The 72,089-nt window shown below is 37.6% G+C and overlaps 1 protein-coding gene across 1 annotated transcript; it reads right to left on the reverse strand.

Moving 5' to 3' along the window:
• Positions 1 to 18,660: 18,660 nt before the first annotated feature.
• On the reverse strand, positions 18,661 to 55,820 carry LOC131036662 (uncharacterized). Its single transcript, XM_057968606.1, has 4 exons — positions 55,466 to 55,820; positions 54,827 to 54,982; positions 18,926 to 19,070; positions 18,661 to 18,835 (listed from the first exon to the last, which is right to left on the reverse strand). Exons 1-4 carry the CDS (start codon positions 55,818 to 55,820, stop codon positions 18,661 to 18,663), a joined length of 831 nt encoding a protein of 276 aa, XP_057824589.1.
• Positions 55,821 to 72,089: the final 16,269 nt, after the last annotated feature.

Below are 72,089 nucleotides of genomic sequence, written 5' to 3' on the forward strand. Positions count from 1 at the left end.
TAGCTTGAATTCTCGAACACTGAAGATAGGCATCAAGATTGCTCTGTCTACTTTCAGCTTTTATAGTGAAGCCTTCATCGAATGATCATCTCGGTTTTCCTCCCATCATGTGTAGCACTCAATTTCACTCACACTCTCAAATGTGAGTTTGTATTGTCACTCTCTCGTCCTTTTGGACCCTCGATCGAACCTTCTTCTTTCTGCCACTACTTGCTACTATTGTCATTGTGTGATGTGATGTTTGGCTTATCCTTTTTGTGAATAACGGTCTTAACTATCACTCCTCTTTTTGCTAGGTTTTCCCACATTTATCCTCACTATCTTTCCTCTTGGACCCTTGTCCAATGTGCTCCCAAATTGGTACAGTTCACTCCTACTCATGTACAAATTCCTTCCCTCACTCTGGACTTCTTCCATATAGGCTTTCTCTCCTACATATAGACATCTCTCCCGGTCACACAAATGTAACCCCACTCGATCTGCCTTGTACCATTACCAATGTATAGATCTCCTAATGCCAATTCCATTCTATGTACTCTACCAATATTGTATAGATATCTTCACTGTGTTTATGGGGTGCATACAACTTTAGTGTTCCATACGGTTGTATCCTTTGCACACCATACACTCATTTCATATGCCTTCAGTATGACTTGGCTCTCATGTACGGACTTGTCCTACTTCTCCCTTCATTGTATGGTCCCTACTTTGTATAGCCCTTTTTAAAAGTACCTTTGCCCAGTTATACACCTTGTTGGTCATAATTCCATTCATGGGGTATATGATCCAAACAACTATTTTAGAAGCTTTGTTAGGACCCATAAGGTGAGTTTTTATCAGATCTATGATACATCACCACTTTTTTGTGGCTATAAAAGTTTTATTGACCCCTTGGATATTACTACTATTCCACAAGCTCTCTCATTGCTTCTACAATAGGTTACTATGACAACCAGATCCAAAAACCTATTTCTATCTTCCTTTTTCATCTTTACCAAGGGTTTAGCTGCCCTGAGCCTTTGGAAGGGAATGTTGAAAACCCTCCTAAACTCCCTTGGCAAGTATAAAATTGTAATCATTCTCCCCTGAAATTGCACAACATATCTTTGGGAATGGCAGTCAAACTCTACTACCAGGGTCTGCAGAACTAGCTTGAATTCTCGAACATTGAAGATAGGCATCAAGATTGCTTTGTCTAATTTCAGCTTTTATAGTGAAGCCTTCATCAAATGATCATCTATATTTTCCTCCCACCATGTGTAGCACTCAATTTCAGTCGCACTCTCAAATGTGAGAATTTGTATTGTCACTCTCTCATCCTTTTGGACCCTCGATCAAACCTTCTTCTTTTTGCCACTACTTGCTACAATTGTCATTGTGTGATGTGATGTTTGGCTTGTCCTTTTTTATGAATAACGGTCTTAACTATCGCTCCTCTTTTTGTTAGGTTTTCCCACACTTATCCTCACTATCTTTCCTCCTGGACCCTTGTCCAATGTGCTCCCAACTTGGTACAGTTCACTCCTACTCATGTAGCAATTCCTTCCCTCACTCTGGACTTCTTCCATATAGGCTTTCTCTCCTACATATAGAAATCTCTCCCAGTCACACAAATGTAACCCCACTCGATCTACCTTGTACCATTGCCAATGTACAAATCTCCTTATGCCAATTCCATTCTATGTACTCTACCAATATTGTATAGCTATCTTCACTGTGTTTGTGGGGTGCATACAACTTTAGTGTTCCATATGGTTCTATCCTCTGCACACCATACACTCATTTCATATGCCTTCAGTATGACTTGGCTCTCATGTACAGACTTGTCCTACTTATCCCTTCATCATATGGTCCCTACTTTGTATATCCCTTTAAGATCTTGAGACTCCCTTCTATATGGCCTTATTCCTTTGCACTGTATCTTGTACTATATTTATCCTTCACATGGTGTTGCGTACGATACCACTTTGTTATTTCCTTCCTCGCATGGCACCTCATTTCTATGTATGGGCTATACAATTTGAATTATTCTCTAATGCCCACCAAAATACCCTAGAGAAAATAAGCATCTAGCATACTAAATGGAGATTAAAAAAAAAATTAATATCAACTAATGCAACACATAACTCCATTATAATTTATATCTAATAACAATTAAACATAAGGAACATGGTTCATAAACACATTAACTAAATTACGCAAGCGGAATAACATAACATCTTAACCATTACAACTATCTCCCTAGGGTAATTTAACGTCATTACTTAATTAACTACCATAAGCAATAACATCTACTCATTTGATTACTACACTTATCGTCAATTGATCCTTAATCCTATCCAAATGCAACATGTATATTTTCTTCCATTATGGTATGCAAACTACTTGATCGTTATCCTTTTACAATGGTAATTGTAATTCTAATGCATAGGCATATTCATTCTTACTTATCTATTATCCATACTACACATGCATTCAAATTCCTAACATGATCATTTCCTTCATCTTGAATCCTAAATGCATTAATGCAAGAATCTTAATTCTTTTCTTTAATCTTATATCCTATGCATACTTCTTAACTTCCAATACAATCACATGAACATCATCATATCTACATGATATCATTAATTGTCCATAATTCCTACATTATATGCATTCCATTTTCTTAAGGCCTTTTCACATATAAGTCTACTTCTACATAATAACCATGGAATCTAAAATAATACAATAATAACATGAAACCATTCTATTACAAATATAATTTCCATTACAATGTCTAAGTATATGAAGGTCATATACATTCATTATTCAAGAACATTACCATGCATCTCATGGTCACTATAATACAAACCATGTCATAATCCTAAGGTATCAACTATAATACAATTACATTTACAATCATATGAATAATACATCATGAACATGGATCTTCCTAATACATCTAAATTCTTTACATGATAATACATTGCAAAACTCCAAGATATCCATTACATAAATCTGCTACAAGAAACATCCATAACTGTTGAAGAATCCACATCCACACATGAAGAATCCATTAGAATATCCCAATGTTGAAAAACACCAACCACCCGACCATGTGGAACCAAAGGAACCCCCCCCGTGCTAGGAGATGACACAAGGTCTCAACACACACTCTACATCTAGGTTGGCACTCAACGACCAAAGAGACCCAGCATAACAAGGACTCTCAAGCATGAACCAATCACAAGTAAGAAACTCCCAGAGGCTTACAAATCAACAAGTCATAAATGCAAATCCATAAGGCATAAGAATAATAATCAAGGGGAAACATATGGGAGTGGAGTGTCATCACATGCCATCCTCTAACATAACATATACTATAACACAAGGCACAAGCCTGATGGACATGTGGATCGATCTCAACCTATGAGAGAACAAGGGAGATTGACTTGCCATCGCAATGGCCTTCCCATGCCTATCCTAAATCATCCTCCCTAGGATCAAGTCATGGGGCTCACAACTATTAATTATCTTGATTAGTGAATTATTTAACCCATCCCACTAATTTATTATTATGTTATCACTTGTTTACATCATGGTGTATTTCCAATGTGCCCTGGTGGTCTAGACTTCTTGCATCATTACAAGGAACCTCATGCAAGCCTATCTGTCATGACCCCCCATTATCACAAGGAATCCCACTCCCCCTAACATGGCCCAAAACATAAATGCAATAAGAGGCTCATAAACAACATATAAATTTGAAACTACCATCACGCAAAAACATGCATTCATGGACATCTAATAGTCATATTACCAAGTAACATCAAGGAGCCTCATAACATAAAATACATCAAGATAAGATAATCAAATCTACTCAACAAAAGAAATAAGCATCAACAACAAGGCACATCATCTTGTTGGATTGAAGTCAATAAAATAATCCTCTCTACCATGGCTTCTCAACATGATAGAGGCATAATCCAAAATAGAGATTTTCACAACAATTAGAAGCAAAATCATTAAAAGATTAATAAAATAGATCAAATGTAGAATCTGGAAAACAACATTTAACATCCAAAATTGCCTCTGGTACGAAATCAAACCTGAAAATAACAACATAAACTGACAAACTGGAAAAGACCAGAAAAACACTAGATTGGCGCATATATCCAACAAAATGGCGCATATGCCAATTCCTAAGGTGCATTTGCAGATTCAGTGCATGACGAAAACCCTAGCATGCCAATGTTCAAACTCATGTTTAGGAGGGAAAAACTGGTGATAAGAGTGCGAGCCAAAGATGTTGTTGGCGCTGCTGCATGTGAGAGAAGAAATCAGTCAAGTTCTCAATGAGAATCAGAGGAGAGACTATGTAAGAGAGAGAATCGGGTTGAAGAGTTCAACCGGCAAGAGTGAGGCAACTAATAGCCTGCCATTGAGTCTGACAGAGGAGTACACCAGTTGGTGATTGAACTGGCTGAGAACGGTTATAGAAGGTTGCAAAGAAGACAAACTAAGAACCGACAGGAATAATATGGTAGACATCTAACTAATTTATCAAGACCGGTGGTGGATAGCAGTAGTATGATAGAGAGAGAAGAGAACCGGTAGAGAGCTGAACCAACAGAGAAGAAGAGGTTGAACCGGTAAGGTTGTAGCAGTGAGAAGGTGAGAAGAGAACTGATAGAGGATTGAAGAGAGGAAAACTAGATGAGAGACATACATGAGAGTTACAAAGTTCTTTTGTAACAAGAAGATAACTTTTGTATTCAAAATATGATTTTGTAATCACTGAGTTGGAGCTCGGTGCAGGGTTTGGTGCCCTAAAATCAGGGGTTGGTGCTCCTTGGGTTGGTTCCCTAAAGAAGGAGTGGTACTCCTTAGGTTGGTGCCCTAAATATTGTAACCGAAGTGTTTCATTATGAGGTTGGATTGGAGCAGTAGTCTCTAGTAGCACTTCTCATCGAGGTTTTTCCCATCTTGGGTTTTCCTCGTACATTTGTTGTTATGTGATGTCCCTTTTATGTGTGGTTGCATTTGTGTTAGTCTCCCATCTAACCAGTATTTCTGCTTTGTGTTACATCTATTAACCGATATACACAAATAGGATAGAAAAAGGAAAAGTTTGGAAATCACAGATTCATCCCCCCTCTCAGTGACATCTAGTGTTCAACAATTGGCATCAGAGCATAGGTTCTCGGTTGATAAGATTTCTCTAGCTTGGGTAGATTTTGGCTTTTGAACACAATGGTTTGTTTAGTGTCAATACCTACTCCTATTTTTTATGACTCAAACTATTCTATTTGGATTTGTAGGATGGAAGTCTACCTATCCTCCTTAGGGTTCGATGTATGGATGTCGATTGTTAATGTACGCCCTAGTAAAATCAGTCCTCCCACCGATTCAGATGCATAAAGAAGAAACCAATGTAATAATATAGCAATGAAAGTTATACTCTATGGATTATCAGATGATGTCTCCTCACAGGTGGATAGATGCAGATTGGCAAAAAGCCTATGGCACAAATTAAAGAAGCTCTATGAAAATGAGCCTACCACTGCAAAATCAGTTTGTGAAGATAAGATGCAAAATGCAACTCATGTTTCTGTAGATGATGAAGGTATATCTGTTAGCAGCCACAACAATGATGAAGAAGGAACCCATCTCTTCATGGCTCAAGAATCAGAAAATGAGAGGCACACATCTGAGAATGATCATGCAGATAACTCCTACCGGCAAGTTGTGTTTGGCAGTGATAGTGAAGGTGAAGAAGAAGCAGAAGTTGATCTTGAAGGAGAACTTGTAAGTGCACTCAAATAACCTAGTCGAGTAAGGAATGAATACAAGTTATTCAAGAATGTTGTAGTTATGGAACAAAACTAGTTAATCAGATGTCTTGAATAATCTAAGAAGTGTATCTCAGAGTTGGGAGTGTTGGTGTGAAGACCTAGCATCTGAGCTAGAGGCAAAAGATAAAGAATGTCTACAGCTAGTAGGAGAAATGGAGAGTCTCTGAAATGACCTTGGGAAGTGTCAAGATGAGCTCAAGGTGAGAATAGAGTTTGATGGCAGCATTGATGCCTTGGAAAAAATGTTGAAGAAGCAAAAGCATGCCAAGGATACCGACGGATTAGGAAGTGGTGTCGGTGAATACTCCACCAGCAAGAATGTCCCTCAGAATGACACTCGGTTTGTCTCCTCAAATGGAGATAACAAGGGACAAACTTTCACTGTCTAGAATACTCCCCGGAATAAGGTAGATCTAACCACTATCAGTGAAGACATGCAGATAAGGATGAAAACCAGTGTTGCAAGAAGGAGAAACAATGCAGATCCCAAAGGAAAAGGAAAGTTGGGATAAGGCAGCTTCACCGGAAGCAAGAATAGTAGAAGTCAGCATAGAAGACCCCCTACTGATAGAAGACAAGGAAATGGTACCACCCACAAGATAAAGCAAGTGTGGGAAAAGAAGAGATCAGATTGAAGAGCTGCAGAGCATGGCCAATCCAAGATCCATCCCTGGAGAAGCAAAAATGGAGATACTAAACCGGTAAGATCTCCTCATACTTGGCAAAACAAATTTGTAGGTCACAAGCCTCCTTTCTCCAGTTACTATTTTGCATGAAGATAATATGGCCATAGGTCATATGAATGCATAATTATGTCTAGGAATAGATAGTATGTTCTTCCTAGAAATAATAATATCATCTATTGGAGGTGTAATGGCTTTGGACATAAAAGTCCTAATTGTAGAAGGATGAACTTGCAGTCACATGACAACCGGTGTAGTAGGTATGCTCAACATGGAAATAGATATAGAGCATATGAGAGACAAAATGTTGCTTGGAACAAAAGTAGGAGAGGTTTTTCTCCTCCAAGATCAAGTGGTCCACCAGTTCTAGTAGCAGATTACAATGGCATGACCAGAAGAAGATGGTCTAACTGGTTTGACAAAAGGTCCTCCAATCATGCATTTGCAATGAACACAGTTTGCTTCTACAACAATACTTCCGTTCATGATGTAGAATCTAGCAAAGCAAGGACCCATCAGAAAAAGAAGGTAACACCTGCTCCTAAGGCCAAAAATAGGAAGAAGAATGAGACCAAGCAGGTATGGAGGAAGAAGCAAGAAGATGCAACCATGGACTGGCACTGTACATTCAATGCATAGGTGATATCTCCTAAGGATTAAAGGAGATGCAGGAACTTAGGGGGAGTAGTACACTGACCATATCATTCAACCCCTCAATGAAAAGGGACGAATGAAATAACAGGATGTTGTCAGTTAGAAAGAAGAAAATAAGATGGCAAGTGTGTAATGGCTACCTTGACTACACACCTACAGATGAAAGATGGATCACTACTACATGTGTCAATGGATGGCTAATTTACTATTGGGATCAGAGCAAATTGACACAAGAAGACAGGAGTTAGAGGAAGGTGCTCCAGTAGTGATGATGACCCGATGTAGGAAACCAATATATGCAGAAGTTTATCGGTATGCATACTAACTAATAGTGCAAGTTATGTAAGACAATGAGGTCTAGGATGATTGCATTAACTTCAGTAGCATGGAATGAGGAGTTTATGTCTCAGGTGGTGTTGATGAAGACCTAGATGACATATGTTGGCCTAGTTGTTGATCATGTAGGCATCCATGTTTTTGGGCTAACCGGTTTGATTTATGGCATGATAGTAATATTGTATGGAATTGTGTACACCTAGGATCATGTCATGTGCTATGGTGGATATAATAGAGCTTAAAGATCATTAGTTGATCACATATGCACAACTCAACTGATATATGGTGCATATTGGAGCTCTGGTTTTGAACCTGACAAGTAATGAGGACCTGAGATGTATGACTCAGGGGGAGTTCAAGTGCTTATGATGCAAAACTGGCATGCTTGAACTTATGGGTGTATTGGCTGCATCAACTGCAAAAGAAGGAAATTGTTGTAAGAATACCCAAGGGAATTTAATGATTACGGGTATCTACTTTCCCAATTGGTAGCACTCATAGTACAATCAAAATTGATTCTCAAGCTCAATTGGTATTAGATGGGAGATGATGCAGTATGACCGGTAGGTATATTGTACTCACTGACACATGTGCCTTCAATTGGTTGCATTCTTGTATATGCATGTGTTTCCAGTTTGCATATACACTTGGTTGCTAAGCAATTGGTGTCATTTGGTGGTTGAGCTCTCCATCACAAGTGTTGTGACTTGAGAGGATGTAATGAATGATGGTTGAAGGAAGAGAAGCATCCGATAGAGAAAAAGGAGGAGAGAAACCCTGTCAGTACCCTTTGCCATTGTTGTCAAAGGGGGAGAGAGATTTTGTAGTATGTCGCATATTACATGTATAAGAATCCATGAATCATACAAAAGGGGAGAGAGAATATGTAGTATGTTCGATACTACTTATGCTGACATCAATGCCAAAGGGGGAGATTGTTGGCATTGTGTTGTGATTGATGTCAACTGGTATAGGAGGGCAACTAGTATAAGAGATGTATGTGCAACACTATCATTGATGCATACAGGATGTGATGTCTTTGATGTCACCTAACTTAGCAGGTCATTGGTAAGGAAGAGAATGTCATTCAGCACAATGGCCATTGGAGTCATCGGTACATAATTTAGTGTTTGACTTGTGTTGAATATATGGACAAGAGATTGGTATGATATAACAATCGATAAATGATGACATCTGTAAGAGGGCAAGATGTTGGGTTGTTGATTGTGATGAAGATGGGGAATGTTATAAAAATTCACATCAACACCAGAGGTGAAGTATGTGCAGGCCACCGATATGTTGTGTGGATGTGAAAGAGAAGGACTCCCATCAGATAAAGATGCAGTCACCATTTGAAGAGATGAGTGACAGTGAATGTGCCCAACTAGATCATATGTGCCTATTTGATTATATGCATGATCAAATAGGGAAGCCACATTGGTGCAATGTAGGGTGCAAATGACAAGGATCCACTCCCACTGGTAAGTGGAGCTTATCTCCTATTATGAATGGAATGCATCATAGCCCTCTGAGATAAGACAAAAGAATTAAAGGTAGGTGATTGAAGGCTCACACCAGATGAACTGGTGAAACACTAAGTTGCCTTAGGTGCATGTGATCAGAGATATGCACTAGATCAGTTGAGTAGACAATGATGAGTTGTCGGTACAAAGATTGAAGGATATGTTTGTCACTTTGACAAACATGTTAATAGGAGAAAAAGTCTAATGAATGAAGAAGGAAAGGTTGAGAAGATGCAGACATATGGATTTTGTTGAAGGTTGATGACATGGTGTCATCATGATGTTTACCGATAAGTATGTCCACTGGTAATGCTAACAAGGTGCAAAAGTGAAAGGATCCCATCTATTGAATATGTGCATAAGGTAGGTTAGCAAGTGTGCTGACCGGTTTAGGTGCTCCACCGAAAGAGAAGCAAAGTGCAAGGTTGAAGGAAGATCGGTTAGAGTATAACCGACAAGGTCTGTGAACCCAGTTGTGTGGTTGGTCAGTGATCCTATCCAAACCAACATAACCGACCTAGCAGAGGTGGATGTCGATAAAGGGGCCATGTGGAGGTGAAGTGGCATGCATGGGCAGGTCAGTGTGGTGATTTGGTGATGTCGTTGGTGACTGGTCCAACATTTATGCTGACTACGAAGATCGAGGAAGCATGGTAGAGGATTGTAGCTCAAGATCAAGGAAACAACAAAAATCCATAAAAGATTGAGCTTGCAAATCAAAGATGATAAAGGAAACCGCATCATACACATGATCAATCAGACAAAAGGTCAAAAATCATGCTACAGATGGCTAAAGAGAGAATACGCGGCTCTCAAGGTAAACAGATGGGCAATGCTCATTGATTAAGTGTTGAAAATTGATCAAGGACATGATATCAGATTGGATATGATATGTCACGATGATCAGAGATTAGATCGGATGCAAATTCAATGCATGGTGGAAACCCTAGCATGTCAATGTCCAAACTCACATTCAGGCGGGAAAATCTAGAGATAAGAGTGAGAGCCAAAGATGTTATTGTCGCTACTGCATGTGAGAGAAGAAATCAGTCAAGTTCTCAACATGAATCAGAGGAGAGACTGTGTAAGAGAGAATCAGGTTGAAGAGTTCGACCGGCAAGAGTGAGGCAACTGGTAGCCTGCCATTGTTTCTGACAGAGTACACCAGTTGGTGACTGAACCAGCAAAGAAGAAATATAGAAGGTTGCAGAGAAGATAATCTTAGAACCATCAGATGGTAGACATCTGACTAAGTTATCAAGATCAGTGATGGATAGCAGCAGTGTGATAGAGAGAGAAGAGAACTGACAAAGAGTGGAACTGGCAGAGAAGAAGAAGAGATTGAATCAGTAAGGTTGCAATAGTGAGAAGATGAGCAGAGAACCGATAGAGGACTGAAGAGAGGAAAACTAGAGGAGAGACATACATGAGAGTTACAAAGTTCTTTTGTAACAAGAAGATAACTTTTGTATTCAAAATATGATTTTGTAATCACTGAGTTGGAGCTCGGTGCAAGGGTTGGTGCTCCTTAGGTTGGTGCCCTAAATGTTATAACCAAAGTGTTTCATTGTGAGGCTAGATCAGAGCAGTAGTCTCTAGCAACACTTCTCACCGAGGTTTTTCCCATCTTGGGTTTTCCTCATACATCTGGTGTTATGTGATATCCCTTTTATGTGTGGTTGCCTTTGTGTTAGTCTCCCATCTAACCAATATGTTTGCTTTGTGTTAGATCTATTAACCAATATTCACACATAGGATAGAAAAGGGAAAAGTTTGGAAATCAGGGATTCACCCCCCCTCTCAGTGACATCTAGTGTTCAACATTTATGAGGCGCATATGTCAAATTAAATGACACATATGTAATCTATTTTGGCGCATTTTCTAAGTAGATTAACACTTTTACTAAAATAAATGGCACATTTACTAAAATATTTAGCGCATATACTCAGTCTTTTAGTGTATTTGTTCCAGAATATAAAAAATGACAGAAAATGACTAAGTTACGAATTCAAATTAAAATTTAAGAAAAATAACTAAGTCCTAAATCCAACTGGGTCAAAGACGCCCAAACAAGACGAAATAAAATCAACAAACGAAGTTACAAAAGATTAACCACAGAAAGACAACACCAAATTACCAAGAAAACTATAGAACCAGAAAACTACACATGGAGACTTACAAAGAGTCTCAATTCAAAAACAAATACACATTCTCTCATCAATGCAACACTCAAGGAGAGCTTAGAAATCAATTTAATCAAACAAAGACAACAAAACAACAAATAAATTTCTCCAAGCTTCCTTCATGACAAAATCGAACCAGAACTCTCCCAACCAAATACAACACACCCAAAATCTCTACCAACAAATAAATCCTTCATTAAAAGCCCAAAATAACAACATTCACATAGAGGAAAGACACAAATTCCCCACAAATCAAATATCGAAATTGTAGAGCAGTGTGTTCATGGCAAAACCAAACCCAGCCAAAAAGAATGAAGTATTTTTCCCAAAACCTATAGTTCCACTTTATAATAAATTCTATGCACATAAATATTTTCCATAGGCTATAGTATAAACTATACAATAAATCATTTCTCCCCAAATATTCACACACATACATTTCTGCATACATGACGCATACACGGAAAGAGATTGAAATAAGCAAAGGTAAATATCTCCAACCTGCAACCCGTGTTATGAAAAAAAACTGACGAAGAGCTCCAAATCCAATCCCAAAATGCAAAACCACAAGCTCCAGCAATTCAAAGCAAAAACCCAAGTCCAAGAGCCAAAAGAAATTTGCAGAAAAACTTTCATGAAAAACCAACCCCAAAACAAGCTCGAATAACAAAATAAAAGCCATTCAAAATACCAAAATCCTAGCCTTCACATGAGAGCCAATCAAAATATTCTATTTTAGAGTTTATTTTACCAACCCACCATATAATATAATTCTTACCTCCCATTTTGAATTCAACCAATGAGAGTAAAGGGTAGTTAGAGTAAATATAAAATGTGTTTTTACACACTAAATGGGGAATATCATTATTTTCTTTTATTCTTAAGTGTTTATACACCCCCACTACAAATATAAATAATAGTCAACTATATAAGTAAAACATAAGCCATGAATAAATAATCACATAGAAAATTAATAATAAATAAACCAAAGGCTCATAAAATAATTAAGGGACCAAATAAAATATTAATCATTAAATACCAAATAAATAATTAAACCATAGGCAGTAAATAAATAAATAATTAAAGGTCAACCTCAATAAAGATTAAACAATAAATATTAAACAACATATAATAAATAAACATTAAATATCAAATAATTAAATACTCAAGGCCAATAATTTAAAATATTAAGTTAAACATTATTAACTATAAAATCACACATAAATACATCAATTAAATTAACATTAACTAGCATACTCACAAAGCCACAACTCACTATCTGACATGGTGAATTATGCCAAGACGTTGACGACTCAAAGTGAACAACTTAGACCTAGAGTATGTGTAGGGAACTCATGTCATCTTCGGACCACATGCCATTGGGATTTAAATACACACTCAGACCTATGGAGCCAGGTGGAGTTGATGTCTGGTACCTGCAAATCCTGCAACCACAAAGCAACGATACAACATATGCATATACATCATAATAGACAAGTGATAGGGAATTGTGATGGCACATCCTGCTCACAATGAGTGATGTGACATCGTCCCTCTCACGAAGACAGTCAAAAAATAATCAAACACATCTCATAAATGTCTCATCATATATAATCATGAAATAGGGTTAGTGTAATCATAATAGCATCAAATCCATGTTCAATATAAATCATCAATAATCCATCAACATAGCAATGCATATAGAATCCATCAAGCACATATATCCATCAAATCACATGACCAATAATGATAGTACCATCATCCATATAAAATGTCAAAATAGCATATGTCCAAATAATATCTAGCATCATAATGATTACTAGAACACATGTAAAATCATAATCCAAAACACCATAAATAGTCTAGATAAGTCTACCAAGAATGGTCAAATAGAATTCGTGTCTAGACAAATCAAATCAATTCAAGGGTGGACACTACATCTCCCCTATACGGATCACCTTCCAATCACTCCTCTTTTCCATACTATATATGGTCTTTCTTACTTGCACCTACGGTTGCCTCCCTTTGTGCAAATTATGTTTTGTATTGGGTATAGTGCATCACATTCTTGTTGTTTGTACTTCATCCTATGGACCCCTCGTGCTCTCTGTACAACATACAAAATAAAATCTACAACAAATTATTGTATCTATCATATGATGTAAAGACTTCATCCTCATTGGCGTGCAATACCCTATTCCTGTCTTCTTCTTCTATTTGGACTTACTTCCTTGAAGTGATTTTCCTTTCTTGGTTGGAATGGCTAAGTGACTTGAATGGGTTGATTTATAATAGCCTCTATGCTCTAGGGTTAGGATTAACTTCGTAATCAAGCACTTTGTTAAATTTATAAAAAATGATCCTCTCCTTTTATTCTGGTTGCATTTATTATTATTTTCAATTGACCTTCTTTTATTTTCTCCCTTTGTTTAATATTTTATCTCCACTTTATAAATCTTGCAATGGATAATGTTTGTGAACAACAGGTAGATGAAGAGTATGCATCTGAAAATGATTGTCATGATAGCCTGAATGCAGTCAAAGACGAGTGTTTGAAGGGTCCATTTTATTTTCCAAATTGTGACTGTGATTTTGGTAAGGTTGTTGGAGATGCAATCTCCCATGAAAATACAAACATATGCCCATGTGAATCAACTGATTTTTCAGATTGCAAGGATGATAGCGAAGCTAGAAAAGACTGATTTGCAAAAAGATAAGGCTTGCAGCTCATGTAAAGACTTGAAGGAAGAAGGTATGGGACATAAAAATGAAGATGACACATATTCAATTAGTAGTGAAGGAATCTAAGAGTTATTAATAGCTGAGTATTGAAGGATTGCGCATGGAAAGGTGTCAAGAACTCTTAATCCTAGCTGATTTAAAGTTTGATAATGAGGTTATCCCTTATGATGCCAAATGTGATGAACATGTTGTTGATTTTCCTCCTACACTTGAGCTAGTTAATGAACAGGATGGTGAGGAACATGAATGCATAAGCTCTAATGAATATGATGATGTTTTGTATACTGATGAAGAGGATATGCATGCTGATAAAAACTTTGAATTTTGTTTTGATGGCATGTGCATGGCTATTGATAATGGCATTTTCTATGAAAATCATAATGATGAAGAAGCTTCAGCTATAGACTTGTGTGGGTATGCATCTTTTGATGAGGATGAACAATGTATTAAATATTCTCATGTGGACAAGAAATCAAATTTGGGTATGCAATCAGATTATAATGATAAATCTAGAATGCATGCTTATGTGGATTTATGGGAAAATGAGGATGGTTGTTTATCATGCATACAAGTTGTTGATGCAAAGAGCACAGAAGGGGACTTGGAGTGTCAAGATGATAGTTCTAATCAACATTGTAAATTGCAGTTACCCGATGAGATTGCATATGATTCTTTTTCTTCTCTTGATGAGGGTTTGCATGATTTCTTTGATTTGCAAGGAGGTTCTTTTTAGAGTTTTGTTCTTCCCATGCAAATTAGTGATGCCTATGATTCCAGTTGTGTGGTAGAAGATGAGTCTTTTCTTTTTCAGCTGGGTGGTTCTTTTATGAGGTGTGACATTGCTTTCAGTTATAGTAAGTTTTGTGATTAACATGAAAATGCATTGTTTGAGGATCATAATATGTTTATGTCACACAATGATTAGAGTTTCCAGTTTGTGCACAAGTATCAAAGGTTTAAAAATGATGAGTTCACTTTTAGTTTTTAGTATGATGGTTGGATGAGAAAGTTTAACATGTTTGGTCATTTGCATTCTAGCTACATCTTCAGATTGGCCTCAGTGAAGTCAAGTGAAAATCATATCTATGATAGAGGAAAGCATTGGCCTATCTTTTTTGATGGCCTTGTGCCATCACATGTGGTTTGAAGGATCAAGACACAACAATTTGGGGTAGTGAAGACCTTTTTTGACTCTGCGCCCAATGGAGTAGGTACCCGGTCTACTCCTTAAAGATCTGGGATCTTGCCATGCTCGCAAGGGGAATGCATCCCCGAGCAAGAGCCACTATTGGGACTCTAAAAAATTTGTCAAATTTTGAACATTCAGGTTAAAAAATTTGATTTTTCACACTCAAAATCCCCCCTGTAGTATAACACAATGTGTTATATTATAACTTTAGCAGATAACTAATCAAAGAACAACATGTTAATCACACATGAAGTTATGGAGGGCAAGCATGGGATAACCTACGAGGATAGATAACTAGATGAGGATGGCATAGGCCATTAAGTTGGAATTGCATTGGGCAAGCTACTTTGATCCAGGAAAAGTATGGATGTTGTTTGACTAACACATCATGTTAGTCACACTTAGCTGCAGATGTCAATAACACACCATGTTAGTCGCTTGCAGTCAAAGGTGGTGTTAGTCGCATAAATGTTACAAGGGTAGCACATAGCACGCAGGTTATCATACTATAGAAGATGGCAAGAGGCACACAACATGAGGGTTATACTAGTAGGGTGTCAATAACGCGATGGGTTAATAGCAGAGAGAAGGGCCTCATGTGAGCATAAGATAAAAGTAGAGAGGCATGCAATGTAGCAGGAAAGGAAGATGCTTTTCTCCTTTTTTACCCTGTGTGACTTTGAAGGATAACTAAAAGGACAAGACAAGTGCTAAGCAAGTGGTTTATATCGCCACCCCACACTGGTTGCTAGTTTTGATTTGAAACCATGCGGGACAGTGGGGAAAAACTTTGATAAAGGAAAAAGATTACCCCACACAGCCTATATGCTTGAGGAGCTACATGTGTGGGCTAAGGGGACACTTGATAGGAACAAGGAGCCTTACCCCGCACGGTGTCTGAAATAAAAGGTCATCTTACTTGTAGAGGTGATGAGGACAAAGAAACAAAGGCTTCCTGCGGGATAGTGGGGAACAATGAATCAAAATAGAAGGGCTACCCTACAAGGGTATTAAGCAACGTCAACTAGTGTTGTGGGGTAAGTGGACACAATGAAGTAAAAGGGTCACTGCCATCCTACACGGTCAAAGGAAGGAATGAGGACAACAAAGTAGAAATAACTTTGCGGGATAACAAAGCATTACAACAGACAAAGAAACCCTTACCCATCAAAGATCAAAGAGTGAAGCAGAATGCGTTGTAGGTTAAGCACTCGTAAAGGGTAAGAAGTCCCCTCTATTCTGCATGATTGAGAAAGGGTTTTCTCTGTTGAAAAGAAGAAAGGGACCCAAGTAGAGAAAATAGTTTCTTGTGGGATAGCAGGAGTAGTGGCAACTGAAAGGGTCTTACCTCGCAGGGTTTGAAAGTGAAAGCAAGGACTGGTGCGGGGGAAATAGGAATCGAAGAATTAGTATTCCCTGCCACCCCATAGTAATAAAGGAATAGACAATGCAAAGAAGGAGAAGCTTGTGCATGCGAAGATGAAGGAAAGTGATATGCAAGTGATAGGGAGGCTACCTAGCTTACCATCATTTAGGCTTCTTTAATGGTTTTTTTCTATCCCTTCCTGGGTTCACATCTACCTCACCAGACTTATTAGGGCTTCCCTACCATTTGTTTGCTTATCTCACTTTTCTCAAGATCACCAAGTAAGCTTGCTCACTAAAACCTTGCAGGGATATAGAACACACACAGATATTCCCTCATTGCAACACCACCCATCTTGTTTGGTTTAGCAAACTTTTCTCTATTGGATTCACAATGTCACAGTTTCAGGCTTGTAGCCATCTGGAACTTCTTCCAGTTCTTAGCAGATTCCTTTCATACAAGTTATCTTAATTGCATTACTAAAACCTACTCAGACTACTTCCAATCTCGCCTAGGCTCAGTATGCAGAAACGGCGATTGCTATTTCCTAGTTTCCTCCTACTGCTATTTTACTCATACTGTACATTTTTGGCTCTTCTCGAAGTGCTCCAATGGCCACATGGATCCCACGGTGGAGTTTCAAGATAGAGCCATATTTACAATATGGATTCAAAATAAAGAACAAACAACAACAAGGAAACTCTAGTTACAGAGTTGTAATGAAAAACTTAGCAAAACAATACAGAATGGTACTTCAGTGATCGAAACCAAAAAATAGACGTTTGTATTTCTTTTTGTTTATCCAAATGATCCAAAAACCCCTTACAATTCATCTTTGTGGACTCTTATAGCTCATCCATCCGTCGTGGAAACATAGACGGTTACAAAATGGAAGAAAAACAGTTCCAAATCGAGTCATCGACGTACCTTAGAACCTGGCTTTCAATGCCCATTGGTGACTTGTTGTGCTCCGCATTTCCTATCGGGCTTCGGTGTAACATCAACTCAAAGCCACTGATGTCTGATGACTATGTCCACCACTTGCACTTTTTCTATCGGGCGTCCTAATAAAAAGAAATCCCTTCGTCCGATAGTCAATGCTTGTCTCCGCTCTCTGGGCATTTCCATCAAGTCATCGGGGACCTGCCAAATGGATTAACTCGATGGATGATGCTCCACTTTGTGATGTTCCATCAGGCATCAGGATAATAAGAAATCCCTTTTTTTGATGCTACTCTCCTTGTGCTTTGTCATCGGAAGCAATCCTACCGATGACCGATACAAATAGGTCTGCACCACTTTCATTATCATCAAGAGCCTTAGAAGTGAACTCTTGAACCTTGAACCATTTCACAAAGAGTTCAATGGTTCAATTCATTAAAGAAGTACAACAGGGAACAAGCAGCATACAACAAAACCAGGAACAAGCGACAACAAATATTATTAAGCAGACTCCTTGAACCATTTAAACCACTTGAACCTTTTGAACCACTTTGAAAATTGGTTCAAAGTTCAAGTACGGAAAAATAACTTAGAACAGAGACATCTGCTTGTTATATAACAACACATTGTCGTGGCTTACTAAAGACATTTTGAACCTTGTACTAATTTGGTTTAGGAGTTAAAAAACTGCAAACAAAAAAAAGGACTTAGAGCCAGTCCAAAGTATGTACATGCCAAAATTGGTTAAGGGAATTTCAACCCTTAGGTGCTCCTGCACCATACTCCCCCAAAAACAAAGAAGTCAAGTGATTGCGCACAGCAATAGGGAGAGATCAATTCCCAACTTGACAAAGTCGGATTCAAGGACCCAGGTCACTTTAGAATCAGGTGTATTCATCCATTTGACCAAATGTTCCATGTAGACCTGGTATCAAGTCTTCTTGAAAATGTGGGAATCCAACACTTTCTCAACCTGAGGCATGGTAGAAGAAGGTAAGGGAAGTTCAATAAGTGCCTGCTAAACATTTAAAACTCGTGCATCCTCCTTGGGAAGTTGCCCCTTGTAGGCAACCAAATCTGCAACATTGAAAATGGGTGACAAAGCAATATCAGATGGCAAATTGATTTTATAAGCATTAGAGCCATACATGGCGAAAACTTTACATGGACCTATTCTCCTTATTTGTAGCTTCTTGGGAATCCCTTTCTATAGTCGAGCCTTGTTCAAATGTACCATCACCAAATCTCCAACAGAAAATTGCACATCTCTCCGTGTGGCATCAACTCTAGTTTTAACCTTTTGTGAAGAATCTTGAAGAACTCGCCTGACTTGGTCATGAACTTCCTTCAAAGATTGAGCAACATCATCAGCTTGACCACTTCTGTGTGACAAATTACCAAGATCTCATAATTCCAAAACACCTCGTGGGTGCATACCATACACTATTTCAAAAGGGCTCTTCCCAATAGACCTATTGACACTATCATTGTAGGAAAATTCTACCTGGTGAAGAACCTGATCCCAATTCTGCCCATATTCTTTTGTTAAGCACCTTAAAAGGTTTCCAAGTGTCTTATTGACCATCTCAGTTTGACCATCCGTCTGGGGATGATAGGCTAAACCAAAAGACAAATTAGTTCTCAGTCTTTTCCAAAGAGTTTTCCAAAAATGTCCAAGGAATTTGACATCCCTATCTGAAACAATACTAACTGGCAAACCATGGATTCTTATAACCTCTTTGAAAAACAAGTGTGCAATGTGATTAGAATCATGATTAGTTTTACAAGGAACAAAATGTGCCATCTTACTGAATCTGTCAACAACAACAAAAATGCTATCACAGCCAAGCTTTATTTTGGGTAAACCAACCACAAAATCCATACTGACACATTCCCATGGCCTGGTAGGAATAGGTAATGGCTGATAAAGTCTAGGATTAGAAGTTGTACCTTTAGCTATCTGACAAACCATACATTTCTCAACATACCTTCTGATATCCCTCTGCATTTTGGGCCAATAGTAAAATGGTGGAACAAGTTCCAATGTCTTATTAAGGCCAAAATGACCACTTAAACATCCATTGTGCTTTTCTTGGATTATATTTTCCCTCATCAATCCTTTGGGAACACATAATTGTCCACCTTTAAACAAAAAACCATTCTGCAAAGTAAAGTTAGCATATTCACTATGAAAGTGATTCTAAATTTCTTGACAAACCTTGTAAATGGCTGCAAAATCTTCATCATTGGGGTACAAATCTTTGAAGTAATCAACTCCAATACTCTAAATCTGCACTTCTTGCATTGTTAGTAGCCTTCTACTCAAAGCATCTGTTGCTTTATTACACTATCCTTTCTTATGCTTAATAGAAAAAGTATATGACTGCAAATACTCAACCCATTTAACATGCCTATGACTCAACTTATCTTGTAAATTCAAAAAACTCAAAGCCTGTTATCTATATAAACAACAAACTCTTTAGGTAACAAGTAGTGCCTCCACTTCCTAAGAGCTTGAACAAGAGCATACAACTCAAGATCATAGGATGAATACTTCTTCTTGGAATCATTGAGTTTCTCACTAAAGAAAGCTACAAGTCTATTCTCTTGACTCAAAATAGCACCAACTGCTATATTACTAGCATCACATTCAATTGTGAACAACTTGTCAAAACTAGGAAGAATGAGTACCGGTTGTGTAGCTACCTTTTGTTTCAAAAGTTCAAACCTGTTGTGTCCACTGAAACTTAGTCTTAACTCCTCCTTTGATGGTATCTAGCATGGGTGCACAAATCTCATCGAACCCTCTGATAAACTTCCTATATAATTGTGCCAAACCATGAAAACTTCTTACTGCACTTGTTGTCTTTGGGGTGTTTGCCAATTTTTTATGGCTTCCACCTTTGATGTGTCCATCTTCAAATCTCCTCCCAAAACTACAAATCCGAGATAGACAAGTTCCTGCTTCATAAACTCACACTTCTCCAAGTTTATTGTTAGTTGCTCATCATACAATTTTTGCAATACAATACTAAGATGCTCTAGATGTTCCTCTTTAATTCTACTGAAAATCAAGATGTCATCTAAGTATACAACAACAAATTTAACCATAAAATATTTAATCACTTCATTCATGAGTCTCATGAATGTATTGGGAGCATTACTAAGACTGAATGGCATAACAAGCCACTCATAAAGTCCTTTATTGGTTTTGAAGGTTGTTTTCCATTCATCACCTTCCTTTATCCTGATCTGGTGGTATCCACTCTTGAGATCAATCTAAGTGAAGTACTTTTCACCTTCCAAATAATCCATCAAGTCTTGAATTCTTGGGATAGAAAATCTGTACCTGATAGTGATTCTATTTATGGCTCTTGAATATGTGCATAGCCTCCTGGTTCCTCCTTTCTTGGGTGCTAACACTGAAGGTACGACACAAGGACTTATACTCTTCTTTATCAATCCTTGGTCCAATAATTATTGGACTTGTCTAGCCACTTCCTTGTTCTATTTGGGAGTCATCTTATAGGATTCTTTATTGGGTAATGATGCTCCAGGAATAAAATCAATATAATGGTTGATAGCTCTAACAGGAGGTAGGGTTGTTGGTGCTCCATCACTTATAATTTCTTTAAACTAGTTTAATATCTACTGCAATTCATGAGGTATTAGAACCTTCTTTTCTTGCTTTGCTTCCTTTGGTTTCACTATAAGAGAAAATCCCACTCCTTCTCCTTCCTTAAGAGTGTTAATGAACTCTTTTTCACTCACCAATAACACATTTGGGACATTATTTTTGCTGCTCTCTCCTTCATCACTTAGAGACTAAATATGGTATGTAACTCCATCCTTTTGAAAATAATAAGAGTTCTTCTCTCCATTGTGAATGACCTTTCTATCAAACTACCATGGTCTACCAAGATGTAGATGGCAAGCATCCATAGGCGGGATGTCACACAAGACTTTATCTTTATAACTACCTATGTTGAACTCAACCCATCTTTGTTCATTCACTACCACATGCTCCTCCTTGTTGAGCCAAGTGACCCTATATGGATTACTATGTGGAATTCTTTTCAACTTTAGTTTACTTGGTGCTTCCTCTAACATAATATTGTCAGTAGACCCTGAGTCTATCACCACTCTACAAACCTTACCAAGGACCTTGCATTTGATTCTAAACAAAGCTCTTCTTTGAGTTGGTTCTTCTTTGATTGGCTCCTTAATCAAGGCTCTTCTCATCATTAATTTTTCTCCATCTTCAGGAGTTAAGCTCACACCTTGTGTCTTGTTGCTTTTGCATCTTCTTTCACATATGTCACGCTTCTTTCACCTCCTTGAGATGAAGAAGACTTCTCAGTACATCTATAGGCAAGGTGACCCAACTTTTGGCAATTGTAACACTTCATGGTGGAGAAGTAGGACCCTCTTCCCGATCCACTAGATCTACCTCTTTCTGGGTTTCTAGATGATCCCCTTCCTCTATAGCTTCTCTTTCTATGTGAATCCTCACTTTGTTCTATAAGTTTGAACTCTCCTTGGGATCTTTGATCTGTTCCTCTTCTACCAAAACTGCCTCTTTGGCCTCTACCATCTTTTCATCTACCTCTTCCTTTGTTGCTTTGTTCTTGCTTCTTCTTGCTGTTTTCCTCCACCTTTAGTGCCAACTGATAGCACTTATGACGGTTTTAGGGCTTAACAAACTCAAATCCTCTTGAATATTCCATCTCAATCCATTCAAGTATCTAGCTACCTTGATACTCTCATCCTCTACCACCTTGGATCTTAGACACAACTTCTGAAATTCCTCAGTGTGGCTGCTCACATCCAAGTCTCTTTCTCTTGGGTTTTGTCTCTTTTTGTGTAATTGGATCTTATAATCTTCAGGAATATAGGCTTCCCTTACTTTGGCTACCATTCCTGCCCAACTGGCTATTTGGTTTTTAGCCTCCTTTTGCCTTTCTTCTTGGATAAATTTCCACCAAGTCAAGGTTGCTCCTCTCAATCTAGACTTAGCTACCTTCACCTTTTGAGCTTCACTGATTCCATCACACTAAAAGTGATTCTCCAATCCTTCAATCCATTCCATGACTATTTCAGGCTCCATTTTCCCATAGAAAAGTGGCACTCCTTCCAAGGATTTTCCTCCTAAGGCTTTAATGGCTTTCAGGAAAGGCTCTTCAGGTATAACAGGGTCTGGGAAGGTATCATATCCTCTTCTACTAATTCTTTTCCCTTCCCTTCATTGACCTGGATTGCTACTTTCTCAGTTTTATCCTCAACAGTGTCTAGTTTTCTCTCCAGATGCATTAATCTTTCTCTCAGGAGTCTATTCTCTTCCTCTCGGTCTTCTACCTTCTTAGCTAACTCTGCATTGGTCACCATTCTGGAACTATTTTCTCCCATTTACTCAATGTCTGACATCAACTACTTTCTTCCCAAGTCTAAACTTGCTCTAATACCAATATGATAGGGAGGCTACCTAGCTTACCATCAATTAGGCTTCTTTAATGGTTTGTTTCTATACCTTCCCGGGTTCACATCTACCTCACCAAACTTATTAGGGCTTCCCTACCATTTGTTTTCTTATCTCACTTTTCTCAAGCTCACCGGGTAAGCTTGCTCACTAAAAAATTGTAGGGATGTAGGACACACACATATTCTCTCATTGCAACACCACCCATCTTGTTTGGTTTAGCAAACTTTTCTCTATTGGATTCACAATGTCATGGTTTCAGGCTTGTAGTCTTCTGGAACTTCTTCCAGTTCTCAGCAAATTCCTTCCCTGCAATTTATCTTCATTACATCACTGAAACCTAGCCAGACTACTTCCAAGCTCGCTTAGGCTCAATATGCAGAAATGGTGATTGCCATTTCCTGGTTTCCTCCTACTGCTATTTTACTCATACTATATATTTTTGGCTCTTCCTGAAGTGCTCCAATGGTCGTGTGGATCCCACAGTGGAGTTTCAAGATAGAGCCATATTTACAATGTGGATTCAAAATAAAGAATGAACAACAACAAGGAAACTCTAGTTACAGAACTGTAATGAAAAACTTAGAAAAACAATACAGAACAATACTTCAATGATTGAAACTAGAAAATGAACTTTTGTATTTCTTTTTGTTTATCCAAATGATCCAACAACCCCTTACAATTCATCTTTGTGGACTCTTATATCTCATCCATCTATCCTGGAAACATAGATGGTTACAAAATGGAATAAAAACAATTCCAAATTGGGTTATCGACATAGCCTCAGAATCTGGCTTCTGATGCCCATTGGTGACTTGTCGCACTCCGCATTTCCTATCGGGCTTCGGCGTAACATCAACTCGGAGCCACTGATGTTCGGTGACTACGTCCACCACTTGCACTTTTTCTATCGGGCATCGGGATAAAAAGAAATCCCTTCATCCAATAGTTGATGCTTGCCTCCGCTCTCTAGGCATTTCCATTGGGTCATCGGGGACCCGCCAAACGGGTTAACCTGATGGTCGATGCTCCACTTTGTGATGTTCCATCGGGCGTCGGGATAACAAGAAATCCCTTCATCTGATGCTACTCCACTTGTGCTTTGTCATCGGGCCATCGACGTAAAATAGAAGCAATCCTCCCGATGACCGATACAAATAGGTCCGCGCCACTTTCATTATCATCAAGAGCCTTAGAAGTGAACTCTTGAACCTTGAACCATTTCACAAAGAGTTCAACAGTTTAATTCATTAAAGAAGTATAATAGGGAACAAGTGGCATACAACAAAACTAGGAATGAGCGACAACAAAGATTATTAAGCAGACTCCTTGAACCATTTAAACCACTTGAACCTTTTGAACCGCTTTGAAAATTGGTTCAAAGTTCAAGTACGAAAAAATAACTTAAAACAGAGACATTTGCTTGTTATACAACAACACATTGTCACGGCTTAGAAAAGACATTTTGAACCTTGAACTAATTTGGTTCATGGGTTTAAAAATTGCAAACAAAAAAAAGGACTTAGAGCTAGTCCAAAGTATGTGCATGCCAAAATTGGTTAAGGGCATTTCAACCCTTAGGTGCTCCTGCACCAGCAGGATAGTGGGGGTCCTGGAAAATAAACAAATTCTTACCCGCATGGGTAAAGTAAGCTTGTAGGTGATGTTGCAGGGTAAAGAAAGGAAAGGAAATAGCAGGTACCCTGCCATCTTGCGTTGTTTACTAAGACAAGAAAAGGGGCCCTATGAGGTAACATATAAAGGGAAGATGGAAGGTCTTGCCACCCCGCAGTGTGAAAAGCGATAAGAAGGTGGACTTGCGGGGTAACATAAGGGTATAGCAAGAGAATTTCCCTGCTATCCTATTATGTTTGAAGCCAAAAGGAAAGTGACCTCATGGGGTAAAATAGACATAAGGAGATTTGGGTTCCCCGCTATCCCGTGGATAGAAAAACTAAAGAGGGAAGAGTCTACAGGAGACAAAACCGCAATGAGAAGCAGGTACCCTGCCATACTGCAAGTATAATTTTGTAATGCAGAGAATGTGATGGATGTTCATCCACTATTGACTTAGATGTGACTTAATGTGGTAGTTTACTAGGCTTGACCAAGTGATTTGGACATTGAAAATGAAGACAAGTGGCTTCCAAGTGGTCAAATATGAGATATAGTATGTAGAGGTCGGTGCCTGAAGATGGTGGATCTTAAATGTGGTACTTTTTTCATCCTATTAGAGAAGGGCGATAGAGGATGGAAAATACATTAATGGGGATATTGTTACATATTTTTGTGTGGCTCGAGATGATTGACATAGATGATATTAGATCTTATGGGCAGTTTAAGATTACTAAATGTATTAATCCAAACTTACGGATCGATCGAGGAATGGTAGATGAAGTAATTTATGATAGCAGCCAATCCATAGTGGGGTAGATTTCTTTGAGGCTCGAGGAGACTACTTTTGAATGTCCTTTTGGAGGGAAGGTTTGTATGTCCTCAAGCTTGTGGCTCTAGATTCCAGAGGCTTTCCTCATAGTCGCTTGCATTGATTGCCTTTAGAAGGATTGTGTGTAGTATGTGAAGAAGGATGCCTTAGGGCATATTTTTGTCATAGGAAATCAACTTGTGATGTGTTTCTCACTTGGACTATAGCTTGTTTCAGCTCCTTTGTCTTATATAAGGGAATTCAAGGGCCATTATGAGGGGATTCTAAAAAAATTTCTTCTTCTAAGTAGTATGTAATAGGAACCAGTTCAAGGGAATAGAGGGTGAACATTTCCTTTCTACATATGCCCATTGTAATGATGTATACTTATATTTTTGAAAATTAATGAAAGAAGATCATTCTTAGATTATCTCATGCTTTATGTCCACATGTTGTATAAATTTTTATGTTAATAACATATGAACTTGTCTTCCTCAAGTAGGAGTGTGTGATTTTGAGTGTGGGTCTCTTTTAATGAAAGAGTTAAAGTCTACTTTCAAGGTTACTACAATGCATGTTTGATTGAAGTATTAGTCATTTTGTTATGATTTTCTGAATAGGTTGTGCAAGTCATAATGTTTTTAAAAGTGTTTATTGAATATATATCATAGCAAGTGTTGATTATCTGCAAGTTGGATTCTGTTTACCCACAATAGGCACTGGTTAGATTCACATTTTAAAAATCATTCTTATTTCACCTTTTATATTCTTTTTTCACCTTTTATTTTTTTGCAATAGTAGTAGTTGTTAGTATAGAAAGTCAGTCTCAATGCATGCATGAATGATACAAACTGAGGTTGTAGCCAAAACCAGAAGTTTATCTATCCTTCCTTGGTGTATTTTCATTGAGATAATCTTCTTAGTAAGCAATATCTGAGAATAAAGTTGTCACATGTTATTAAGACATCATAAGGTACACCCGCCTTGGTCTTGTAGACCCAAAAGTGCAGGAGATTTCAGTCTTGTGACTGAATCTCATTCGTTGGCCAGATGAGATTTCAGTCTTGTGACTGAATCTCGTTCATTGGCCAGATCCAACCCTGAACCTGTTGATAAGAATGTAGCTAATTCTTCAAGGTTTAGGGATCTATTGATTTGGGAACCAAAAAGTTCCACAAGGGAAACTACTAGGCTACATTGTGTGCAAGGAGGGACTAAAGACAAATCTTGACAAGGTAGGGATCATCATTTGGATGGAAACTTAGTAGATGTAATAGGAGTAAAATAATTCCTCAGGCACATGGACTAATAACTTCACACAAATATCATACCCCTGCACTAAGCACCTACTTAGTGAAAACAATATGAAAACTCAGATACGCAAATGAGATCCCTGCTGCAAATGAAGTTTTGCAACCCTTCAAAGCTTTGCACTACCAGTTTCTATCTTACCAGTTTGTGTTAACTTAACACACACTACAACTTAGCCTTTCTACTGGTTCTAACTCTGCTAAATATTCTCTCCCTTTGTTCTATTGAATTCAACTCACACTTGGTCATTCTCTATTAGGTACTGCTTCTTTCAGTTTGTCACCTCTACATTCTATGCTCACTCTGTTGGTTTGTTCCTTACACCGGTTTACCCTACTTCTCCTTACCGGTACAATATTCACTCACAAACACTTCAGATGTTTATCTCTTTGGCTCTCAGACAATAATTTCACTCTATCCTTCACACTTCAGCAACAACTACTATCTGTCTTAGGTCGTCATATTTAAATTGAATCTTTTCCGCCAAGAATCAATTCAAACAAAGGGAAACAAGGGTTTCTTCCACTGATCACGAGGCACATTGAATTGAATCAGATCTCCTTCTAGAGATAGATCACCTGCAACAAATCAATCAAGCTCCACCAATCTTGCGGCTTCCAATACATGTTTGCTAAGTTTAGAAAACAAGGCCCTGTCTGTTGACCTGCATCTGTCAAATGCCATAAATATCTTAGTTGTTTCCTTTGACAAGCGAGCACAAAGATCAGATTATCCTTCCTTGATCAACTCACCCAACTTCTCCTTCAATCTACTTAGAGTCACGAACACCTGCAATCAATCCATGATTTTTCCAATCACATTAAATGTTGACCTGTCACACCTACCACACCTTATTGATGCACACACTAACCTCTAACTTTTTTTCCAACTGGCATCCACCTATCAAACACATCGGCAATCGACCCATCGACATTGAGTTGGTTCATGCTCATTCATTCGACAAAACTCCATGTCGGTTCAAGTCCTTACTGATAAAACCTTCTCCTGCTGCTATCCGACAACATACACTACATCGATAGCTCAACTTTACCTTTGGTGGTTTGTGATCTCTTTGACACTCTGCCTCTTCATCACAAACATTATCACAAACAAACAGCCAGCCTACATACCGGTTACAACTTGTCATGCCAACACATAACTTCATATGACCTTTTACCAGTGATGTCACTGACAATCTCAATACATGCTTATCTTCCATGCCTTCATATTAATCTTCCTTATGTCGGTTCAATCTTCTTCATACCGGGTTGACATACCCTACTGGTAGCTTGCAATACCGCTTGACATCAATGACAACTCAATTCCAACATCACAGTAGCAACTGTTGAGGCTACAAATGAGTGTTATGTGCAACTTGAAGCACTTGAAGAAAAGAAGGAAATGGTGAAGAACAAAATGAGGATTTTGCGGGTATTGGTTGTGTTGGAGGGCCTTCTTCTATGCCTTCATATTGTCCCAGTGCTAGTGCTTATGCTTATGTTAGTGCTCATGGTCCTAGCACTGCCAATGGTAGTGGGAGTGTTAGCATTGGTCCTAGAATTCATAAATCTAGGTTGGATTCCTACTTTGAGCCTCGCACTACTCTTGGCTCCCAATCATCACTAGAGAGCATGGGTTGGAACAAGGAGGTCCATGACGTCGCTAGATTGGCATTCGACAAGTTTTAGTACTACTGCACTATTCAATTCTTTGCAGCCAGGTCAATATTTTTTGTTTGATTGTTTTAATATTATAGTTTGATTTTTTGTTGTACTTAGTACATACTTATCTCATTTAATTTATTTGTGACATGTCTCCTTATTGGCAGGAAATAGTTGATGCCATTACCATATACGAGGCGAGGTTCAAATCCCCTTTTGAATCTAATTTAAGGGGACTAATTTTGTCAGATATAGTACGTGATGTGAAGGGTGAATTATAGGATCAACACCAAATATGGAGTAGGACAGGTTGCACCATCATGACTAATGGTTGGACAAATAGGAGAAATAGAACTCTCCTTAATTTTCTTGTTTCTTTTGTAGGTGATTGATTAATTTTAATTTCATTTAGTCATTAATTTTTTTTGAATTTTTATTTAATCATTTATTGGGTGATCATTGATCTTTCTTTATTTTTAATTTCAGGGGACGCTATTTTCATCAAGTCCATTGATGCCTCCACACACTGAAAAAACACCACAATCCTATGTAAGGCAATAGAGGAGGTGATAGAGGAAGTGGGTGAGGAGAATGTGGTGCAAGTAGTCACCGATAATGCATCAAATTATGTTGTTGTAGGTAGACTTTTGATGGAGAGGCACCCCACTATATTTTGGTCTCCATGTGCCACCCATTGCATTGAACTCATGTTGGAGGATATTGGGAAACTCCCATGGATTAAGAGATGTGTAGAAATGGAAAAACATGTTGGAAAATTTGTATATAATCATTCATGGTTGTTAGCTCATATGAGGAAATACATGGAGTAGAGGGAGATAACTCATCCTAGAATCACTAGATTTTCCACTAACGTCATTATATTACAGTCCATGCTTCGATGTAAGGTGGCTTTGAGACGTATGATTGTTAGAGAGGAATGGGCTTCCTCATCCTATGTTGCTACCGTTGCAGGGATAGATATGGCACAATGTATTTTTGATGAGGGAGGCTTTTCGACCCCTTCTATTGAGATTGCGAAGGTAATTTTTTTATAAATTCTACAATTTAAGTTTTTGTTTTATAATTTATTCATCATTTTCTCTTATTTGCTCATTTTAATAAATTACAAAATATTTGCAATTTTGCAATTTGTTAAGCCCTTGATGATTATCCTGCGAGTTGCAGATGGGGAAAGCCCATAATGGGATACATATATGAGGGCATGGATAGGGACAAGGAGGCCATCAGATCCATGTGTGGAGGAGATGAGAGTAGATATCATCCCATTTGGGATATCATTGATAAGAGATGGAATAACCAGCTTCACAGGCCCATCCATGCAGCAACATATTATCTTAATCTGACATTCCATTTTTGTCGTACTTTCAAGGTAGATGAGGAGGTTCTTAGTGGGTTGTACTCAGTCATAGAGTGGATGGCACCTACTCATTGTACTACCAAAATTATGTGAGAGGTACAGTTGTGTTCTACTGCTCAAGGGGAGAACTTCTCTCGTCCTATCTACAAAGAAAGTAGGACAACTATGATGCCAGGTAAAAATGAGAGTGGAGAGTAAGACTATTTTTTTTTTCTCATTTCAGATAATTGATGGAACATTTTTGGCCCAAAAACACCAAATATTCAGAAGTTGGCCATTCACATTTTGAGCCAACCATGCAACGCATTTGGTTGTGAGTGCAATTGCAGTGGCTTCATTTGAAGCTCGTCTCTCCTCAACCATCACATATTCTATGACAACCTTCACTTTCAAAAACCTCTCTTTTTCTGTATGAGGGTTGGTATATGTTGCCTTCTTGGTTTGAAGTTTGGTAATCATCAATACTCCCTTATCCGACTCTTCCACAACTAGCATGTTTACCCCTTTCTATTTTGGGCAGTCGACATCTACATGGTTTCTGGGTCCACACCACTTGCATAGTAAACTTGCATTTTATTTTGACCACTCTAACAGTCTCGCACAAAGTGACCCCATTTATTACAATTTTAACACTAGATCATGGGTCTACCCTTCGTGGTGTATTGTATTCTCCTTCATGGGGTTTTGTTTGTATTATTCCCCTACCTATTATTACGGTACCCACCAAGTGATGCATTAGGGTTGGTAGGTGGTTTTAGAGGTGTAGCTAGAGGGGTAGCTTGCTCCCCTTGGGTAAAGAGAACTTGTGTGCTTCTTGTCTTCAGGATGTGCGAGCATTCCTTGATGGAATGGCCCAGTATCTGACTGATGTTACATAATCACTTCTTCAAGAAAGTAGCCCTTATATGACCTTCTATTTTGCAATCAATGCACCACAATTATTTACTATCTTTACCACCATGTTTTTTGCCTTTAACTACATCATTCGCAACATATCCCTTCATAGGGCTTGTATGGTTTTAGATTATTTGCCACTACATTCTCTTTTTCTATCATCATCACTAACATTCTTATTTCCCTGCGATGTCTTATCCTTGCTTTCTATGTCCATCACCCGATTGTAAGCATTAATGTATGAAGACAAGGCTGTTACTTTCATTTTTCTCCTCAAGGATGAATCAATCCCTCAATGAACCACCACTTCTTCACTCCATCGACTGGTTAGATCTCAATCTTGTTCATCAATTCTTTGGACATACTGTATACACATAAAAATGGCTATGAGCAATTAAATAAATATTTTATATTTATTTAATGATTATTCTTCTATTAAATAGTTAATTTGAAAAGATTAATTTATTTAATTCATTTTTGCGTCTTTCTATTAATTAATTCATCTATCATATTCTTCTAATTAATTAAATATCTAATATTTAATTATTCCTCTAACCAAGTTAATTGAATATCTAAATATTTAATTATCTCCTCCAAACAATTAAATATCCAATATTTAATAGTTATTCTCTTATCCTATAGTCTCAAATATTAAATAATTTCTTAAATTATTTAATCACTTTTCCAACTCACCTTCCATCTCCACTTCATCTTCCCTTTGCCAACTCATCCATCATGTGGCTAAGGAAATTAATATTTCTTAAATATTAATCCATCATTTATCTTCAACCACCAAATTTAATGAATATTGTGTACATACACATATTTCATAATCATCTTCTATATTCTCTCCAACACCCCCTACATCTTAGGAAGGACTTGAGTCCACTTGTCCTCTCATGCTTAAATTTCCACTAACCATCCCTAGATTCCCTCAGTCAGCAACCCAGTCAAGGTGAGATGAGTGACACTTGTCTTCTCCTTCCCCCTTTCTCTCAACCTTCACTTTTGCTCACAACCATACAAATCTGCAGATCTGATCATGACCATTGATCTAAGCCACATCATCTCATCCTCTCAAAGTCTATAAAATCAAGAGCTTTAGTTGAGAGAGAGTTAGACTTCAAGAGACTTCAAGTACATTTTGCAAGCTAATCATATGCATCCGTGAGTTTTAATCTTGAAACAAATAGCAATTATCATTTAGCATAATCATTTTAGTATAATCATGTAGTATTGCATATCATAGTATCAATTAGCTATCAGTTATCAGTCCATTCTTCATATGCCATCTTGGAAGCTATCAGTGCATTGTCTGAGAGCACACCATCTGCAACCAGGAACAGTGGATTTAGGACACAACGAGACATAAACCATGAAGGTAAAATAGAATTTTTTATGTATTTCGTGTAGTTTCATTGGTTGATTTTGGATTTCCTATAGCATTTCCATTGGTATTTTGTGAAACTAACTTGTTGTAGGTAACATTCTAAGGATGAAATTCAAGTTGACACATTTTGGCGCCCACCGTGGGGCTCATGGACCTTGCATATACCTTTAAAAACCTCACAAAAATAAAATTAACGAATTTGTAATGCAGATTCATGCATATGTGAATTCTGATAGCGCTTTTTCTCATAGGTTGGTGCATTTGCATCACTGGTTAGCGCATATGCCATGCAGGTTAGCGCTTTTGTCTGAAAATCTATGCATTTGCATCACTGGTTAGCGCATATTCCATGCAGGTTAGCGCTTTTGTCTAAAAATTTGCACATCAGCATCATCGATTAGCACTTTTGTCTTCTAGGTTAGCACTTTTGTCCTCTAGATTAGCACATTTATTAAAGAAATCGCGCTTTTGTATCCGCAGAGCAGCGCTTTTGTAGTCTAGGTTAGTGCTTCTAAGGAGAAAGATAGTGCATGTGTTAGATTAGCGCTTTTGTTTCCAAACTAACCAAATTTTCTTGCAGGCCCGAATGTCGAAGAAATTAGATTTTTCAAACTACTAACATGCATGTGCAGGATGGTGTTTAAGGAAAATTTTATGCATTTCTTCATGTAGTTAATTAAACGCCTTATTTTGGGAAGTAATATATCATGTCTTCTTCATTTAGTCTAACTAAGAGGATAAATTGACAGCATGCAACTTGCATTTTTAGTAACTTCTCTAAAATAGTTACACATAGACTTCTAAAAAGGCTAAAATAAACACCATGCTTGTTGGAGCAACATCTCCAAATAGGACTTAGCCAACAATTACTTTGAAAAGGTTAAAAAGAACACTTATATTTTGTGTCTCGAAAGTGGTAGGTATATGCTCTCCCCTTAATTGGGTGACCAAAAAGCCAAACCCACTCTTTTATGCTTTCTTTACTTTCAAGCAATTAAATTCTTTAGAGGGCCTGCCTTCCAGAGCTGCCTTGAGGGGGCTAGTGAGAGGGGAATGACCTAAAGTGGAAACGGGCTAATACCAAGTCCTTCCAATCCACTATAAATAAATCGTGTTTGTGACGAAAGTCCAAAACAACATGTGTTGATAAGTTCATACCGACACTATGTTTCCCCATAAACCCTATGGAGCGTAACCTCTATAGGCTGGGAACCTTCTTTATTTACAGAGCCGAAAGTGTTGCATGTATGGCCACATGACCGGAAGCCTTTACTAAAAACCACTGGTACTAGTTGCCAAAATCCTTCTAGTTGTTGGTGCAGGAGGTGAGACCTTTGAAGCGGCTCACACACATATGGTTCCTAGTAGAGATATAAAGTTTTCCATGAGGAGTTTTCATGGAAATTGGTGCTTGTCTGCCCCAAAGAAGTGAGTGCCGAGAGTGGAGGCAGTGGGGTCAAGCATCTAAATATCTACTTTGAATACCATAGCCTCGGGGGAAACCCCATGCGAGATTCAACAACTATTGTCTCAGCCTGCCATAAGACTTGTACTTGCTTGTGCATTTTGTTTATTAGACACTGTGTCTTCTATGTTTGTTACATGTTCCAAATGATCAAAAATTGAAGAAAATTATCATCTACGTGTGAGCAAAAATCCAACAAATTGCTAAAAAAAATATATACTAGGTTCATAATCTTGAATCAGATGGCAAACGAAGCTTGATCAATCTATACTAGGTTCATAATCTTGGATAGATCTTTCCTATTTTGAACCTAGGTTATATCAAAATCATAATTCCACCAACATTGGAATCAAACAAACTTGTAAATTGTCAAATGCTTATATGACTTTTAAGTATCACCTTAAGAAAAGAAAACCCAGTTATAAAGCTACTCAGAAAAGAATAAGATTCGTGTATATCAATCGCAAGATCTTATTAAAACATAGGACATTCCTACACCATTTTCGTCACTACCTACATGGCTGCGGTACAAAGTTTGACGGAGAAATTTTACAAGGATGTGCTTTTCAACAAAGAGATGCTTTATCACAACGAACAAACAATAGCGGTAAAATCAACAAAGCATATCTTCCTAAACCAATAATCACCTATTGACTTTGTCCTTTGGTGACTTTAACAACTTTGAAATAATCACATGCCAGTTTGGACTAGAGCCCAATACGAACAACTTAGAAAACAACAACAAATGGAGGAAGAAGATAATCTTGTATTTCAAACTTTGGGGTTTACCACTGTTGATGAAGAAGCAGTCAATAGAACCATTAGATACCTCAAGCAAGATTTCAAATTTGATAGGCTAATGGAAAAATTGTTGGCAAAGCAAAAAGAGAAATATCTCTTAATGTTGGCAAAATCTGGGGCTAAACTACCACAATACTTTAACATAGAAAGCTTGAAACAAGATGTAGAGGCAAGTAACACCCAAAACACAGATGATCCAAATAATGAGGATGTGAACAAAGAAAGTCATGAAGAAATAAGGAAAGAAAGGGATGACACAAGAAAAGAACGTATTGATAACAGAACTCACAAAGAAACAAAGAGAAACTATGTGGATAATCCATTATCAAACCTTACTCAACAAATGCAAACTTTACAACAACAGATACAAGACATGCAAAATGGAACAAGCTCTAAGAAGTATTCATTAGAAGATATATGCCCATACCCATTCGATAAGAATCTAAACATAATACCATTTCTACAACATTGCAAGATTCCTAAATATGACAAATACGATGGGAAATCTGACCTCGAGATCACATTAGGGAGTTTTGTACTATGAGCATGGAATTTGCTCATGATGAAACTTACCTCATGCACCTTTTTTCCTAGGAGTTTAATTGGACAATCAATGGAGTAGTTTTCAAGATTACCATCTGGAATCAAATCTTTTGAAGAACTTGTGAATAGATTCATTTCACAATACTCCTACAATATAAGGAATGAAATAACAATGTTGGATCTCCACAATGTTAAACAAAAGAATGGTGAATCTTTTATGATCTTCTTACAATGATGGAAAATAATGTTTAATAGGTATCCCCAAGATGTACTTGACCAAGAAAAAATGGGCATATTCATTGTCAATCTTATCAGTGAAATGAGTTATCGACTAAGAATGCAATGTCCTCCCTCTTTTGCCAAAATGATCGAGAATGGTCTAAAAATAGAGAATGCCATGGTAAAGAAAGGAGAACTAAAACTTTACAACAATAACAACAACCACAATAACAACAACAACAACAACAATGACAAAACCAAGTTCTGGTCAAAGAATAGGAATATCAGCAAAATGAAGGAAATGACGATAATAGTACTACAAAACAACAACAACCAATTTTTAATCTATCAAGTCAAATCCTAAGCAATAATAATCCAGAAAACAATAAAGCTAAGTCCTTTTTCTCCAATCCTCGGAGGAAATTCACAAACATTGGAGAACCTTTGGAATCAGCTCTAAAAACTCTGCTTTCCAACAAATTGATTGTTTTACCAGAAGCAAGAAGTTACAAACCACCAGTCAAGCCAAATCAGTGGAATGACAATCATTTTTGCAATTACCATAGGAATAAAGGACACCTAACAAATGATTGTCAAATATTGAAGCCCCTTATCCAAGATCTAATCGATAATGGAACCATCATAGTGGATAGCCATAAGACAAATGAATCACACCTAGCTTTCAAAACTCCACTTCCAAATTATGACAAAGGTGAACCATTACAATTAAAAGATGACAAGGGGAGATCCAAAGTGAATTACACTTATACATATGATGATGTGGTAAATGTAATCATTGTTAAAGATAATCCATCTTCAGAGCCAATCAATGTTATTACGAGAAGCAAAGCAAAGGTTACATTTTCAGGTATAACAAAAGATCCAACATCCACTTCACAACAATACAATTTAGTAGACCAATTACAAAGTATAGGAGTTGAGAAAATACGACACCACAGGAGCCCAAATAATCTCTGCAAGTTGAAAAACCTGTTGCAAGGAGAAGCAATGAAGCAAATCATAGAAGGAAATAATACACAGGAAAAATATACTCCAAAAGATGAGAGCTCAATAATAATCCTTCTTCATACAATGAAAAGAAAGAACTCAACCTTTAATAGGTCAAGAAACCCTAAAAGGGAAAACCTAGGTTTGCACATAATAATTAATTAAAATAATTAATTATATGCACCTAAAGTTAGCTTAAGTGTAAAAAAGATAAAGGGAACTTAAATAATTAAACAAATAATGTTTAATTAATCAATTAAATACTCGAATACTCTAACACCCCCCCTTAAGCTAGACTTAGGGAGAAGCTAAAACCTAGAACTGCTAATGAAAGCAATAAAGATGGGTCCCGGTAACAAGGCCTGATCAGGTACCCAAATACAATAAAATCTCTATGAACTGGAGAAATAGAGAAAACCACATGGGAACAAAACTCTACTCCAAAAAGAGATGGAAAAGAACACCACTGAAGCATGAAGAACTTGCAAACTCTATCGAAGAATAACTGTTGATCTGGAGAACCTCCACTGAAATAGAACATGACCAGGTAGAGAAGACTGTAATCTGCATGAGTGCCCTCAAATGACACTACTCGAATCAGATGGAAAACAAAGGCAAACAACTGAAGAGCTGATCAATCGAACCATAGAAGCATTAGAACCAACAGGATAAACCTCCCCATAATGCAGAAGTGGGAGAGGGACAGGAACACTGAAAAGAACAGCCAAAAAAAACTGCATGATGAAGAACCAAGAACATCAAAGGTGTTGAGACAAGTACATGGTGTCGTGGAAGGAACACTCACTTGACACACTCACTTGACAAAGTAAGATGGCAAACAACAGGCAAACATCAACCCCTCATGGCACTTGATCAATAGTACATGTACAATAAGACACAAGATATGCAAGATTCCAAGTAAACAATGCATAATGGCACTGTATCTCAGTGCATTTGCATAAATACAAGCTACAATGATAAGAAGACTGGAAAATAGAAACGTGAACCAAAATAGAGACACCCTACTCAGAGAAAAGATCCCAAGACCTGAAACAACCATGATATCCACCAGAGTGCTGAAAAGGAAAAAATTGAATAAAATATGCATGGAGAAGAATCTAGAAATAAAACTCAGATGGTTGGAAATTAAATAGCACACGCTTTTCGAAAATATAAAGTTTTCAAAAAACGGAGGTCGGATGCTCATTCTATGGCTCCTGGAGTGCAAAAACTAGACCTCACTTTGACTGGAAAAAAACACACTCAAACAGAAAAATTGGAAAAAATTACCAATAACATGAGGTCGGTCTTGGAACCATCTTTCTGATGCCTATTCATTTTCAAAAAAATGACTCTGTATGCCCAAGATAGAGCCAAAAAACCAAACCCCCCCTAAAAAAGGTCAAAAAAGGGAGTCTGGTGGCTGGGCGGTGCTCCGATGGCCAGGGAGCGGCACTCTGGTGGTGGACGGGTGGCTCCCCGGTGGCTAGGCAGAGGCAATTTTAGGACCGAAGCAGCATGGTTGTTCCTGGCGGTGGCGGCATGATAGTTCCCGGTGGTGGCAGCGGCAAAGGCCGGGCGGGGAGCAAGCACAGCACCCAAGGCTGCAAGGAGGCGGCGGGCCTAGGTCGGGCGGCGGGGGCCGCAGGGAGGCTGGCGGGGTCAAGGGCTGTAGTGGCAGCCTAGAGAAATGGCGGGCTGCGAGCGCAAGGCGGAGCTAGCAAGGGCAGCCGGGAAGCGGCAGCCGTAGGGAGGAGCCGGCGGGGGCCGGGAGCCGGCAGGAGGCCGAGGAAGAACAGCCGGTGGGAATGGAAGTCGGGGCTGGAGGAAGGTGGTGCAAGGCCCAAGCAGATGGTGACAGCTCTGTACCAATGCATGCAGGACCTGCAACAAGGCAGGGGCCCCACGGTACCCTGCGTACCATGGGGACCCCAAAAAAAAAAAATTCTTAAAAAGAAACAAAACCTTTTTTTTTCACTTTTTTTGAAAGAAAATTTTTTTAATAAAAAAGAAAAAATTCGGCCTACATGCCATAAAAAGGCAAAATAATTTTGTTTTGAAAATTTTTTTCTCGAACTGCGTGCCAGGGTCGTACAGCCTGGATCTGGAGAAAAAATGCTCCTAGAGGCTCAGGAACCAAAATAGGTCAAATTTTATATGACCATAGGGGTTTTGGAGCCTTCTAAGAATGATGGTGAGGTCCGTTTAGGCCCAAAGTGCTCAGAAAAAAAGGTCAAACCCTAGGTACATAAAAAATTCCTGAAACCCCAGATCTGCTTCCAAAGCAAAAATTCTCAAAACAAGAACAGGTAGCTGCAGATCTGAAGCTCTGATACCATATTGGAGTTGAGAAAATATAACACCACAGGAGCCCAAATAATCTCTGCAAGCTGAAAAACTTGTTAGAAGGAGAAGCAATGAAGCAAATCACAGAAGGAAAGAATACACAGGAAAAATATGCTCCAAAAGATGAGAGCTCAATAATAATCCTTCTTCATACAATGAAAAGAAAGAACTCAACCTTTAATAGGTCAAGAAACCCTAAAAGGGAAAACCTAGGTTTGCACATAATAATTAATTAAAATAATTAATTATATGCACCTAAAGTTAGCTTAAGTGTAAAAGAGATAAAGGGAACTTAAATAATTAAACAAATAATATTTAGTTAATCAAGTAAATGCCTGAATACTCTAACACAAAGAATACCCGCTCAAATATCAATTCTGAAACTTCTCAAGGTTTCACCTATGCATAAGGAAATTTTGGAGAAAGCTTTAGTGGAAACAACAGTTTCAAAAGATTTGGATATAGGTAAGTTCCAAAACATGGTAGGACACCTTATAGCTCCTCATTGCTTATCATTTTCTGAAAATGATGACGCATCCTTACAACATCCTCACAACGCTCCCTTACATGTTGAAGTCTCCATTTATAAAACTCGTGTCAAACGTGTACTCATAGATGGAGGAGCTGGCTTAAACATTTGTGCATTAAGTTTGATAAAAGCTTTGGGATATTCAGAAAATATAGTGGACCCAAAAAAGGAAATTACCATCAAGGCTTATGATGAAGCAGAATGTTCTTCTAAAGGAACTGTTGTGCTACCAATAAAAATAGGACCCGTGGAAAGGGACACATTGTGTTAGGTTTTAGATTTGAACCTCTCTTACAGCATTCTTCTAGGACAACCATGGATTCACAAGATGCAAGCAGTTCCTTCTACATATCATCAATGTGTGAAATTTCCTTATGAAGGACAAAAGATCACTGTAATTGCAGATTCTAGTCAATATTGTAATAATTTGAAGCCCACACAAGATACAAGAGTTCCACATAACAGAGAATCAGTATATCCTACCAAATAAATTCAAGCAAAGTTATGGGAAACTTTTGAGGAAAAGCTCAAATTAAATGATGAAGGAATGGGAAAATATTCTTTGCATAATTTTCCACTTTCCCCGAAGTCATATGGAAAGCCTACAGATATTCAATCAAAGACATTAAAAAGATCAAAACATATGTTTAAAGGGACATTTGTTACTGTTGGAACTCTTGAAGAAGAAAATGAAGACAAAGACATTCTTGGTTGGTTGTACAAGGATGAAGATACAACTATAGCAATAGCAACAGAAGTCAATATTCCCATAAAACAATATGGCAAAGGTTATGAAATCATGCAAAAAATGGGATATGAAGGAAAAGGACCAATTGGTAAGCGACATCAAGGTATTTCAGAACCTATTTGTCCACACTCGCAATCCAAAGAAGATAAATCTGGGCTTGGATATCTAAAATCCAATGAAAAGCAACATAATCATCCACAACAAAAGTGGAAAAAGAAATCAGTTTCTAAAGAAGAAAATTGGCAAGAAAAGCTACATCAAGCGGCTGAAATAGTAACCAATAAACAAAAGAAGCAAGAAGAACATGAAAAGAAAGAAGAGGAGATTACCATCCAAGGTAAAGAAAAATCATGTCAACAAGTTCTGGAAATACAAACAAATGCAAAATCTAAACAAGATATTCCAGAAGCAGTAAAAATAGAGATGGCAGAAATCAGGGAACTTTTTGCGCCAGATAACATTCCTGTATGGTATAGTGGAGTAGTCCTAGATCATGATTCATAGACAGATTCAAATGAGTATGAATGGGGTCCAGATGTCTTATCTACTACATCAAGTAAGGAACACAATGAAGACCAAGAAGCTATCAGAAAAGAAGAATTGTCTATTATAAAACCAAAGATGGAGTTAGAAACAAGACAAGAACAACTCAGAATTTAGGGAAAAGAGGTGTATGCAAAGAGGAAAGGGAATTACAAAGACAAAGAAGTAATGCCACAAGAAGTACAAAAAAGGATAGATCAAGCATCTGAAAATACAAGATTTTCATCAAAAGAGGAACAAGATGTATCCAGATATGGCAGAACCATAGAAGAATTAAGAGATAGTCAACTTGGATTGACTATTAGTCCAGAAGAAGTTGAGTTTGAAAGGAGACAAAATCTAGCAAGAGAATCCTCTTTATCATGTACACAAGTATGTCAACTCCAAAATGCAAATTAGGTCAATCAAGAAGGAATTTGCAGTATTAAAGATGTGTGTGTTGATATAATCTATTCATTTAAGGGACAAACATCAGTTGAAGAACCACTTGAGTGTGAACTACAAAATGCTAATATTGATTTTGTTAGAACTAATTCGGAGACGCTTGGGAAAGGCAATTCTCAAAAACATTTAATCTATGACAGTACCTATTCTATGCCAAGTTATGATCATTATGTCATGAACGTTGAAACACCTAATGATGACAGTGATTATGATTTACCCCTTCTTCATCCTGAACTAATTGATTGGGATAATTTAGATAACCCTGAACTGAATGTCTTTTCCAATGATCATGACTTAGACATGTACCTTAACGTTGTTGAACCCATCCCACCTAAGATATCTTCCATTGCAGAATCAACTAATGTTTCTCGTAGTCAGGAGAATGCCAAACTTTCCAGTCGCAAAAGTGAAATAAAACAAGGAAAGAGATATGTTGTTGAAAACCATTTTATGGAAACACTAGATCAATCAAAAGGGAAAATAAAGGACGTATTTGATGATGAAAACCTATTTGAGGTGCCAGAAGATGGAAAGTTTGACATTCTTCCTACATATTTTCAGGAGAGATCTGCTATCCTGGTAGAACCAACAGAAGCAGTAAACATTGGTACATCAAAGGATCCTAAAATACTTCATTATGTTGCCTCATTATCAGAAAAAGAGAGGAAAGAATACATGGAATTCTTTAAGCAAAGACAAGTAAATTTTGCTTGGTCCTATGCAGATATGCCAGGACTTAATCCAAATCTTATCATGCATCATCTTAATATGGATTTAAAAGCAAAACCAGTTAAGCAGAAGCTAAGAAAGATGCATCTGCACATTGCTCTTCTTGTAAAAATCGAGCTGAAGAAACTATAAGAAGTGGGTTTTATAAGACCTATTGCTTATCCAGAATGGGTTTCAAGTATTGTACCAGTATAAAAACCAGATAAAAGCATAAGGGTCTGTACAGATTTCAGAGATCTGAATAAAGCATGTCCAAAAGATGGTTTCCCGCTACCAAATATTGATATCATAGTGGACTTATCAGCAGGGCATGAGATGTTTTCATTAATGGTTGGCTTCTCAGGATATAATCAAATAAGAATCACACCTGAAGATCAAGAAAAGACAGCTTTCACCTATGCATGGGGAACATATTGCTAGAATGTTATGCCATTTGGGCTTAAGAATGCAAGAGCGACTTATTAAAGGGCTATGACAACAGTTTTCCATGATATGATGCATACATTTATGGAAGATTATGTCGATGACATACTTGTAAAATCTCATACAAGACAAGAACATTTGAACATTTTAAGCAAAAATTTTGACAGGTTGGAAAGATATCAATTGAGATTAAATCCAAAGAAATGTGCATTTGGGGTAACCTCTAGAAAACTCCTTGGCTACATTATATCAACTCATGGAATTGAAGTAGATCCTAAAAAAGTCAAAGCTATCATGGAGATGGAGTCACCTAGGAACATAAGTCAATTGCGATCTTTACAAGGAAGATTGCAATCAATCAGGAGATTTGTTTCTCAATTAGCAGATAGATATCTTCCATTTACCCATCTTCTACATTAAAATGTTCTATTCAAATGGGATCCAAAATGTGAAGAAGCTTTTTTGCAAATAAAAGAATATCTTATGAGTTCTCCAATACTGATATCACCAACCAAAGGGAAACCATTGTTTCTCTATATCTTAGCAACAAATGTATCATTAGGAGCCCTCCTAGCCCAACATGATGAAGGAAAAGAAAGAGTAGTTTATTATATCAGTAGAATGCTTGTTGGCTATGAATTAAATTATTCCTCAATAGAAAAGACATGTCTAGAAGTTGTATTTGCAACTCAGAAGCTGCGACATTATATGTTGATTCATTCTGTGAAACTAATAGCAAAGATAGATCCTCTCAAATATTTGTTGAGCAAGTCAACATTGATAGGAAGACTAGCCAAATGGGTTAAAATACTGAGTGAATTTAATATAGAGTATGTTGATCGGAAAGATATCAAGGGACAAGTTATCACTGATCAATTGGCTGATGCACCTTTACAAAATAACATGCCTTTGCACATCGAATTTCCTGATGCAGATAGCTTGACAGTAAGTAAAGACTTTTGGGAATTGTACTTTTATGGTTATTATACACAATATGGATCAGGTGTAGGAATGTTTTTCATCACACCTCAGGGCCACACAATTCCCAAATCATATAGATTGCGGTTTCCATGCACTAATAATACTGCAGAGTATGAAGCATTGGCTATTGGGCTTAAAATGGCCATTGAATGGAATGTCAAAGAACTACATGTCTATGGTGATTCACAACTTATCATCAACCAAGTAAATTATGAATATCAAACAAAGGATGATAAGCTTATGCCATACAAACAACTGGTGAAGGAGTTTAAAGGATACTCTAAAGAAATATCATTCACCCAGATTCCAAGAAATGAGAATAAAGCAGCAGATGCAATGGCTACAATAGCATATCTCTTGCAAAATAAGGAGAATCAACAATATTATGAATTTCTTGTGGAAAATATCTTAACCCCTACCATTCAATCCCAGCATACCTACCAAATTTGCCATATATTAGGAACCAGTCAATCCTCATATGGTCAAACTTATCAGTATTTAAAAGAACATATCCTTCCTCTTGACTTATCTCGCAATCAGAGAAGGAATTTTATTTGCTAGTCCTCTCGCTATACTATAATTTCTGATATCCTATATAGGCATGGTCTAGATGGTACTTTATTAAGATGTCTTGAACAAGAAGAATCTGAAAAAGTTCTTGACAAAGTTCATGCAGGTATTTGTGGCACACACTCAAGTGGTTTAACATTGGCTAAGAAACTTCTTCGTATGGGTTACGTTTGGCCTAGAATGGAGAGAGATTCATTCACATATGCTAGAAAATGCAAACAATGTCAAATCCATGGGAATCTCATTCATGCACCAGCACAAGAGTTATATCCTATGATAGGATCATGGCCATTTTTGCAATGACGCCTTGATTTGGTAGGAAAAATAAATCCCTCATCTTCTAATGGACATAAGTTTATTCTTATAGCTACTGAATATTTTACTAAAGGGATTGAAGCAATGCCTTTAACAACAGTGACAGAAAAACAAATATCATCATTTATTTTGAATTATATAATTTGTCGCTATGGAGTTCCTATGACCATTATCACTGATAATGGAAGACCATTCAAAAATCAAGATGTGAAGGAGCTATGTGAACAATTTCATATCCAACATAGGTTTTCTACTCCATATTATCCACAGGGAAATGGTCAAGCTAAGGCATCAAACAAAACTATCTTGAAAATCTTAAAGAAAATGGTCAATGAAGCTGGAAAAGACTGGCACATTCAGCTAAATCCTGCTCTTTGGGCATACCGAACTAGCATCTGCACTCCAACAGGGGAAACTCCATATTGTTTGGTCTACGGATTAGAAGCCATATTACCTATAGAAGTAGAGATACCTTCTCTACAAGTATCCTTGCAAGGTCTTATACCAGAAGAAGAAGAATGAGTCTCTCGACTCCGGGAACTAGAACTGCTTCAGGAACATCGCCAAAATGTAATAGATCATTTGATATTATATCAACAAAGAATGGCAAGAAGCTATAACCATAGAGTCAAGCTGCACATTTTTCAGATTGGAGATATAGTTGTAAGGGAGAATCCAAGAAATCAGCAAGATCGAGAAAAGAAGGGAAAATTTGAACCAAATTGGCTAGGACCTTTTGTCATAGTAGCAACATATGGATCAAGAGCATACAAGTTATCTACCCCTAAAGGTGATTGGTTTTATGAACTTATCAATTCTATCCATCTCAAGAAATTTTATGCTTGAGATATAAAGTCATGAAAAAATCAACAAAAAGCATATCAAGTCCTGAAAAATCAACAAAAAGCATATAAAGTCTTTGAAAATAAAATAAATGGAAAAAATGCAATAAATTTAGATAGTGAAAACCTGGTAAATGGGTGCTATCTAAGAAGTAAGTTCCTCCATCTATGAGATCGCTTTGCACACCTATCCACTTCATCCTATCCAATCTATCACTTCCATATATCCTAGCTTATCCATTCCATCTTTCACATCCATTGCTCTAAACCATTAGTAAGAAATATGCAGCTTACAAACAGTTATCAATCTTTGACATACTTGTCGTAGTCACTGTCTTAGATTTTATAAGAATCAATCCATCTGCATTTGTATCCCACCATGGTTTGGATCTTGATGAATTCATACATCCATAACAAATTTTTGTTTCCGCTGGGGGCAAAATCTGAATTCCTTTTGCTAAGGTGATCTTTTGAATCTTTGAATATCCAAAACATTTGAAAAACTTAGAAAAACTAAAAACACCTAGGATTTTGAAATAGATAACGAGCAACAAAGCAACATAAATCAAGGCATTTCATCAACAACTGAATCATGAAACTCAGGAACCGAAGAATCGATCAGCAAGTAATAAAGGATTATCAAAAGATCATTCATCAAGATGATTATATCAGTTAATGACCATAAGAACATGTGAATGACATGCAAGATTCAGTGCTTATATCTTGATTTTATTGCTAATCATGTACTCTATGCAACTCAAGGATGTCCATGACTAGAGAAGCTATGATGAGGCATGATTATTTTTCTTTGATTGTTGTATGTGGTTTATCTCTTACTATGGTATGTACTTGTCTCAGGATATGATCGGCAAAAGATCAATGAGGACGTTCCAAGTCATGCATGAAAGAGGATAATCCTTGTTTGTTCTGCAAGCAATACTCAGGTCAACTTGATCCATTATATCAAGTTGCTTGTATTAACTTGCTATATCAAAATCCATTTAAGGAATACTCAGGTCATCTTGAATCATTATGTCAAGTTGCTTGTATTTTCTTACAACATTTAAAAGCTCAATGATGAAATCAAAGCACTGTTACAAGATAGCATATGAAGAATGGTAGTACAATTTTTAGTTAGATCATTTCATTAGCTCATTATTTGTCTACATTATAAGCATTCATGGTCACTTACATTATAAGCATTTCATTTCATTAAAGGATCAACAGTCAAAAATAAAGATTGAGTATACTTGGACAAACAAAAACAATTTGCATTTTAATCATTATTCATTTCATTTAGTTGAATTTTATCATTGCATTAATTTGTATTCAATTAAATGCATTTCATTCATCATTTAGTGTATCATCATTATTTTTTGCATTATCATTCCATTAACGATCATTTAGTTGCATCTTTGCACTTAGATTCATGAACATTACATATAAAATCAAAAACATTTCATGTAGATCATTTGCATCATCATAAGCATTAAAGCAATCATTCATTTGCATTTCCATATAGATCATTGCATTTGTATCATTTGCATATCATTTAAGTTAGTAATCATTTTCATTTGCATCCAAGATCATCAAAATCGAAAATCAAACAAAAGCATTTATCATGGCATCATCATATAAAGCATAATCATAAAATAAAGTAACATGCATAAATATCATTATCCATCTAATCATTACATCCATATAATCAAAGCATATAGATCATCATCAAATAGAGTAACATAATAAAGATCATCATCATATAGAATCCATGTTTGCATATAGATCATCATAAAAACAATAAAAGTCCAAGTATACAATGATATCATATAAACAATACAAGTGCCTCAACTCAAGTCACAGTTGTCTTGTACCACTACCACCTAAATTTGTCCATCTCTGTGGTTCTGGGTGAGAAGATCCTCTAGATGTCTGTCTCCCATGATCACCACTCCTCTGAGGAGGTCCCATGACCCCACCACTACTAGTATCCATCAACACAGTGGTATGATAACTACCTACTCTCTGGCTCTCTACAACTACCTCCTCATATCATCATCATCGATGGGAAGTCTCCTTCCTGGCCCAAACTAATGCTCTAACAGTGTCAGCTGAGAGAGTACCTGATCCAACATGTTGAATATGATCAAGAAGGCCTTGAGTATCCTGTTGTCTCCTAACAGCTCTATCCCTCTTAGCCATAAGAGTTTGTACCTGTGCTTGAAGCTGATCAATATGTGTTCTAAGACTGTCAATGGTCTCCTTCTCTGGTGCATCCTGCGATGTCATATCATGCACTGGTGCATCCTGCTCGGGAAAATCTTGTTGTGGTGCATGAATCCCAATCTCCTCCTCACCACCAACCTGTCCAACTGCTGGAATCTCAGTCTGAGTAACTCTCTGAACCCATCATCTAATAAGCGGAACATGATCCTCAGGATCCTTGTCATCTCCACCATGAGCTGCAATAACCCTAGGGTCTGGCTGAATTTGACCAAAATCAATGCCTCTCCCATAACCCCCATCCAGTCCAATCACCCTGCCTCCTCCTATCAATGGAAACCCTCTCGATGATCTCATACATGTCCGGCCATGCTCCCTCCCAATCTGTCCAACATCCCTCCCACCCATAGGACGTGGTCTCCCAATCCTGCAAACTGGTCCAAACGGTCCCCCATGGACTCTCAAGCGACCTCCCCTCCATCCAGGTCTCCTACCACCACCACCTCCATCCCCACCCTCATCTCCACCTCCCTCTGCCTTCTAAGAAGCTCTGAGCTCTCATCTCTATCTCCATCTCCTAACACCTAGATCATCTGAATCATCATCATCATCTCCTGAGCTAGGAGGAGGATCTGTTGGATCAGTAATATGAGGAAATGGATGAGCTAGTATGTACTGAGCATAATCTGCAGTAACCCCAAGATCAAGAATGTGTAATCTTATATCATAAGCCACTCTTAAAGTAGCAAGAAACTCTACGCAAGCAATCTCAAATGAAAAGGAAGGTCCCCAATCTCATCTATCTTTGTACCATCGAGCATATATCATCACACTAGTAGGTATAGGCTGAATGATACCAAACTGTTTAAGAATGCGACTAATCAATTGTCACTCAGCAATATAAGGAGTCTGACCAATGAGATATCTACTCTGCATGATAAATGGTAATGTCTGTGCATCATCCATCCATGGCTCACAATCAACATATGGTCTCCAAGTAATGCTATCCAATGAACCAAGCACCCAATGCCAATATTCCATCTTACCCAGCTTATGTTGAGTAAGGATACTTGCATAAAAATACACATATGGCTGCCTCTCTTCATGAACTTTGTGATGGATAGTTCGAGTCACAGCAATGTGCTCCCAGCACTAGATCTGTAATAAAGAGCATCTTGTAGACAAACTAGCACTCTCATCATACACCACCTAATGAAGATCATGATATAAATGTGCCAACATACAAACACCCCAAGCATATCGAGTATGATGCTGCATCATACTCAGGATAATCTCACCCCATCCAATAGCAAAACCTCATGATCGCCTATCAGGACAAATAAATCCTCCAATCAAACCAGCAAGAATTACAGGGAGAGTCTCATAATACATCACCATATCCTCCCATCGGATCTCTCCTCTAGCGATACCATCATCAGCAAAAATGGATTTGCAAGCCTCTGTCCCAACACAATCCTAAAAATCATGCTACACTAACTCGCCAATCACTGGGATGTGCAAAATCCTATAGACATCCTCAAGCGTCACACTAATCTCACCTATGGGCAAGTGGAAAATGTTATGCTCAATGTGTCATCTCTTGGCTAATGTCATCAAAAATCCTCTATTATGCATAATCTCAGGCATATACAACAGATGGCATAAACCACGCGCATCTATATGTCTAACCTCAACCTATGTCGGCTCTGGCACTAAATGACATACTGCCAGTAATTTCTCCCAACACTGGAGAACATCAAGTTTCTCCTATTTATCAAGAGAATTAGATCAATCATCACTTATCTATCTATCAAATCAAACTCAACTAACTTACGCTATCAAATCAAATCAAAGCAATCACTAATCTATCTATCTATCAAATCAAACTGAAGCAACCTATGCTATCAAATCTATCAACTCAAACTAAAGCAACTTAAGCTATCAAATCATTTTAAAACCTATCAATCATGGTTTTCTATCAATCACTAAGTTCAATCAAAACTCTGCTAAGCTCTTGCATCAAAAACTAAATCGGTTTCTTAGAGCTACTCTATCAAAACAAATCAAATCGATCTATCCAACAACATCAATCAATCAATCAAGTCCCTATTCATCATACATGCACATCAAACACGTTAAATCTAATCATCAAAGTGATTTTTAGCTTTTGCACTTATCAAAAACATCAATTTTAAGCATATGCACTAAATCTAAATGTAAATGCGCTAAACTCAAGCATATGCGCTACCTTTTTATGCAAATGCGCTAAACCTACAAACATGTGTGCAAAACAAAGCAAAAGCGCTAACTTTGGCTGCAAAAGCACAAACAAACAATTCACAAGTGCTATCCTATGCAAAAGCGCTAACATCCTTAACATATGCACTATTCTAACGAGCATATGCGCTAATTTGAACAAATGCACTAAACCTAATTGCATATGCGCTAAAACTAAATGCAAAAACACTAATTTAAAACCGAAAATCGCAAAAATTTGAAAAGTTTAAAAACATGCCTAAAAACATGAAAATTTACACGACAAGTTGAAAAAAAAGCTCGGGATAAGATACATATCGGATACCCATACTCGGGAGGTCGTTGATATCGTCGAACACCCTCAAATCGATGGTTCTCCACAGGAATCACCATTTTGCCACCTCACCAAGAAATTTTCTTCACAAGCTGACAAGGATAACAATGAAATTAAAATTAACCTTGGTTAATTTTATATTTACTATTTGAAGAGTAATCAATGCTATTCAATGGGGAAATTTAATTTGTTTTTTACAAATGAATTTAATTGACTGAATTTTTATCAATTATCATGAGATCAATCATTCAAACTGAAGTTTTCAACAAATTCACGATCAATCTCCTAAGGGGGTACACAATCAGGATTTTCATTTTTGTCAGGCGCATTATCAAGAGACTTGGTTTAATCTTTGAAACAATGTTATCTCGACATCGTTTCAAAGAGGGGCAAAATGTATACACATAAAAATGGCTATGAGCAATTAAATAAATAATATTTATTTAATGATTATTCTTCTATTAAATAGTTAATTTGAAAAGATTAATTTATTTAATTCATTTTTGTGTCTTTCTATTAATTAGTATTCTATTAATTAATTCATCTATCATATTCTTCTAATTAATTAAATATCTAATATTTAATTATTCCTCTAACCAAGTTAATTGAATATCTAAATATTTAATTATCTCCTCCAAACAATTAAATATCCAATATTTAATAGTTATTCTCCTATCCTATAGTCTCAAATATTAAATAATTTCTTAAATTATTTAATCCCTTTTCCAACTCACCTTCCATCTCCACTTCATCTTCCCTTTGCCAACTCATCCATCATGTGGCTAAGGAAATTAATATTTCTTAAATATTAATCCATCATTTATCTTCAACCACTAAAATTAATGAATATTGTGTACATACACATATTTCATAGCCATCTTCTATATTCTCTCCAACACCCTCTACATCTTAGAAAGGACTTGAGTCCACTTGTCCTCTCATGCCTAAATTTCCTCTAACCATCCCTAGATTCCCTCAGTCAGCAACCCAGTTAAGGTGAGATGAGTGACACTTGTCTTCTTCTTCCCCCTTTCTCTCAACCTTCACCTTTGCTCACAGCCATACAAATCTGCAGATCTGATCATGACCATTGATCTAAGCCACATCATCTCATCCTCTCAAAGTCTATAAAATCAAGAGCTTCAGTTGAGAGAGAGTTAGACTTCAAGAGACTTCAAGTACATTTTGCAAGCTAATCATATGCATCCATGAGTTTTAATCTTGAAGAAAATAGCAATTATCATTTAGCATAATCATGTAGTATTGCATATCATAGTATCAGTTAACTATCAGTTATCAATCCATTCTTCATATGCCATCTTGGAAGCTATCAGTGCATTGTCTGAGAGCACACCATCTGCAACCAGGAATAGTGGAGTTAGGACACAATGAGACATAAATAGCATTTTTTATGTATTTCATGTAGTTTCATTTGTTGACTTTGGATTTCCTGTAGCATTTCCATTGGTATTTTGTGAAACTAACTTGTTGCCGGTAATATTCTGAGGATAAAATTCAAGTCGACATACATACGATTGTATGCTCATATGTTTTTGTTCTTCCCTTGCTTAGTGTTTTAAATTTCTATAATAGTTTCATTATTGTCTCTCAATAGTTTAAACTCTTCCTGAAATGCCTTCTTCAATTGATTCTATGATGCCTTGTATTGATTTTCCAACTTTGTGTATCAATCAATGGCGATTCCTTGTAGCATGGAAGGAAATGCCTTCAACTAGTAATTATGGTCATCCTATTCTCCTCCCATATTTGTTATGCAAGTCTTGCAGACGACGTGGCCTCCACCTGTTTGTCCCAAGGTGAAGGAGTGCTTTGAATATTACGCCAAGCTGAGGAGAAGTTGAGAATAAGATGATAATGTGGAAGACCAATATGAAGTATTTGTTGCTTCCATACTTCCTTCTTTTTGCTCACCTGCAAAACATTACCCTTATGTGTCTCAATAAGATCAAAGAAAACCACTAGCATGGATTCAATTCATGCATTTTTTGAGAAATCCTCTATTGTTAAGGATTTTGCTTCCTAGATTTGTTACACTCAACCCTTGAAGGCCTTGAACCATATCAGATGAATCTTCAAGCGTCTAATTATCTTCTTTCAAGAGTTGAATATCTATTCACTTCATATCTTTCTGCATAGTATTAATCAATTCTTTTAACTCCTTCAAAAGCTTGATAGATTCATGTCCCTGTTCAATAATTGAGTTCCTCCATTCAATATTTTCTTTACATATGAAAAGCACATTGTCATCAAGACCATGTACTAGCTTTTCTGCCAGGAAGTTCATGACTCCATACCTCTGGGTATCCCTCATTTGCTTCAATATAGCCACCCATTTGCTTTTCTCTTTTTCCCAGGCAATTGTTTATGTTTCCAACTCATTGCCTAAAGACTCTGCATTTTCAAATACTTTAACTAGATTAGAAATGTAGCTTGTACCTTGTTGGGCAATTGATTCCAGCCACTCACTGAAGATGTCTGCTACCATTTGGCTTCTCTGAACTTGATCAAGCAGTCTCTGGTTCATTGGTGATCTTGGATCAAATGACAAAGGAGATTGAGAGAGTGGTTATGGATTAGGATCCTATATGGCATTGATGTATTGGGCCATCTGCATTTGATCTATTTCATTTCATTTTTATCCTTTTCATCTTTCCAAGTCCTGGTCAGAATTCTCTTGGTTGAAGTCTCCAGGTGCTTATCATCTACAACTCGAGAGGTCACACCTAAATCAATCTTCTCAATAAAAAATTCCTCCTCAGTGATATTATCAGCATCTTTATTTGTTGGGGGTCTGGCTACCTCTACAATCCAATGCCATGTTTGGTCATCCACATCTATCATCACTTCGGTTTTAAGTCTCTTGGACTTTCATGTTCTTCCCAGACACTTATTGACCATGTCCTCCATTGGAATTGAGATTGAAATTACATTTATTTTCTTGGTAAGTGAAGAACTTAACCATTTCAGAATAGTAGATGTTTCCCTAGGTGGAGGCAATTGTTGGTTAGTGATGACAACAGCCATAGTGTTCACAGAATCCTCAGCTTCTTGGGTTTCCTTTCCCTTATCAATAGCACCAGTAATGAGCTTGTCCTACATCTAAGCACCCATCATCCCTTAGGTTTCTTCTTCGGAGTCTAAATCTACTATAAGTGGACTTGTAAGGAGTTTCTGACTGCTTTTCTTACTATGAGATCTGGTGACACGAGTAGGGGAGGAACTTAGAGAAGATTATCCTAAATTTCAAATTTTGATTTTCTCGGTCCTCTATTTCTCATTACCTGCAATATCAATACAAATGTCAAAAGGGGGAAGAGATACTTGAGAAGTTGCACAAGTTTGACCAACTTTTCTACTCTTAGGTACAAACATGGGTTGTTGTCCAAAATGACGGTCTTTTAGCCATCTTTATGTTCATCTAATCACATTGAAGGTTCTAGCCTGAATGTTGTCATCCCCTTTTCTATCCCAATCAACTTCTGGAATAGGTTGCCCCTGTATCTTCTCATTGAACTCAGGATCAACAACTTCTTCACCTTCATCCTCTTGTACGTCAGAGATATTCATGGACAAACCCATTGTCATAATTTGTTGAACTATGAACCTCGACTGCGATCTTCTTCTAACTTCAAATTCATCATCACAGTTCTCCCAATAATCTTCTAGCTAAGGTTCATAACAAAAATCAACATCAACATTTAAGTTCTCTATGGAAAATGATGGGGAGATATACTCAAAGAGAGTTAATTCCTTTCCTAAGGGAAGTCGGGAGTTGTCCTAGTAGGCTCCCTTCATTGTTCATCTAGTCTCAAAGTCAATTTAGACACCACAACTCTCTAATAGTGCTCCCAATCAAGATGTGCTCACTGGTTGCTCAGGCATGGTTGAGATTCACAAGAGTAAATCCAACCTTACACTCTCAAACTCCTAACAAATGATTGTAGAGTTTGTAGTAGGTGTTTATGATGTTTCCCAAGGGTGATCAACTAGTTTTGAGTGGGGTTTTGATTCAAATTCCCATCACTCCTTCCTTTTCCTATTTTCTAGGCCTAGTAGCCCTAGAGCCCCAATTAGCCCTACCTAACTAGTTTTTGTGGATTTTCTCCCAATTTCTCCAAAGACCCACATAAAATATTTGCTGATAAGGATGCCCTTTTGGAAGTACTTTCCAATTTATGAATTTAGGAATCTCAGTTTGACCATATAGGTACGAAACCCAAGAAATGCTTGTTTTAGGTGGTTTTGGGCTTGGCTTGGTCTTTTTCCAAGGGTTAGGTGTCTTCCTTGATCTGACACACCTCCAAATTCACACATGTGCTCTACCACACATCACTTGTTCATCCCAAACAATTTTCAACTCCAACCCTTCTCTTTCCTGCAAACACTTGCATGATCTCATTCATTTCCTAACCGGGCGATGACTGGGATCGCCTAGGAAAGGATGCTCATTGGCCTTTCAATGACCTCCAAAGGAAAATAAAAGCTATATAAACTATAAAAAGGTTCCATGGCTCTATTCCCAAGGTCTATTGAGAAGAAATCAAAGGAATTCAAGTTGGAACCATGTTTGGGCCTCTCAAACCCTTACTCAGGCCGAGAGCTTGCAAAATTGAAAACTCAATTCAAACCTAAAAATAAAAATAATCAAATTGCTTCCTGAGCACTACAATAATATGTAAAAAACAACAACTAAGTACATCAATGCAATCAATCCATTAAGTACTAATTGTTGCTCTAATTCTTGAAAAATGCAATGTAAAACTTCAAAAATGGTCACAAATAGTAATCCAATCAACTCCAGGCATTCAAAAACCTCATTACATTCATTCTCAGGGATTTTTAATTCCATTTTTTTCCTAACTAACTCTCCATCATTTTCCTAAGCAACCCTTTGCTCAAAAATGCAAAAAGTTGCTCAACGTTGCAAAAAGTTGTCAAGCAACTTTGATAACTTTTGCCAAAAAGTGCATTTTTGCCTTACATGGTTTGTTTTCTCCTCAAAACCATCTAGGATGAATAAAAACCATTACATTAACATTCCCCAATTCCAAACAAGGCTATTCAGGGCATTTTTCATCAAAATGCAAGATTTTGCCATTTTGGGCTTACAAGGGCTTACAAGCCAAAATTGAGAAAATGCATTCTCCTAAGGACATTCAACCTACCAAAGCATTAAAAAAAATATGAAGACATCAGAGAAGACTCTTATTCACCACTCCAAACCATACTATGAACAAATGCACCAAAATGAAGAAACTGGACTCAAAACTAGGTGCTCCTGCACCAGAAAACCTTCGGCTATCAAATTTATGTCTAGCAACATATAACTGCAGATTGAACTTCTTGAATTCAAGTTCAATATTCAAGGCATCTGAAATGGATCTACAACTATAGTATCCCATCTCTAATAGAAAGAAAACTCTAGACTTCCTCCACTTCTCTTATCAATATAGGCTAGTTGTCAACTGACTTCAATCAAAATATAGCTATCCAGAGCATACCAGGTAACCTGAAAGGTTCACCCTGAAAGCCGCCAACTCTAATATAGGTGAACTGAGAAAACTGGATGAAGAAACTACCATAGATACCTACAAATTCCATTGCTTTTGTTGACAATCTCCCATTTATGTTACCCTGCAGCTCATGAACCAATCTACCTGCAAAAATATAATTCCACCTCATGAAGTTTTCAGCATATCTTTGTTGTTGCAGGTGAGGATAGTATTCATAGACTCTTATCCCATCAATCCAAATTTCATGGTGTAAGACATTCCAATCTCGAGTGCAAGAAAGCATATAAAATAGGTACAAGGACATATAAAAAACTACTCATCCCTACAAATTTGTTTAAACTCTCATGCAGTCTCTTTGCAACAACTTGTCCCCAATCTAGGTATATGCACTTCCATTCAACATGACTTGAACGTATAAATACATCCAGTCTTCCCAATAAAAGGCATGAGTATTTCCCTTCAATCTATTCAATAGAACAACAATATCATGTACTTTTGTTATGAAATGCTCTCTGGTGAGTGGCCTTGGTAACTTGAAACCTCCTTTTTGAATTTTCACCAACTAGTTTCTAGCAATTACGGTTTTTTAAGTGCTCTTCTTCTCAGAAAAGAAGGAGTACGAAGTACCAATGGTCCCATCTTCATATGGCTCCTTATGAGGAATTCCCATGGCTGCCATTACGGTCTCCCTATCAATTTTAAATAGCACCTCACCATTGATGGCCCTAATACACCTATGTTCTGCATCATACCGATTCATACATTCTAAAACTAGCTTCGGCCATGGTGCAACAATAGGAAATGCAGCGGCCTCAATTAGACCACTTCTTACAATTTTCTCCATCATAGAATTTTGGGCTGGATTCTTAACTCTTTCAAGGAAATTAGTGAGGTCTACTTGTGCTAGTGAAGTGTCACCCATCTCTGGAAGTGAGCTAATCAAACAGGAAGTACACCCCAATTTCAGCAGAGTTGGCCTCATGATGGCCCCTCTCATATTTATCAAATAATTTTAGAAATAAAATGAATTCCTCTACATAGAAAAAGGAATGAACAAAAACTAGCTTCTGAACAAGAAAATACAATAGAAGAAGAAATGATTGCAACTAACCTGATCCCGACAGCAAATTCTTGAAAATGGTGCAGGAGCACCTAGGACTTAGGCTTGTAGTCCTTCCACAATTTTGGTTTGTACTGGCCTTAGCCAAGTCAGGTTCCTAATAAGGACTCCAGGAGGGTCCAAGGTGTGTGTGTGATGTTTGTTTTGAGTCAAGTGTACGCCTAGTTGAGTTGGTTTTCTTCCTAGGTTTGCACTTTGTGAGTAGGTGGTAGTTTGAGTAGTTGAAGTGGCCTTCTTGATGGTCAAAAGTGGCATAACTTGGTGTGAGAATTAGAGAGGTTTAAAATGGTCTTAGGAATTCTTAAAAATTCTTGAGTAATGACTTGTAATAGGTTGTTTAGGTTGGCAAAGCAAAATGTGGAAAGTTGTAAAAGTTGTCATGACAACTTTTGTCCTAAAAGAGCTTAGCGGTGGAGTTAGGGATAGCACAATACCCTAGAATGCCTCCACGCATGGGGAAGACTATTTAAACCTCCTCTTTCATGGTTACCAAGGTTGGAAATTTGTTTTTGTATGATTGACAATCTGAAACTACTCATTTTCGGACTGTTATCATTGTTTTTGTCTAAATTTGCATAAACTATGAACACTAATGGATTGAATCCATTGATCCAGTGTTGGATTGTAGTTCTTTGGTGTGTTCCAATACTATTTGTTTCATTTCATGCTTTTTAGTAAGTGTGAGTTTTTACTTTCATTATTTTGTTTCCAAACAGCCAGTTTTGACTTGTAAATAGCAAATTCTTGTAAAATGGTTGCCCCATAAAATCCCTATGTTCTACCATCATGGCCTGTTGGGAAATGGAATTCAAACCATTGTATAGTGTAAATATGTAGGGAGGAGTTCTATAAGTGGAGATTAACATGGTTACCACCTTGTTCTAGGTGAGTCCAGGAGCAACCCGGCTAGAGAAGACGGGGTGAAAATTGAGTGCATAGTGCAGAGGTGAAGCCATAGTGATCCCAGCAAAGTTGAAGCCATAGTGAATTGGCCTACTCCTAAGTCAGCAACAGAGGTGAGAAGCTTCCATGGACTAGCTCAGTATTATAGGAAGTTCATTAGGCAATTTAGTGCTATATGTGCACCAATATTGGACACTGGTAGAGGTGGAATGAAGGCAAAGTTTCAGTGGAATGAACAAGCAAATAGAGGTTTTGAAACCTTGAAAGAGAAGATAGCTACTCAACCGGTGTTAGTGTTGCCTATTTTTGAGAAACTCTTCACAGTGGAATGTGATGCAAGCAATGTTGCAGTAGGTGTTGTCCTAAGCCAAGAAGAAAGACCAGTAGCTTTCCATAGTGAGAAGCTAAGTGATGCAAATAGGAAATACTCCTCATATGACTTGGAATTATATGCTTTAGTGCAGGCTTTAAGGAAGTGGAGACACTATCTCCTTCCTAAGGAGTTTGTAGTCTATACGGACAACCAAGATTTGAGCTTTCTAAACTCACAAGACAAACTCAGTCACAAACACATGAAGTGGGTAGAGTATATGCAAGCCTACACATTCACAATCAAGCACAAAAAAGGTCAATTAAACTGGGTTGTTGATGCATTGAGCAGAAGACTTTTGACAGTCCAAGAAATTCAGTTAAGGAGAATAGGTGTTGATAGTTTTAGAGACCTATACCCAGATGATGAAGACTTCTCAAATGCCTACAAGGTATGCAAAGACTTCTCATTTTCATAGCGAGTATTCAAATTTTACCTTTCAAGATGGGTTATTGTTTAGAGGAGGACAACTTTGTGTGCCTAGAGGGTCAATGAGAGAAAATCTCATACAAGAGAAGCATAATGGTAGCCTTAGTGGTCATTTTGGAGTCAACAAGAATCAAGAGTTGGTTCAAAGGTATTACTATTGGCCTAGGATGAATCAAGATGTTAGGAAGTATGTGGAAACTTGCATTGTTTGTCAAAAGGCCAAGGGCACTTCTTCAAATGCTAGTTTATACCAACCTCTTCCCATACCAAATAGACCTTGGGAGTGAATTAGTAAGGACTTTCTAGTAGGCTTACCAAGGACAAAGCAGGGATTTGACAGCATTTATGTCATAGTGGACAGATTTAGTAAGATGGCCCACTTTGTACCTTGCAAGACTACTCATGATGCATGTCATATAGCTCAGTTGTTCTTCAAGGAAGTGATAAGGATACGTGGTTTACCCATGAGCATTGTTTCAGATAGGGACTCAAAGTTCATGAGTCAGTTTTGGAAGACACTTTGGCAAATGCTTGGCACCAACCTCTCTTTTGGATCAGCCTACCATCCACAAACTGATGGGCAGACCGAAGTGGTCAATAGGAGCTTGGGAAACTTATTGAGGTGCCCTACCAAAGAGTATGGTCAGACATGGGATCAAGTGCTATCACAAGCTAAATATGCTTACAATGACACAATAAATAGAACCATCAGCAAGAGCCCTTTTGAGGTGGTCTATGGTCTTCACCCAAGGGGTATATTGGAGCTAAGGGACTTAGGGAATGCAGCAACAAGAAGTGGATATACTAAAGATTTTGTTTAGTCAATGAAAGAGGTACATGAATCAGTCAAGCAAGCATTGATGGAGAACACAAGTAAGATCAAGAAAAAGGTTGATGAGAGAAGGAAGAACCTACAATTCCAAGTAGGAGATCTTGTCATGGTGCACCTAAACAAAACAAGGCTACAGCAAGGAGTACCTAATAAGTTGCAGATGAGAAGGTTGCATCCATGTGCCATCCTAGCCAAGTATGGAGAAAATGCATACAAGATGGACCTACCTAGTGACATAGGATTGTCACCGATTTTTAATATAGCAGACTTAGTTGCTTACAAAGAGCCAATTCAAGCTTCAGATTGCAGTCACTCATAGGTATCAGATGATGTAAATAACCTTCCAGTACTAGCAAAACCAAATCCAAAGGCTGAAAAGGTATTGAGTTCAAGGATCGCTAAGAAGACAAGGCATCAAATTTATTGGGAGCACCTAATCAAGTGGTGGGGTATGGATGATTCTGAGGCTACATGGGTGCTTGAGATAGATTTCAAGAAGTTAGGCATTGATTAGAATCTAATCTCCAAAGAGGTGACTTAGTTTTCTTTTGTTTGGGAGAATGGTGCAAGAGCACCTAGGACTTAGGCTCATAGTCCTTCCACAATTTTGGCTTGTAGTAACCTTAGCCAAGTTAGGTTCCTAATAAGGACTCTAGGAGGGTCCAAGTTGTGTGTGTGATGTTTGTTTTGAGTCAAATGTAGGCCTAGTTGAGTTGGTTTTCTTCCTAGGTTTGCACTTTGTGAGTAGGTGGTAGTTTGAGTAGTTGAAGTGGCCTTCTTGATGGTCAAAAGTGGCATAACTTGGTGCTAGAATTAGAGAGGTTTAGAATGGTCTGAGGAATTCTTAAAAAATCTTGACTAATGACTTGTAATAGGTTGTTTAGGTTGGCAAAGCAAAATGTGGAAAGTTGTAAAAGTTGTCATGACAACTTTTGTCCTAAAAGAGGTTAGCGATGGAGTTAGGGATAGCACAATGCCTTGGAATGCTTCCACGCATGGGGAAGACTATTTAAACCTCCTCTTTCATGGTTACCAAGGTTGGAAGTTTGTTTTTGTATGATTGACAATCTGAAACTACTCATTTTCGGACTGTTATCACTGTTTTTGTCTAAATTTGCATAAAATGTGAACACTAATGGATTGAATCCATTGATCTAGTGTTGGATTATAGTTCTTTGTTGTGTTCTAGTACTATTTGTTTCATTTCATTCTTTTTAGTTAGTGTGAGTTTGTACTTTCATTGTTTTGTTTCCAAACAGCCAGTTTTGGCTTGTAAATAGGAAATTCTTGTAAAATGGTTGCCCCATAAAATCCCTTCGTGCTACCATCACAGCCTATTGGGACATGGAAGGAAACCCATTGTAAAGTTTAAATATGTAGGGAGGAGTTCTGGAAGTGGAGATTAACATGGTTACCACCTTGTTCTAAGCGAGTCCAGGAGCAACCCGGCTAGAGAAGACAGGGTGAAAATTGAGTGCATAGTGTAGAGGTGAATATAAAACCTTGGCCAATCCATTTGGGATTATTCATGAGGTCCATACAGATTTTCAATAGCAAGGAGAAACCTTGACAATTCATCTAGATGCCCATTTTTCAAACTTGAACAGTCATTGCCGGTTAAAGGCCTAGAAACCCTATCAAACCCTCATTTTTGGGTTAGGGCATTGTACAGCCAGTTGGAAGGCCAAAAGCAACAAAATATCTTAGGTTTGGGTGATTTTTTGAAGAAAAATAAACCTTTTTGCAAGGTATTTTGGACCGATTCCCTCAAAACCCTTGAAAACCGGATTTTGGAGGCCTAATAGGGGCTCATCCTTGTAGCCCTATTTCTAGGCAAATTGGTGAAATTGACAAGTTGTTGTCATGATAGCAAGATTGAGCATATAGGAGACACGTTGAAATGGTAGGGTTCCTAGTCAAACACTTATTGAAAACACCATGAGATTGGCAAAGAGCAAGTCTTAGAAGAGATTGGGAAGGACTTGGAGGTCTTGGAGCATAGCTAGACGTGGTGAGGTTGGTGGAATTGAGCAACACCAACTAGAAGAAGTGTGAGCAAGCTAGGTAAACCCTATCAGAAAACCTTCTGAATGTAGATACAATACCTCCGGCTTCCTTCACTTTTATGGCTACTGAGAAGGTACTAGAAATATTGCTAGCTTTTTCAACAAAAATAAATAAAATCTCACTCAAATCCTAGCTAGTTGTACTAATTCAGTAAGCTCGTGTGAATTGACACCTGATTTGATGGATATCCGACATGCATTTAATTTTGGGTCATTCCATTACATGACACATGAACTACCATGATTATTTGCCATAATTAGAAACTAACATTTTGAACTACTTGAAATATTCCCCTTTCCCATCGCCATTTTACCTCCATGATACGTGCACCACTTCTAAATGAAGCCTCGAACTATGAATTCCGAACTTTGAACCATAAACCAAGAAACGAGAGGTTCAAAGGTTCAAGTTCAACTTTGAGGAATAACATAGAACAAAACATAAAACAGTCTTCATGACATAACAACCAAAGTACAATGAACAAGCAAAGACATAACTGATGCATAATCAACTTTGAACCTTGAACCTTGAACCAAAAGGTTCAAGTTCAATATAAATTTTTAACAAAGCGCTCACCTTTACCATGAAACAGAGTCATGAAGACAACTATCTTCAAAGTGCGCTTTGAACTTGAACTTTGAACTTGAACTTTGAACTAATGACTTGAGTTCAAAGGAATGAAATATACAACCGAAAAGGAAAATAAAAATTAAAGGACGACCTTCAAATTGAAACTCAAAGAAAATAAGGGAGGATTAACACATGGGTACGACATTCACTCTTCTTCCTCCCTATGGGTTATTACTTTGTATCAGTTTAATATTTGTTGTGGATGTTGCTCTTGATTTCTTTCCTCCCTTTGGTCTTATAATTCAATCAAATTTCACGCCAAGAGTCTTGGAATTATCCCGAGAAGACCGACGGTCATGTGGTTCACTATGAGTCTGGCATGCATCTTTCTCTTAAGGACCACTCTCTCCCAAGCTTACCTCAACATGTATTGATCAACTGAAACATCACATAGGTCTACCAAGTCTTGTGTCGACCAATCTTCCTCATTATCACTTTTTGTTAGTAGTACTTGTTGTTCAAATGATTGGTTCATTACTCCACCATCCTACCTGTCACCACTCTCGGGCACTCTCAAATCTCCAAGTTTGAACTGAAAATGATGCCAAAATGTTTACTCCCTACAAGAAATGTTCTTCAACTATTAAGAGTAAATAGGAATGTAACAATACATATAATCAACACAATAGTTCAGAAAGAAAACATCCACATATGGCCAGAATGATATATCTTTATTTCTAATATGTAATGTGTGTACAACATATCTCACAGTTCTTGATACAATCCATAAAAATATATTACTCAATGGCTGGTTAAGAGTGTCGAATGTCAGCAACTACAAACTACTCGGGAACAATTATTCATTACATTGTCAATTATTCTTAATCAAAACATTATTTATCTACTTGGCAAAACTACTACCAACAAATAAGTTATTTAATTTATTTAATTTATTTATTTAGCTTTTTCCCCTCATTTATCTTAATCATTCCCTTTATTTTATTATTTCCACTACCTACACTTCAATCTTAGCCGACTATATTTTATCCCACCTCTTAGGCTCAACCCTTTGTTTTTAGGATGTTCTCTATATAAGAGGCTTCCTCCTCTAATTTTCAATATAGCAACCTTGGAGCATACTTACATTTTGTCAAATTTACTTTAGCCTACATCAAGCCGCATCATCACAACCACATTTGTTCACCATTGAGCTCTTGTGAAAACATAAAATATGAGAGCAAAAAATCAAAAGCAAGATCAATGGGGATAGGAGAACAATAAAGACCAAACCCATTGAATGTGTGAATGGAATCATTTGATTTATTTCACGGTTTTACATATTTTATGGTTCTTCATTGGTGTTGTGTTGGATTTAATTGTAGATATAGGGTTGTTGTGGTTGAATCTTATTAAGATTTACAATATTGAGTTCAAATTCAACATATACAGTCGTACCAAAGAATGACCACAAGGGACATGCATAAATCACCTCCTATGTTGAGTTCGCAAAAAGAATAATTGAAAGGTTTGATGGTAGGGACCCTAAAATTAACTTCAAGGAGTTGGAACAATTCAAACAAAAGGACTTTATTGATGAGTACATAACAAAAATCCAAAGATTTTCAGTCTTAATTACTGACATATCCAAAAGGCAACTCATAGTTCTATTCATGGATGGACTAATGTATCCACTAATAGGTTGGGTAAAGGATCTCAACCCCAACACCTTGGAAGAGGTCATCAATAAATCTAGAGACATGGATTCTAGGAGAACTAAGAACAAAGCATCATACAAAGATCCACCAAAACCAAAGGAGCAATTCAACACACCATTCCCAAGAGAGGCATCAAGGAGAAACCAAATGGATGAAGCAAATTGACAAGACTTCAGGATACTGAAACTTTTCTTTACATGAAAGAAGCCATGGGAACAAGGACAATGATGCATGGGGAAATGAAAGATTCATTACATTGAAGTGAAACCATAGAGTGAAGGGGAAGAAGATGAGGATTTGAATAGTAGTGAGTCGGAAGATGAGGCTAGCCTACCTTCTCTTCAAAATAAAAGTGGCGCTCTCGCCACCATAATGGGATCTTACAGATCTACAACATTTAAATTCCAAGGATTTTTACAAATACTTCTCATTACCATTCTCATAGATGATGGAGCCACACAGAATTTCATAAAAGCAGCACTCATCCAACTCCAAGAAATCCCAATGTATGAACAAGAGGCTTCACGTAATAATGGTCAATGATTCAAGACTATGTTGCCACACAATAGCGCCAATGCTTGAGGTCACCATTGGAACTTATGTGTTCCATGACTATTTTCCTGTGATGGAATTGCACAACATAGACATGATATTAGCTATACAATGGATGGAATCTACTGGCAAATTCACACAAGACTTCAAAACCATGACCTTCAAATTTAGGTTTAATGGTTGAAAGGTTGTTCTTAAAGGACTACTTGATGAACTTCCTCAAAAAATCAATCTAAAGAAAAACATGGGCCTCTTAATAAGTACAAGAAGAGCATACCAAGTCGTCACCAAAGGCTAGAAATAAAATGCCCTGAAAAGACTATTCAACAACAAGCAAAGGAAGCCTCCATCTTTATGGCACCTTTTGGGCACATCAAAAGATTCAAGGAAGGTATACAAGGATTCCATAAAGGATTGTTAAGACCAAATACTAAAGGTTACATAACCAAGGAGATAAGGAAGAAAGAAATAACTTTGAATGAAGAAAGGAATCATTATAACATGCTTGTGGACAAGCATCTCCAAGAAGGGGAGATTGTGTTTTCCCCGTCAATGACCTAGTCATGATTAACAATAATATGATCAAGGGTGGTGTTATGCCCTACATACCCTAGCCCCATTAATCTCCTTTTCTTGAAAATATGGGCCCCCTCTCTTTTGTTTTAGTTTTATGTTTTTTTGCCTCTTGCACCTCGGAACCTCGGAGTCCTAAGATGCTCTTTGCTTGGTTTTTAAAGTTCACCCTAGAACCCTAGAGTTCTGAGGTTGGCTTTTGTTTCTATTTTGTTGAACCTCAAAACCTCAGAGTACTAAGGTCTTGCCTTGTTCTTTTTGTGGAAGCCTCAGAATCCCGGAGTCCCAGAATTTTGAGTTCTTCATGTTTTGTTTTTATCTTGTTTAACCTCGGAACCCCAGAATCCCGGAGTCCTGAAGTGTTGTTCTACTTTTACCTTGGAACTCCGAAACCCTGGAGTCTTGAGGTGTCTTTCTTGGTTTTCACCTCGAAACCTCGGAGTCCTGAGGTGAGCTCTTTTCTTTTCTTTTTTTTGTTTTACCTTGGAACCCCAAAACCCCAGAGTTCTGAGGTGTGCTTTCAGTTTTCATGTTTTCCATCTCGAAAGTCCGGAACGCTGGACTTCCAAGGTCGTGTTTAAGGCGACTGTACAGACGAAGTATCGGGGGGGGGGGGGGGGTATAAATAGGAGAAATTAACTTTTTTGAGCTCATTTGTGCATTCAAGTTTTCTGGCCTCCCAGTTGTGATCTCCCGACTTCACGCCTCTGTGTTGTTGAGTTCTTTGTGGGTTTTCTTCCACCAGGCTAGTGGATTTTCCCCCTCTTTGTGTTTTCTTGTTTAGATTTTCTAGTTTTTTAGCATACATTTTCTTTTTCGTTTTTCTCATTTTGTGTGTTTTGATCTTTCCGCGTTCCCTAGGTTTTCAAACCCTAGAACCTCAAAGTTTCGGGCTCTGTAGTTCTCTTCACCTCGAAACCCTAGAGTCCCAAGGTTTATCTTTTTTGGGTCATGCCTTCACCCCAAAACTTTGGATCCCTAGAGTTCCAAACCCCCCTTTGCGATGAATTACCCCCAACCTCGGAACCCCAGAGTTTTGAAGTTCCTGATCCTTTGTGGCCATGCTTTACACACCCCGGAACCCCAAAGTTTCGGACCATCTTTTGGGTCGTCACTTAAACTACCCCAGGACTTCAAAACCCTGAAGTCCCGAATGAGCCATGTTAGCGAGTCCACCCTGGAACCCCAGAGTTATGGGCTTTATTGTTCTAAGCTTGTTTCCACCTCGGAGTTCCAAGCCATATTATTTTAGCCTATTCTGACCTTAGAACCTTGGACCCCTAGAGTTTTGAAGTTAGTTGTTGTAAAAGGAGTTACTCACCCCAGAACCTTGGAACTCTGGAGTCCCGAAGTGGGTGATATTATATATTATTTTTTATGCAATAGGCTAATTTGTAGTTCTTTCTTGTAGATCAAAGCTATCAGATGGACCCAACCTCCAGCAAGAAAGGCAAGGAATTGGATAGACTCCCCGCAACCATGAAATACCATTATCAAGGGCAGGTTTATGCTTCCAAGCTGGATGATCAAATTAAATGGGTGACGGATACTAAAGTCAGACACATTGAAATAGAGGACATCAAGACACAGTTGGATAGGTTGAGGTTGGAGGCCCCTTTAAGGAGAATTAAGAGATTAGGGCTAGTAGAGGCTACCATTTTTCCACAATTTGTCCAAGCCCCGAAATTCATCATGATCGTTGCACAATTCTATAACACAAATACTAGGAAGTGCATAGATGATCAAGGCTTAATTATAATAGATTTTTTAGTAGATATGTTAGGGTTTTTATTTGACATTCCTTCAAGAGAGGAAGAGATGTTGTTGACAATTGAGGAGGAATTTGGAGAGGGGTGGAATAACGATACCGCCTCTTGTAAAAGACACATGAATGAAAATTGTCTTGAAGAGGAGAGAATGATAGGATTGAATTACAATGACATTCTAAGGGATGATTTCAATGAGCCACAATGAGACCTAATCATTATACTGAGCAAGGCCTTCAGTAAGACAGATTGCCGACATTTCCATAATTGGATGTTCCAATTCATGACAACTATTTTGATTGGGAAATGATACTTTGATTGGGCTCAAATATTGTCAGATAACATACATAAGCAATTGGTTGGTGTGAATAGAATGAAGAAATTCTTCTTCACCTCATATGTTATTTGGATAGCTGCCCGAGCAGGCAAATTTCCAGGGTTGCAAACAGAAGGATAGCTCAGAGATGAAGAAGGACAGAAGAAGGTGTGGGAGTATTATACTCAACTCTCATTGAACAATGCAAAGACACATTTCAAGAGAATAAATGATGCCTTCCTCTTCCCAGTTATAATAAAACTCACAGGTGATACAGGGTACATAATAAGCCCAGAGGCCATGGCAATAATCAAGGAATGGGCATGTTGGTTCATTCAGAACCAACATTCCACATACATCAAGGTTAGTGGATTCATGGGGAACCCCATGCTGCACCCCAGATACTGTAACGACAAAATCATACTCTTAGATTATGTCAGGCATATGCTTGGGCTACAATCTTTGTTATCTTCAAATCACAAGACAGGTGTTCATTTTTCTATTTCGATTGGTTGTTTTTCTTGTTCCAAAAATCAAGTAGAAAATTCAGCAAAGCAATAGCTGCTAGATCTACATCTAAAGGACTTTAATTATGCTTGAGAATATTCTGACCCATATGGTAAACTAAAGCAAATAATTCCAAAAGCATATGATGGGCATAAGCCAAGGTTGGAGAATTTTTGGGCTAACCTCCAAGACAGTTTTGAAGTCAGAGAGAAAAATTATTCTAGACTCTCGGTGCCCCAGATAAGAAATTTTGAAATAGAAATTAATCTCCCTAGAGAATTGAGGGATGATGGCGAATTACTAAATCCAACATATAAAGAGCAAGAAATTGATAAGAAGCCTCTCTCTCCAATAAGATGGTCGAGACAGGAGGAGGTAGACATAGATTCAACAACCCAAAATGTTATAGAGAGGACTAGACAGTGGTTTAATTTGAGGATTAGGCCAAGCACTTCAAAAGGGAAGCAAAAGGAATCAACCTCTGGTGTTCCTCAGTCAAGGGCTCATAAAGAGTATGCCCACAGGACAAGGTCTAGCTCCAGAAAGAATGCATCCATGAACCCAGAAGAAGCTGCCCAACCTAAGAAAACTACTAAGGAACTTCTTGGACAGGTCAAGGAGTAGATGAGAAAGGCCAAGTTTTTGAAAAAGGTCATAGATTTTGGAATAAGGGAAGGGTTAGGAGCCATCCCACTAGATGAGGTGTGTCCCGTCAGAGCAACGATTGGGAAAATGTCAAGAGAATGCACTCAGGAGAAAGATGAGAAAGGAAAAGATGATGAAAGTACACAACCTTCTCCTGATACCATGGTAACATCTCCACCTACTTCCCTAGTACATCCCCCAATTTTGACAACATCAACCACTACCATTCCTATGACAGCGCCTATATTTGCACCAGCTTATACTTTTGTTATGACATCAATGACATTGCCTCCATTAATGCAAACATTTACTCCCACTACTAAAAAGGTTGGCATTTATAACATTGAGTCATATTCCAACAAGGAGGATGAGCAACTTGTAGTACAGTTGGTGCAAAGAAGGATTGAAAAGAAGAAAGAAAAGAAGTCTACTAGGCTCAAGAAATAGGCATCGGTTGACCCCATGGACATTGATAAATAGGGTTTACTAGCTGAGCAGCCACTTGGGGAAGAAAAGGAACAAAACGAGCCTAAGGAATCTCAAGATGAGAGATTGGTTTTAACTCTGAAGGACCAAGAGAATTTGTTGAAAATGATAGCTGTCAAAGGAGAAATAAAAGGAACAGACATAGGGGATAAAGAGTTTGAGGAAGAAATAAGTGACAGGTTAGGAGAGTTGCATAAGCAGTAGCAGTTAAATATTGATATCTCTCTCCAAACCAGCCAAGCTCAGCCGGGTACTTCAACCCAAGATGTTCAGATCCCTGAACAAGAAGAAGAGGAGAAGGATGAATCAAAATAGCAATCAAAGGTACATTTGGTGACTACAAACATCATACCACATGAAGGTGATAAGGATGATGGCATGCTGCAATGGTTAAGCTTCACCTTCGAGAAGAAAAATAAAGTGGTAATGCCTAAGGTGGCACTACAACAAGCAATCATTGAAGAACAAAGGAAAACAAAGAAATCCAAGACCATACATCATTTATCAAGAATTGGTTCTGGTGAGGTGGTTGTCGATGTTGCGGTTCCAACACAAGCTGAAGGCCAAAGCTCCCCCAAATACCAAGTTTCACAGGTAAAATTGGGTAAATAGATCAAATGGGGAGAATTGGATACATTGGAGCTTGCAACCAGTGTAGTGAGAAGTAGGATAGAAAAGTAACACACTAGTCACTCTGAGGTGAAGGCACAATTGGAGTTGTTTATGGTGAAAAGTGGATAATGGAAACAACAATATTGAAAGACAAATAGATTCAACCATAAAACCCTAGCCTAACAACAACAAAGATCCACAATAACATATGAAGATTACCTAAGACAATGCAAATCAACAAAATCAAAAAGATTATACAATCACATGTCCACTAGGGTTTGAATATCCATTCTTCCTATCTCCATTGATCTTGCTTGATATATTTTCTCTCAGATTTTTTGTGTGCACAAGATCTCAACAAAGAATGGAAATGTGGTTGATAGCTTGATCTCAAAAAGGCTTGATTGCATAAGATTGATTAGACAATTAGAATGCTTAGGGTTGATCATGAAGGAGAGTATCCTCTTATATAGAAGATATTGTAAGAAATCAAGGGATAAGATTAAGAGGTGCAAAGATAAATGGTTAGATAGGATTAGAGGGTAGGTAGAAGAAATAATAAAATGATAAAGGGGGTGGGTAGTGTAGGAATTAAGAGATGAATGACATGTGTCGTGGGTAGAAAAGGCTAATGAATTAATTAAACTAAATAAAGATTTATTTAATTAATAGAAGTGGGATCAATTAAATAAATAAAATGTTTATTTAATTTAGGAAAATGACAATTTAAATAAATAAAAGTATTTATTTAAATGAGAAACGACTTAGAAGATGATTAATGAGTTAATTAAATAAACAAATAAAGATTTATTTAATTAATAGAAGACTTAGGATAAAATAATTAAATAAATAAAAATATTTATTTAATTAGACAAGACAATTTTAGGTGTCTACAGGAGCAATACAAGCAGTTGTTGGTAGAGATGAGCAAGCCCCTAGATTTACTCAATCATGTCTATCCATTCTATAATCTGACTCATGTTAGCTGGTTTCAAATCTCTTGATCAATGAACAACACTAGGCTCATAGATTTGCAAGAAAAAATCAATCCACTTGGAATCTTGAAGCGTGAAGCTCATAGGGATCTTTTGTAGTGCCTTGAGAAACCTTGATAGTAGTGCATATGGTGGTTCGCCCTCTAATCTTTTCATGTTCAGTTTGCACTGACATACACCATTGGATCTACAAAGGTTGGATTGCACTAAAAATTAATTTGAGGCTGGTAAAAATAATCATAAGGCTAAGAAAACATGAGCTGGGAGAGCAGGGATGCCAACACTGTGAAAAACACTTCTAGCACTTTGACACGTGTTGCTCTTGTACACACATTACACCCTTACTGACTGGAAAATTCTGAGACTCTAGGGGCTGCTCTTAACATTTATTTTTGCCATTGAATTTGCTCAAAAACAAATCCTTAAAATCATGCCATGAATATATACACTATGAGGGCAAACTATCATACCAATCCCTTGCATTATCTTTCAAATACCTCACAAAGAATTTCATTACAATATCTTCATCATGAATATGAAAGTCTACAACAAACTCACAAAATGACTGAATATTCTTCAATGCTAACTCATTTTCATTTGCATGGTGTTGGTTAACAGATTTGCCCCTTTCTTTAAATTATATTTTAATTTACAATATGACTCATGCACATCCCTTTATGAAAGGAAAACAAATAAACCAACAGTTGGGTGAACCGATTATAGGCTCATCATCTACATTAGAGAGCAACTCCTCGTGAGATTTACAATGAATTTTTATGCAGAAAACTTTGAAATGAATACACGTTTAACCAAAAAGCGCAAAAGGTTTTCATATTCATTCATCAACATAAAAGAATGCTTACAAATCAAAACTGAAAGAATATCTTGAAGATCTATTTCAAATCAAGAGCTCACAAACTCCAACTTTCACACATGTTCATTTCGTAAACTCAAAATAAAGAAAACACATAGCAGTAGAAATACTGGTTGATTCTCTCTCCTGCCTCACAGGACAAGGGGGACCAGTACCACTTAATCTACAATGAATTTACTTGCAAATAATAAAATCAATGAATTCAAGAACACAAATAGAACTGGTAAATGTAATGATATATATTTCACGCATCAACATATATCCCAACAGGGATCACTAATCCATCAAATACACAGATTTAAAAGATTGCATTCAAAATATCATTTGTCATTTAAATACCAGAGATATATGTTCAGAGAAATTCAAGGAAAATCAAAATTGTTCCTCCAAATCATAGTTTTTTCAGACCCTTACGTAAAACTAACTTCCAACATAAATAGACCCCAAGCTAATAGTTTGTTACAACATAAACTAAATCTTAACTTTAACCATAGGTTAAAGAAACCATTTGCTTAAAAACAAAAGAAACTAAGACAATAGCCAAAGATCAGTTGACATCTCATCCCTTGATTGATCAGGACTCCGTCATGGTAGAGGAAGTTGTTGATTTATCCTACTTTGCTATAGAACTGCGCATGCCCCGCCACTCCAAATGTGCAGCTGAGAAGTTAAAGATGACTTGGAAGTAGGGGAGTCCAATATGCACAATATGTTGTTTCCAGACTTCCTTATCCATATTTACCTACGACACCTTTGCCTTCTGCGCCTCCAAATGATAAGAACAAATCGTGAGCATTGATTCTATTCTAACCACCTTCGAGAAATCATTTGTAGTCAAAGATTTTGTTTCTCTGGTGAACTGTATCCTTTCCTGGAATATTTTTGCCATATCTGTAGCAGCTTCGATTGTCTGAGCATCTTCTTTCATAAGTTGAATGTCAATGCACTTGAGATCTTTTTGCATTGTGTCGATAAGATCTGTCAATCCTTTCAACAGCCTTGTAGATTCCTTGTGGTCCTATTTGATAGTTGAATTCCACCATTCTACATTCTTCTTTGACACATATAGTACGTTGTCATCCAAACTCTCCATAGATTTCTCATCCAAGAACTTCATCACACCAAATTTTTGGACATCGTTCATTTGCACAAGTACTGCCACCCACTTAGTCCTTTCCTTCTCCCAGGCAACATGATAGGGAGGTTGCTAGGTAAGTTCTCAAAAGGCCATAAAAGGAAACAAAAGGTATTGTTTATGCCTGCTCTTTATGTTTGCCAATATCAAGTTTAGTTTAGTTTGGTGATAGCTCACACCCATGCTCAAACCTACTCCAATTTCTCACTCCACCCATCTACACATTCTCAAACACTGTTCTTTTGGCATTCAACCCTCTGTTTCAGAGTGCATTAGGATTCTTCGACATGGACATGTAGGGTAACAAGATTTACTCAAGCTTTTGGTAATCAAACTTAGTTTAAGCCCATAGCTTTTAGCTTGCTCAATACCCCAACCAAGGGTCAAAACCTCAAAAAGAGACTACACACTGTCCAAGGGCCTATATGTTTCTTCTTTCATTATTTTGGGAAGATCTCATGAAGTTTCTTAAGACCCCAAATCCTCCTTGCAATCGGGTTCTTGTAAAGTGTGTGTTATGCAGTCAAAGGGCTACTAGCTCGTGGAGGGGTAATTGACACGTTTTTGCTTGTCCTGCTCTACGATGGGTCTCTCCTCCAACAACCTTGATTTGGATGGTATTTTTAAGGTATATGATAGTGTATTTTCATGGTTTAGGCCACTATTAGTGCAAAATCATGACTGTCCACTATTTGTGGCACTTTTGAAGGGTATGGTAGGGTTTGGACCAAAGAATATAGAAAGGTCTTCCCAACTCCACTAATCAAGCCTCAAAACTTGCTTA

Source organism: Cryptomeria japonica, chromosome 1 (genome assembly GCF_030272615.1).
Source record: "Cryptomeria japonica chromosome 1, Sugi_1.0, whole genome shotgun sequence".
Taxonomy (NCBI): Eukaryota; Viridiplantae; Streptophyta; class Pinopsida; order Cupressales; family Cupressaceae; genus Cryptomeria; species Cryptomeria japonica.

Coding starts and splice junctions, on each gene's coding strand:
- LOC131036662 (XM_057968606.1), bottom strand. CDS start 55,820: ATGAGGCCAACTCTGCTGAAATTGGGGTGTACTTCCTGTTTGATTAGC. Junction 19,071..54,826: donor TGAACCTTTCAGGTTACCTG/GTATGCTCTGGA, acceptor CTTTTGGTTTAG/CCTATCATCCCCAGACGGAT. Junction 18,836..18,925: donor TACAATGATAGTGTCAATAG/GTCTATTGGGAA, acceptor TTTGTCACACAG/AAGTGGTCAAGCTGATGATG.